We start from the raw sequence: 70,911 nt of genomic DNA on the forward strand, positions 1-70,911 counted from the left end.
ATCTGAATGAATCGTTACATAAAATGTATGTCCCTTTATATAGGGAATAGAACATGATAAACCCTATCTCTAATTTAGGAATTACAATCCTATAATAATTACAATATCATTCAATAATATAGATAAATATATATATCCCTAAAATATGTGCAATAATATCGGCTAAGGCTTCCCCGCGGTTTGAGCAGACATAGGACAAACGCTCAAGTTGGAGCGAAATGATTGAAACAATTGTCGAGGAAGTCCTTTTGTGAAGATATTAGCATACTGTAGAGAGGTCGGAACATGAAGAACTCGAATATGACCAACACAGACTTTTTCGCGAACAAAATGAATATCAATCTCGATGTGCTTCGTTCGCTGATGCTGAACAGGATTATCAGATAAGTAAACTGCCGATACATTGTCACAATAGACGACCGAAGCCTGTCGAAGCGGAAGATGCAACTCTAAAAGTAAATTCCAAATCCAAGTTGCCTCTGCCACTGCATTGGCCACTCCTCAATATTCAGCTTCGGCACCGGAGCGGGAAATAGTCGGCTGACGCTTTAATGACCATTAAATCAAGTTATCTCCTAGGAAAACACAATAACCACTCGTGGATATACGAGAGTCGAGACATCCACCCCAATTTGCATCCGAATAATCTACATGAGAATGCGAGTATGACTTGACCAATCGAATACCATAGTCAAGAGTACCTTTCAAATACCGAATGATGCGTTTAAAAAAGGCAAAGTGAGGCTCATGTGGTTCATGCTATAAGCACACTAGTTCCACAACATAAGAGATGTCGGGACGGGTGAAAGTAAGATATTGTAATGCCCCTGCCAGACTCCGGTATAATGTAGGATCATGAAAAAGATGGCCATCTGTAACACTCAATTTAGAGGACAAATCAACCGGAGTAGTACACAATTTGCATGATGACATAAACGCCCTCGAAATTATATCCTTCGTATATTGACTCTGATCTAAGAACATACCATTCGCATGACGAGTCACATTGATTCCCAAGAAGTGATGTAGTGAGCCCAAATCAGTCATAGCAAACTACCTAGAGAGAGTTGCGATAATATCATTCAACAGAGTATCGGATGAGGTAGTGAGCACTATGCCGTCCACATAAAGCAATAAGTAAGCCGTATGTGAGCCTTGTGTGCATATAAACAACCAATTATCACACATACTTCCACGAAAACCATGAGAGAGAATAAATGTGGCAAATCGAGTATACCACGCCCTAGGAGCCTGTTTCAAACCGTACAAAGACTTCTTCAACCTGCAAACATGGTTAGGAAAACGTCTATCCACAAAACCCGGAGGTTGATGCATAAAAAACAGTTTCATTTAAATCTCCATGTAAGAAAGCATTCTTGACGTCCAACTGATGGATAGGCCAAGAACGCGAGACCGCAATGGATAAAACGGTCCATATGGTGGTTGGTTTAACCACCGGACTGAAAGTATCCTCACAATCAATTCCCACTGTCTGGGATTTCCAATTAACGACCAGGCGAGCCTTATATTTTTCCAATGATCCATCAGATTTAAACTTATGGCGGAAAAGCCACATGCAACATGTGACAGGTCGGTCAACCGGTCTAGGTACAAGCTCCCAAGTCTCATTATCCTGCAAAGCACTAAACTCGGTCTGCATGGCCTTTAACCAATGAGGGTCAGCGAATGCTTTAGTGTAAGATGTAGGCACCGGGGAGATGGTAGTGGAAAGGAGAGCATGTTTGGTTTTGGATCTGGTGGTCATGGGGTGGGTATTTGGCGGTGCGGGCTATTGTGGGGCGGCAGCGGGAGCAGGTGGTGGCTAGGCATGGGTGGCAGGCGGAACAACTGTCTGGGGCTGGGCTGTTGTGGTCGATTGTGAAGATGGTTTAGGGCGACGAGTGTAATGAAACGGGAAGGGTGACGGTGTGTAAGGTAGACGGTGGGTGGTAGGTGGTGTAGTGACGGGTCGAGCAAAGGTAAAGCCGGGAGGAGGGTCGTCCAAAGAGGTATACGACGAGGGTGGGGTAGGTATGGTATAAGGGAATGTATGCTCGCCAAAATTGACATGATGAGATATGAGTACTTTCCCGGTTGTCGGATCAAGGCACCGGTACCCGCGAAAGTCCGGAGGGTAACCGAGAAAGAAACAACGAATGGATCTCTAGTGAAGTTTGTGCGGTTGAGTGGCGGATGTGTTCGGGTAACATGCACACCCAAATACACGAAGATGATTGTATGTTGGATGGCGAAGGTACAAGGCAAAGGTTGGGATGAAGAACTTTAGTCGCTTTGTGGGTAAGATGTTGTGTAGGTAGACTGCGGTGTGAAGAGCTTCCACTCAAAACATCGGCGGGAGACCGAAGATGGGCATGAATAAGTAAAGAACGGATGATGTCATTAAGTCGACGAATCATTCGTTTGGCCCTGCCGTTTTGGGACGAGGTCTGTGGGCACGAGAAACGAAACAAGGGACCATGTTGAGCAAATTGTTTAAAAGCATGATTGTCAAATTCCCCACCCAATATCACATTGAAAAGTTTTGATGTTTCGGTTAAATTATGTAGCAATAAGGCGATGGAATTTAGCAAAAGTGGGAAAAGTTTCGGATTTTTATTTTAGTGGGTAGAGCCAAACAAAGTGGGAAAATTTGTCAATTAACACCATGTGATATTTATATCCGGTTTTACTAGTTATTGGTGAGGTCCATAAATCACAGTGAATAATGTCTATGGGTGCAAAAGTAAAAGAAGTAGATTCATAAAATGGTAATCTTTTATTGTTCGATAAATGACATGAATGACAAAAATAAGAATTCTTATTGTGATTACATGAAAAACCAAAATGCTAAGTAAGAATGTCTAAAACATGACTGCCCGGGTGGCCAAGACGATCATGCCAAGGTAAAGCTGAAACTGCAATGAAACAAGCTTGTGGCGGGAGAAGTGGTGGTGTGACCGGATATAAATTTCCCGTGCTATTGTGGCGGGAAAGCAGGCGTCCCGTTTTGAGATCCTTCAAAGAAAAACAAATGGATCAAATTCTAAGGAAACATGGTTATCACGAGTGAAACGGCGAACCGAGATAAGAGACTTTATTATTTGTGGGCTATAAAGGATATCAGGTAAAATATAGGTTCGTTTGTGAATGGGAAGGAAGCCGGCTATGCAGTTAATGCGGAAAAATATCGGTTATCGGTCAAGTACCGATATTTGAGATATCGTTTATCGCGGTGAGATATCGGTAATTTATAATATCATGCATAAATATATATATATATATATATATATATATATATATATATATATATATATATATATATATATATATATATATATATATATATATATCCAGACCCTATATGATATATATATATATATATATTCACATCTAGAGCATATATTTATATACTAGAAGTCTAGAACTTATCTAATATTAATAGCAAAATAAAGAAGTGTTGATCAAGATCAACCAAGGCAACCGATTGTTCATTTGTTCATCATAATTCATAACCTAAAACACTAAAACCTAATCATAAGACATAAAATCTTCCTCTGAGTCCACATCAACCATCTCATCCAATTGTACATTAAGATCATCTTCCACATTGATTGGAACATCATCATCATCATCTCTATAGCGTGATCTTTTGGTCCTAGTACTTGGCCCAACTTCTTCGTTTCCTCCCATGGCCTCTCGTACATCCGACCAACGAAGACCATCTGTACCCTGAACAAAGTCTTGAAGCTCATCTTGTGTTGGTGTAACCCAATCATCATTTTCCTCTAGATCTCTCAACAAAATGGGATCCAAAGATCTGTTGGCTTTTAATGAGTTGAAGCGCCTTTGTAACCTTGTGTTGTATTGAATGAATACAAGATCATTGAGTTTTTGTTGCAAAAGACAATTTCTTTTCTTTGAGTGTAACTGAACATAAAGAATAAAAGAAATACTTAACGAAGTAAATAAGTTAAATTAAATGTAATTTAATAGAAATAACTTACATTGTCAAATGTACTCCAATTGCGTTCACAAGGTGAAGCGCTACAAGTTTGACTGAGGACACTAATAGCAAATGATTGGAGCAAAGGTGTGTCGATCCCATATGTACGCCACCATATATCTACATTTAATCATTTACATATTTGTTATAAATAATTGGAATGATTTAATAAAATAAAATAAACTATAGGGTGTGCCGATGCGGATTGTATTTGTGTTTGTAGGGTGTGCCGATGCGGATGCATGTGAAGATGGATTTGTACCATCCATTATAAAATCTGTCAACATGTGAAAAGTTGAAAACTTCACTAGTTAGACCACATTGTATCAGAGACAGAATGTATCAGACACACAAATATTAATAATCTACTGTGAATGTCCAACTTTAATAATACACAAAATATTGAATTGAACTTTATTAATAATCTACTGTGATTATTAACTACATTAAAGAAAAGCTTCTGTTAATATTAAAGCTGCATTAAATAAGTGATGAACATCATTAATAAATGATAAACTTCATTAAATAAGCTGAAAAGTGAAAACAATTAAAGCTTCATAACATTAAAGCTGCATACTGAACTTTGAAGGACTGCCTCCAATGCTTCCTTTAGGAGGGTTGCACTTAATGACGTGGTGTGTGCACTTGTGAAGGATGCATTGTGGTGGACTTGCACTTAAGGGGTTTGCACTTAGTGAAGTGCACCTAAATGCAGGAGAGAGAAGGTGAAGGTGGGTCCTTTAAAAACTAATGGGTTGGAAAAAGAAATGGTGATGTGGAAGAGAGAGGCTGCATGTGGGAAGGATGGGTTGGAGTTAAAAAAAGGAGAGAGAGTGTATTTGTTAATAATGAGTAAAAAGCTGATGTGGCAGTGATGACTAGGATGCATGTAGTAAATGCAGCATGTTGCATTAAGAACCAAACATTTTAGGCTGGAATCGATTGAACAATTTGATGTAAACATGGAAAAATTGAACAATTTACTTGAAATTAGAAGAAGATGCATACCTTTGTGACTTGCGACTGGAACTTTGGGACTGAGAAGAATTGCCGTCGATGATAGATGAATTAGGGTTGACTGGATCGTTGAGGGATAAGTGTTTTGATACTGGATTAAGGTTACAATTGGGCCAAGAATAACAAAAACGATATGGGCTTTGGACTATTAACGGCAGGATATAAGGAAAAAACTTAAAATTGGCCCAACCGAGATTCTCGGTGAGATGGCCGAGATGAATCATGCAGAATATCGGTAGTTCTCGGCGATATTATCGGTGACCGATATAAGGTCCGATATTCTAACCCATGACCGATAACCGCTATATCACCGATATATCGGCCGAGTTAACTGCATAGGAAGCCGGTACGGGATCCCTCTCAATTGGTAAATATTGACCATTACCAACCATTAGTTTAGTGCCTACAGTAGATAAATTTAAATTGGGAACCATACCTCGATTTTCGGTGACGTGACTCTCCGCCCCGGTGTCCATGACTAAGTTTGGATCGGTGTAGTTTAGCTGCATAGTATCGAAGGCTGCACTTAAGTCGGATGAATTTAATGCATCGAAAACGTGAGGGTTTGGGGTCGGATACCCAGCAAAGTGGGCTGTGGGAGTTGGGTTTTGTGGCTGGTTTACTGGTATTGGGTTTAAATTGTCTGACTTGGGTAGGGGCAAGGTGGTGTGGACCACGAGGCCCACTGAGGGAACTGTTGGTTCTGGAAGGCCCACGAGCTGTTGGTGGGCTGATTGTTGTACCCCCGTCTGCATCTGCCCCGACCCCGTGAGTTGCGTCCCCATCCTCTGTAAACCTGTGAATCGGCTGGGTTGTTTGTTGGTGCGGAAGGTGGCGGATTGGTATTAGTGGAGCCGGTTACAAGGACAGAATAGGAACGCTGCTGCCTAGCTTCCAATCGGATGACTTCATCATGCAACATAGTAGTGCGAAAGACAAGAGCTAAGTTAACGAACGGTGTCTCCAGTGCAGCAGCCTTGGCCAGTTTGTTGCTGAGAAAGATTTTCTGCAGTTTAATCCATGTATCCTTGGCTGAAGTTTCCGTGTCCAAAACCCGGGTCAGTAAGTCGCCTGAAATAGTGTTTTGTGAAACTAATCTCCTTATAAGACGTTGGTGTCGTCAAGGTGGTCCAACACCTTATAAGCGATGGCATGGAATTTGAATAGCTTCTTGACCCAAGAGGAGTATGTTACTTTAGTACCATCGAGGATTCTGATTTTAGACTGAATATTGGTGTCATCAGGTTTTGTCATGGTTGTCGGGAGAAAGAAAAAGACAAGTTTTCAGAACCCCGTGGCTCTGATACCATGAAAGGTATTGATAATCTGAATGAATCGATACATAAAACGTATGTCCCTTAATATAATGATAAACCCTATCTCTAATTTAGGAATTACAATCCTATAATAATTACATTACAATATCATTCAATAATATAGATAAATATATATATCCCTAAAATAATATCGGCTAGGAAGAAGGACAAGAATTGGTCGTGGGTTAACCCGCCCTACAGATGATAAAAAGTTGCGTTGTAACTGTTTTGACCCGTTACACAACCCACATGACCGTCTATTTTTCCAATTTAGGACAATAGCGAATAGCGGATCATAACGACAGGTTACCTATATGCTACATGCGATAAAGGGGTAGAAAAATAAATTCTATATTTAATACACCAATTATGCATAAAAGTGTTAAATATACACAAAAATAGCTAAAATACGCTATCAATCATCATCTAAATAAAAGAAAATTAAAGTAAAAAATAAAAAATCCCCCGCTATTTATCAGTGCAGGGTCACCTACACGCTACACTATTCGCTATAGCAGGCACTACCAGCACTATTGACAAATACGCAAGGGGAGACGTACAGGCTACATATGACGATGTGCACATGTACTCGTGTATGCCTTGAAAAAAAAAATTGTGGAGTAATAAGAAGTCCTTAAATTTAGGAAATATAAATAGTTTGGTAGTATCATATTTAGCTTGATCTTCACCTATTATTTAATTGGTTAATATGATTATTGTTTTGACTATAGCTAACCACCAATCAAAATTATGATTAATATTTGCCAAACACTCACTCCAACATGATTCAGTTTAGACACATCCAAACACCACCTAAGTATTGCTTCAAGCAGATGATTTATTTGATTAAAATCAATTATATCCAAAAAAAGAAATACCTTGAGAAGATGAGTATGAAGTTTGAGAATCTTGGCAGCACCAAGAAGAAGCATGGTGACATGCATGCATCTTTCCCGGAACTCTACTCTTGTGCTCCCATTCCACCATCACAAACTTTATTCACCAACTTTTTGTTTGGGTCATTGTCCAACCCGAAGAAGTCGCCAGTTAGAAGTTCGGTTTGGCATGGTTTAACACTTAGAATCGGCGGGCCCTTTAAACATTATCGTTTATGTGTGTTCTTCCATTTTTGAAATGGAATATGTAGTTATTACATGTACTATTTATTTTCCCAAACCATCTTTTTCATTTTAATACAAACTAATGATTTTGAAAAGAAAATTTTCTTTTGTTTCAAAACCCTCCCAAATCTCCAAACCGTCAAACCACAAAACCCGGCCGGTTGGGTTTTGTTAGAATTATTAAACTAGTTATGTTATATTTGTTATAATTTTCGGATTTATCTATAATTAGGAACACTTATTAGAGTTAGTTTATGATATGTATTTATAATGATCAAGGGATAAGCGGGAGTTCGTTTTAAACAACTGTTATAAGCAGTTACCCGCCAAAATCCCGGAACCGCCAAACACTATGTATTTATTCAAGTGCACCGGCAATTATGTTGGGCACCAAGACATTTCTGTTCTTTTTAGATTTGTCCTTTCGATTTTCGATTCTGCACACACTCTTTGTCATTCATTTCTTGTTATTCATTTCTGCACTTAACAATGGAGAACACGGAGAGAACGATGTCTGCAAATTCCGCTGCCAATATGGGTCATCTTCCCCAACATAGTGGTATCAGAGCGATGCCGGGAAAGATGAAACACAATGAAATCAAACCAACCTCTACGCTACTCCCTTGTCAACACTGCACGGATGAAGCAAAGAAAAGATACAACCGAAATCCAATGGAAAAGATATGCTATTACTGCCGTCAACCGGGGCACAAGATCCATGCGTGTAAAAAGAAGGAAACTGATGAAGCCACACAATTAATAAGGCAGGCAATAAACGAAGGAGTACAGAAACAAGACGGAAATGTCGACAGTCATCAAGAGATGATCGTTGTTGGTACCGAAGGAGGATTATGGAACGATATTTGGTACGTAAGTTCTGTATTCAAACATCATATTGCCGGAAATTTAAACGTATTCAAACGAATCAAACATATAATTGGGGTGAATACACGCACGGGGGAACATAATTTTCTGTTCACAAGGGGGGTTGGATCGATAGAAATAAAAAACGGAAATGAAAACATGAGGATTCAAAGCGTCTTTTATTCACCGGAACTCGATCGAAATGTATTGAGTTTAGATCAATTGACGTTACAAGGATTCACGGTCAAGAAGGCCGGTGATACTTGTAGAATTTATCCAATGTTTTCATGTCCGGTGAACAATTCATTTAACGAAACAAGTGGGATGACTCGGGAAGAAGAGTTGGGTTTACAAGAAAAGCAAAAGATCATTGAGGGGAATGTTCTTGATGAAGAATTCAAACAACGATATTTGAATTCTTATTTCGAGGACCTAAATCTGTCGTCACAAGAATCGGATTGGAGTGTCATGATAGTCAATGCCATGGAATTTAGAGAGTTTGAAGACTGCCGAGCCTTCATGAATTTGCTTGATGATCGAGATTTTGTTGTCAAGTATAAACACATACTTGATACAAAATTTGAGGAATTAGTACACTGGTTCCTAAGCAGTTATATGGGGATAAGATCTAGGCAGGTTCCACCGGTAGATTCATATAAGAGGAAGGTTAATTTACTTAGCCTATATTTACTTGTTGCCATGGATGGGGGTTATCAAACAGTGACAACCGAGAACACTTGGCCAGCAATCGCAAAAGACATGGGTTTCAACTATGAAGACGGTGACTATATAAGAGCCACATACGCTGCATACCTTGATGTTTTAGAGTATTATTACAACTTCAATCATGTACAACATAGTATGCAGGATAAGAGGATGATTCGGGACGAAGGAACTTCCTCAGGCATGCTTCAAGAAAGTTTGAAGAATGCAGGATCGGTCAAGGATGCAGGAACTGGGAATCAAGATGCGGTTGAGATGGAATCTGTCGTATTGTTTGCTGGAGTAGATGATGATGACTGGAGCAAAGGGAAGCGAAGAAAGCGCTTCAACTTTAATTATGCAAAATGGGCGATGGACGAAGCAAATCGCAGCGTAATGGATCAAGCTCGTAAACATAACCTAGTTTAAGGGGGGTTATGTTAGAATTATTAAACTAGTTATGTTATATTTGTTATAATTTTCGGATTTATCTATAATTAGGAACACTTATTAGAGTTAGTTTATGATATGTATTTATAATGATCAAGGGATAAGCGGGAGTTCGTTTTAAACAACTGTTATAAGCAGTTACCCGCCAAAATCCCGGAACCGCCAAACACTATGTATTTATTCAAGTGCACCGGCAATTATGTTGGGCACCAAGACATTTCTGTTCTTTTTAGATTTGTCCTTTCGATTTTCGATTCTGCACACACTCTTTGTCATTCATTTCTTGTTATTCATTTCTGCACTTAACAATGGAGAACACGGAGAGAACGATGTCTGCAAATTCCGCTGCCAATATGGGTCATCTTCCCCAACAGGTTTGTGGTTTCGAAAAACGATTATATATAACCGGTAAGGTCCAGAATTTTCACCAAAATCGGTCGAGCTCACCATGAACTACCTACCTTATACAAAAACATAGTAGGCGCCAGATTACTTCTAGTTAAAACTGATCAGAATCATCCAATTAAATTATCTACCCTAAACGAAAACACCTAAATTAAAGGTTTGAAAGAAAACTAAACCTGCAATGGACTGGCATCCATATCTGCTCTTAAAGCAACAAACGGAGCCCCGGTAACTGCAACCGGGTGTTTGTAAGGAATCCCCAATTCTTGTCGTATAATCTTAGGTAGCGTTCGTTTCATGGAATGGAATGGAATGAAATTAGGAAGTTTTTCTTTGTAAAATTGATCTTGGTTGGGAGATGGAGGAATTTGAAATCCCATGAATTTCTTTAATCAATGAAATTTGTGACTATTTCAACATTCCTTAGAAATCCTTCACTCTAATGAAGGAATAGAATGGAATGTTGAAATAGTCACAAATTTCATTGATTAAAGAAATTCATGGGATTTCAAATTCCTCTCTCCCCCAACCAGATCAATTTTACAAAGAAAAACTTCCTAATTCTATTCCATTTCATTCCATGAAACGAACGCTACCTTACTGGTTTCAAACTCCTGATAACCACCCAGTTCAGGATTCTCCTGCCACCATCCACTCAAACACTTCATCTTTCTTCGCAAATTCAAGAAACACCCCACTTGAGATTTCAGGTTTAAGAATGGAAACGATCAAAACCCATTTTTAAAAAAAAAAAAAAAATTCATTTTTTCGGTGTAAAAAAACTCATATATTTTTTTTTTCGTAAATAAGAATACGCACTCTGGTTGGTTATCTCCGCCGTGATTATGCCACGTGCTTCAATGGAAAACACAGTTGGCACCCAGAAATCTTAAATGACGGAAAATGATTTTTTATATATTTTAGAAAATATTTTTTTTACTACCACCGTGAAATCAGTTTCAGTTGATAACGGAAGAAACAATGTTTTAAAAACCGGTAAATACCGGTCGGTTATACCGGTATTACCGTTTTCAGATGTAAATACTGTACGAAACACCCCGGTAAATAAGTGAAACGGCATAAGGTTTGTACCGGCGGTAAAATCCGGTATACCGGTTTGAAACGTAATACCGGTACCGGACCAGGGTTATTTTAGTTTAGATTGTTACTTATTTTTATTATATATGTTACATATCTTACGTAATTTTTATATATTATGATTATTCGTAACTAAAAGTTGTTATTTAACATTGTATGAAATGAAAATAGTTATCTTCTAGTTGATGAGGATAGTGATAATAGTGAATTTCATATTTTATGTGATCGTGAATTTGATTTTGATGTATTCAACACTCAAATGGCTTAAACATATCGTATACTTCCATTTAAAAGAGCAGGTTGGAAAATTGAATGATTTTCGATTATCTTTTGAATTATTTTTTATTATGGATTTACTTTTGAATCATCTTTTAATATGTAATCATGTATTTTTGGATTAATTTTTGAGTTGATGTTGTAATTTATGAAATTAAAGAGTTACCTAGTCAACCCGGTTGAACCGCTCGGTACAACCTGGTTCAACCGGTTGAACCATTTTTTAGCCTAATCCGGTTTGATTTAAAAACCGGTTTTTAAAACATTGGGAAGAAAATCAGTTTGTAGAAGGGAGATTCTATTGGCATACTCACTCCCCCATCTACCCGTATACTTTTTCAATCAGTTTGTAGAAATGAGACATGCTTCATAACCGGATATACGAATTTCGGATATCAGATTTCACTATCCAAATCCGTATTTGAGATTCAGATATCTGATCGGATAGTGAATCCAATATCCGAACATCCAATTTTTTATTTATATTTTATTTTTTAATATTTGGAATCGGATATATCGGATATCCGAATATAAATTTTCGGATATTTTTTTGGATAATTCGGATATTTTTCAGATATTTTTGGATACTTTGGATATTTTCGGATATCTGAAAAAAAATTAAAATTAAATTTTCGAATATTTCAGATATCCGAAATATCCGATTTTTTTTTTTAAAATCACTATCCGAATCCGAATATTCGGATATCCGGTATTTCAGATATCCGAAATTTCGGATATCGGATAATTCAGATCGGATTTTCAGATACGGATAGTTTTACCTACTTCTCTAAATAAATTTACTTTTAATGGTTCCACTTTCATAGTAGCGCACGGATGATCCCCACTAGTTTATATTAAAAACGATTTAAAAAAGTTATAAAAAATGTAAATAAAAATTTAGAAAAAAAACATTAAAAACTAAAACTTTATATTAAGAAACTGTTTATAAAAAAAGTCATAAGAAAATGTTGATAAAAAATAGAAAAATATTAAAAAGAGTAAATTGTCAAAATTGTCCATGAGGTTTGAGCACGTTCGAGATCCATTCAAAAACACCCATCCTTTAACTATAGCTTTTAATAGTGCTATGAGGGCGTCAAAATCAGATTGCGACCTACAATCACATTGTCACGCTAAACGCTATAACGAGCGCTAGGCTCGCTAATAATAACTAGCGAAAATTACATATATCACCTTATTATCAACCCTAATTACATATAAACCCATGAGAAATTTTAAATTACATATATCCCCTTCTATAATTAAATGACAACAATGCCCTTTTAAACTTATAAAAAAACCCATGACTTTTTTCTTTCCTAGATAGTTATATTTTCGACATAAATCTGAACTTTATTTTCAAGATCAACAGTGATTAATTCATGGATATGAAACAGTGATTAATTCATATAGATATAACTTTCAGATTTTAGTTTTGCACTAATCAACAAACAATTTAAATACTTTCATCCAAAACTCCATGCCAAAACTCCGATCAACCTGCAACGAGTACAACCAACGACGAAATGATTTCCACTGTCGCGGTGTGCCAAACAATTTCCAGTGCCGGCGAAGCCCAAACGGTTTCTAATGTCGTTAGATTAGTGTCAAAACCTCCACTGGCGAGCTAGCCGGTGATGAGTAAAACTGATCTCTATGCTAGATATGGTGATTGTATTTCCACCGGCCTTTGATAAAAATACAAATACAATACAAGTATGATTGTGGAAAAAGTTTTTTGATTCGTATTTGATGTATTGAGTTTTTTTAAAGTAGTTTTGTTCACATTTTCGACTGTTTATGTTTTTAAAGTTGGTTGATTCAGGTTTGATTAGAAAACCAAGTAAAACAAAAATATGCAAAATAATTAATTAGTTAAAAAGAGTTAATTTTGGATTTTTTATAATTAATGGTTCAAAAAAGGGCAAAATAGTATTTAAATTAGATGGGTATATTTGATAGTTTTTGTTTTAAGGAAGGGGGTATATGTAAATTAAATTTTGAGTTGATTATATATGTAATTTATCAATATTGAAGAGAGATATATGTAATTGCCACTATGGAGTTAGACAGGAGGGTGTGGTTAGAGCCCCCTAGGGGCTTTATCATGCCACGTAAGCGACACGTAGGATCCATGGTGTAGATGGAGCCCCCTTTAATTTGCATGGTATGGATAGAGCCCTCTATTAAACAAAATTAAAAAAAAAAGATTTCATTGGATTAAATCTAGTGAGCCCCACCTGAACCTTTCATTTTTGGCGTTAACATGATGGAGCCCCTCCTACCCCCCCCCCCTCTCTTTTAATCCCTGGGTGTGGAGGTATAGCGCCCCGGGGCGCTATAGTTGATGACTTGACGGGGGTGGCGCACCCACACCCCTCCGGCCTTAACATGATCCATCTTGGAGCGCATAACAAGCTTAAATAGGCATAAACTATATAGTTGTAACATACAAGTCCAAACACACAAACAGTAATATAATATATATGGATACAGTTATGAACACATTTTTATCTTCAACATAGCAGACAACCAGTGGTAATTAAAATGCATTATAGTGCCATCATCAGCTAGTATGCAGATATATTTATAAAACAGACATAAACAGTAATCAGGCCTCATACAAACAGCTTCGTTTACCCGCGCGCTTTAAGTTCCGCAAGGCGCCTAGACAGATCATCCTCATCAACCTTTTCGGCATTCTTAGTCGGCACAGCATGTGCAGCAGGTTGCGGCAAACCGACAGAAACCTCCAGACCGTAATCATCCGCTACTTGCTGCATCAAACTGTTAACCTCACCTTCCGGAGTCGATAACGAAGTGCTTCCTGCCATTGAACTCTCCATAAACTCAGCCTGCACCTCCATGTTCACAAACTGTCGCTCAAACTGGTCCATTGTCTCCGACATCTTCTGCAAATTACCTGTTACAATTAGAATAAGTATTGGTCTTGTATTGACAAATAGTAAAGGAAGGGACTGAATAGTAACAGGACCATATGTTATTAAAACTCAACAACAATCCAATCAAATCAACCCTAAATCCAATTTTCAAATTCACAAATACCAACATTTTCACCGCCTCCAATACCTAGAACTTCTGCCATGTCACCGTCATCGTCAACGCCAGAGGGTTGCTACATTTCCTTCTTTGTTTTAATCGTTAACGTGACGTCTGTGTGTGATGATGCTGCAATCGTTAACGTGACGTCTTTGTTTTAAATTGGCCAATCCTGACCCAAACGGATCTTGACCAGGCAACCAACCCGTTACCCGCCCATTTTGCTGCCTCTATGTTAAATAGAGTTAAGCTAACATAAAATTGTCAATTTTTTTAACTATTCGACAATACAGGATCAATACTGATTCTAGTTGTAACATTACCTGTCACAATTTTTTTACTATTTAACAATACAAGATCAATAATACTCAAGAAGTCTAGTTGTAACATTACCATTTGACAATACAGGATCAATACTCAAGAAGTCTAGTTGTAACATTACCTGTTGCATAATATGTTACTATTTGCCAATACAAGATCAATAACATTACCTGCCGCAATTTTTACACTATTTGACAATGCATGATCAATACTAATTCTAGTTGTAACATTACCTAGCCTGTCCCATTTTTTTTTAACTATTTGACGATACAATCGTTCTAGTTGTAACATTACCTAGCCTGTCACATTCTTTTACTATTTGACAATGCATGATCAATACTAATTCTAGTTGTAACATTACCTAGCCTGTCCCATTTTTTTTTTTTAACTATTTGACGATACAATCGTTTATCGTTCTAGTTGTAACATTACCTGTCGCATTCTTTTACTATCTGACAATACATGATCAATCCTCATTCTAGTTGTAACATTACGTATGCATTTTTTTTACTATTCAACAATATACGATCAATACTCAATCTAGTTGTAACATTACATGTCCCATTTTTTTACTATTTGATCAATACTCATTACCTGTCTCATTATTTTTCTGTTTAACACATGATCATTCTAGTTATAACATTACCTGTTTTATTTTATTTTTTACTACTTGACAATACACAATCAATACTCATTACACTACCTGTCTATTTTTTGTTACTATTAGACAATACAGGATCAATACTAATTCTAGTCCTGTATAATTTATTTACAATTTGAGAGAGAATACAGGATCAATAGTCATTCTAGTTGTAACATTACCTGTAGCTAGCGTGGATTCAAGCGATTTCACAATGGATCCCATCGACTTACTAATGGTGTTCATTTTCGCCTGCGTATCAAGCCGCGCTACAACCGCATCAAGCCGAGAGGCTAGCCGGAGGTAATTCATCTGCTCGTTACGTTTCCGGATGGCGTTTTCGGCGTAGATTCGGGCTCCGTCCATGTTACCTTTCTCGATCGCTTTTTTGACTTTGAGTTTCTCCGATTTCTCGTCTTTTTCGCATTTTCTGGCTTGCCGTTGCAGGCTCTTTGCCGTGAACTTCAACTCCATGATCTGGTTCATCAGTTTCTCCGCTTGTCCCATTGGATTGGATTGGATGATGATGAGATTTTAGGGTTAGGGTTTGCTTTCTTCTGGGCGTGTTTGTTTGTTACGAAATGCAATGCAAATGGAATAATAAATAATTGATTGGTTATTTTGCACGATAGTCCCTGAAAGAAACTTTTTGTTTGCACGTCTTTAGTCCCAAGTAAGGAAAAGTCAATTTAGTCCAAACACCAACCAACCTTTAGTTTAGTTTACTGGAACCAAACAAATAAATAACCACCGGCCCAAACAAACAAACAAACAAATGCAGTTAGTTAGTTAGTTAGTTCACGAGCGTGGAAAATTTGTTCCATTTATATACAGATAGATAGATAGATAGATGGTCTAAACCTTAGGGCTTGGTTTAAGGTGTCGGCGCTGAAGGGTATTATTATTGCTTTTTGTGGAAGGTCAGAAACGATCTCAGATTTAATGGTAAGAGTAACGGAGTTGAAGAGGTCTTTAGCGAAGTTAAATCGTCTAGTTTCTTAGGGCTAGAAGGGTTCTTTTGGTTAGGAGGATTGGTGTAAATTTGTTAATATGTAAGTTGTGTTGTTTGTTTTTTTTGCTGGCCGGGTCTTCAGGTACAGTTTGTGTTAATGAAGTTCTCCTTAAAAAAAAAAAAAAAAAGTCTAAACCTAGTGAGTATAATAAATACTGTATGAATTATAGTCGTCACTTTCTCCATAACCATCTCCAATGGCTACTCCTACTACTCTTCTTCTCAGATCCCCTTTCTACACAAACCCTAGAAGAAGAACAACCACCACCACCATCAAAGCATCCAACAACCCACCCCCACCACTCCACCACCACCGTCGCCCCGCCGACGAAAGCATCCGCCAAGAAGCCCACCGTCGCAACTCCACCGACCACAACTTCTCCGCCAAATACGTCCCCTTCAACGCCCACCCATCCTGCACTGAATCCTACTCATTAGACGAGATCGTCTACCGCTCCCGCTCCGGCGGCCTCCTCGATGTCCACCACGACATGGAAGCCCTAAAAGCATTCGACGGAACCTACTGGAAATCCTTGTTCGATTCCAGGATCGGCAAGACCACCTGGCCCTACGGCTCCGGGGTATGGTCCAAGAAAGAGTGGGTGTTGCCGGAGATTGATGATGATGATATTGTCAGCGCCTTTGAAGGTAATTCCAACATGTTTTGGGCTGAGCGTTTTGGCAAACAGTTGGTGGGCATGAATGATTTATGGGTTAAACATTGTGGGATTAGTCATACGGGTAGTTTTAAAGATCTGGGTATGACTGTCTTGGTTAGTCAAGTCAACCGGTTGCGTAAAATGAACCGCCCGGTGATCGGGGTGGGCTGCGCGTCGACCGGAGACACGTCCGCTGCCTTATCGGCTTACTGCGCCTCTGCTGGTATCCCCAGCATTGTTTTCTTGCCTGCTGATAAGATTTCGATGGCGCAATTGGTGCAGCCGATTGCCAACGGGGCGTTTGTGTTGAGCTTGGATACCGATTTTGACGGGTGTATGCGGTTGGTTAGGGAAGTGACGTCTGAATTGCCGATTTATTTGGCGAATAGTTTGAATAGTCTGAGGTTAGAAGGGCAGAAAACGGCTGCGATTGAGATCTTGCAGCAGTTTGATTGGGAAGTACCCGATTGGGTGATTGTTCCGGGTGGGAATTTGGGGAACATATACGCGTTTTACAAAGGGTTTCACATGTGCAAAGAGTTGGGATTAGTTGATAGGATTCCGAGACTTGTGTGTGCTCAAGCTGCAAACGCGAACCCGCTTTATTTACATTTTCAATCCGGGTGGGAGGATTTTAGTCCTGTGAAGGCGAAAACGACTTTTGCATCGGCTATCCAGATTGGTGATCCGGTTTCTATAGATCGGGCAGTGTACGCGCTCAAGAATTCGAATGGGATTGTTGAGGAGGCTACTGAAGAGGAACTGATGGATGCGATGGCGCAAGCGGATGCAACGGGGATGTTTATTTGTCCGCATACTGGTGTTGCGTTGACGGCTTTGGTTAAGCTTAGGAATAGTGGTGTGATTAAGGCTACTGATAGGGCGGTTGTGGTGAGTACTGCGCATGGGTTGAAGTTTACGCAGTCGAAGATTGATTATCACTCTAAAGCAATCCCGGAAATGGGTTGTAAGTTGGCTAATCCGCCGGTGAATGTGAAGGCGGATTTTGGGTCGGTTATGGATGTTCTTAAAAAGTACTTGTTGAGCAAAGAAGTAAAGTGAGTGGAAGTCTTCTGTTGTTATATGTTCCTTTGGTATTTTAGATTTAGGGGTGTTGTTAGTTGTAGCTTTTGGTTTCCATTTTGTTTGGGGGTGCCATTGAGTTTATGCTTTGAAAGAACCTTCTGGATCTGTTCATTATCGCAGATCGAGTCGTGGCGAGTCTGTTGTTTATTTATAAGAATAAGAAGGCATCGGCGTCGTGTGTTGCGTTGAGCATCAAAGTTTAGTAGGATTTGTATGTGTAATTCATGCATGTTTGTGATCCTAGAGTCGTCTTTGTCCAATGTTGGCTTTTTTGACAATGTTTTGGACTGAGATCCTTCAATTAAGACTTTGTCATTTGTTTTGATCTTACTTACCCTTAAATAACATGATGATCATAATAAGAGGTGATATATATATATATATAAAAAAAAGGGTAAATGCACGGTACCCCTGACCGCGGGAGGGATCCCCCGCCCCAGTTTGCTACCCGACCAAGCGCCCTGGCGGTGAATTCCCCAGTCTGCTCAGGGTAAGAATCGAACTTGCGACCTCCCCCTTGCAGGTTTTTAAGATGGGTGTCGGTGGCCACTGGGCTGACACCCAGTGGTTTATATATATGTGTGTGTGTGTGTTTTTATACAATTCCATCTGTTTAATTCCTCCTTGTCCTCAAGGTAGGGGTGGTGTTCAGAATTCGTTTCGAATTCGAAAAATTCGAAATTCGTTTAAATTCGATTTGATTATCAAGAATTCGTTTCGATTAAAAGAATTCGAATTCGATTCAATTCGAAATTCGAATAAAAACTGTACATTTTTATTTATGATTTTTAAATATAATGCATATGCAACCTTTATTAAGCTATACTATAAATTATTTTCAAAATTTTTTCCAAGTATTAAAATTACATATTACCAAACCCACTACAAGGCCCATAAGTTCATAACTAAAACCTAAGTAACAAATCTATCAATAGATTTATAACCCTATAAATATTAACTTTTAGTGTGGTGTGGTTATTCGACTTCTCGTTTTGAATTTTAGACTTGTGGTACTTTATGCGGAACTTTATAATGTGATATCGTCCTTATGGATGCTTTAAAATTTATGTTTCATTTTGATAGTTTTTACATGTTTATACAGAATCTGAATTAAATCGAATTTATTCGAATTCGAATTTTTAGTCGAATACGAAGCGAATACGAATTGGGTTTTTTATTTGAATCGAATTCGGTAAGTTTTAATCGAATTCGAATAGAATACGAATTCAAGGAAAAATAAAAATTATTCGAATAATTCGATATTCGATTCGATGAACACCTCAAGGGAACATACTGACATGCCAAACGGGTCTTACTAGTGCCTCGTCGTTTCCTTTTTGTTTTCAAGTGTATACGAAAGGAAAAAGCCAATAAGTTGTTTCAAAAAGCTTAGCCAAACATGCCCTAGTTTACACAAACAAAACACCAACCAACTCATGAACAAAAACAAAGATGCTGCTGCTGCTGCAACAAAACAAGCAAACATTTGAAACTCTTACACCTTAGGTTACACCATCCATATACAACCAACCCTTCACTAAACCATTATTATACAACCCAACCCAACCCAACCCAAGTCAACGACAAAATCCCAACTTTCTAACAAATTTCATCGATTAAGGCCCTCCCTCCCTCCCTCCCTCATCAGCAGCAGAACTAGTTAATACCCAACACCGCATTTATCCTACCAAAAACAACCTTCAACGGAACACAACCTATATCTGGCCTTTTAAGCACCCCTTTTTCCCTTAATGACGATAGCTTTCGGATCTTCTTGTTAGATGTAACCCCCCCGTTTTTTCTAGCTTTTTTGGGAGCCTCCCCGCAGCTACTACTAAGGCATTCCGAACTATTCAACCAACCATCATCGGTAACCACCTCGACTTCAAGCGAATGGCCCGTCACCCGTTGGCCGGTAAAGTTACTCCAAAGAGAGATGTACGGAAGATGCCGACGAAAATTGCGCGATTCAACGTCAATACGGACATCATAAAGGGAGCCGGTTCTTTTGTAACAGGACTGATGAATAAACATAAATCTTTGTGAGCCCTTTACCTCAACCGTGTTGTTGACTTCTTCTGTTGACTCGGTCAAAAAATTCTGGAGGGTTTTTGTTTTGATTTTATTTCTTGATTTTCTTTTCCCTTTATGCTGCCATTTCGAACTACCGTTATTATCTATTATATGGCTTATTATGTCGTCGGCACCTGAACTAATAATAGAACCGGATTCTTGAAATTCCGTTTCGGGTATCGATGCAGGAGAAGAACCTGGTGTTTAAAACATTTGGCTATCAGTGCAATGAAATTAGTTTGTGTAATACCGATGATGATGTTTAAGCCGCTAAATAATCAGATAATAAAATTTACTTTAAAGTCGATATATATAATCAGACAACGTAATGTTTTGTGAGAGTGGCAAATTCTGATTATTTAAGAAGCAACTCGTAACGTTTAGCATTAAAGTAAGTATATATTGTTGATCAAATACTTGAACATACGAATCACCATTTAATAACTACAACCAATATTCCTATCAAGACTAACATACATGGTGATGTTGGGGCACCGATATTCGTTCTTCGTCAACGGTAATCGGCTCCGACTCATATCCAGCGTTTTCATTCTCTAGCTCAGATTCATCATCTGATGAAGATGACTCCACCCCCTCCTCACCCGGTTCCCGTAACAGATGATGAGGGCTAGAATTGCATGGTTACGGGACTCGGCTGAGGAGGAGGGGGTGGAGTCATTTTCATCAGATGGGGATATGAGTCGAAGCCGATTTCCTCCGATGAGGAAGAATGAATATCGGTGACCCAACGTAGCACCATAGTTGTTAATAGCCGTCGCCTCTTGCGCCTAGGCCCATTTTCTAGGCGCAGATTCATAGATTCCGGAGACTTTCTGGCAAAATTCTAGCCAAATTTCTCCTTTTATCTAAGATAAACTACTTTCTACACTAATACACTAATAATCAATTTCTAGCCGTCGCCTAGCGCCTTTAAGATATTTCACTTTAGACCTTTTGAAATGTATGTTAGTCTTGATAGGAATTTTGGTTTTAGTTATTATAATGGTGATTCTATGTTGTCAAGAACGCGTGAGGCGTGCCCCTAGGCGCTGCAGCGCAATTTCAGGCCAAATTGAGGCTAAAAGTCGCCTGGTGAAACATCCTAAATGAGCCATAAATAACCCTAAAACATCTTAAATTAGCCCTAAACATCTCCCCTAAAAAGGTTTTTTGTACTAGGCGTCTTATTTAAAAAAAAAAACCTTCGTTTTTTAAGCGCCTAGGGCCAAGTTTCCGGGCTTGGCCTATGACCTTTGAGTGCGCCTAGGCGCTTTGACAACATAGTGGTGATTAACTTATGGAATTTGTAGCTAGTTTGGACTTTAACGAAATGGGTAAATATATATATATATATTTTGAACCGGTATATTTGATATTCATTTTTTTAATTGGATAAATATCATATTGTGCAATTTTGAGAGGTACATATGAACTTGCCCCTTTCTTAAATAAGCACATTTTAGGCACGTAAATCGTTCTTGTTATCCAACGCCTAAATAATCAAATAACTAATATATCAGATTAATCTGAAAACGTACCTGCAGTCTGCTTTTGTTCTCGAACAAACGGAACATCAAACAGCCTTCCAGAAGAATCATCAGTTTCTAGTAATTCCAAAACACTGTAGTTTTCATCTTCTTTCTGCTTGAAGCCGCTTGAATTAATATTATTAGTGACATCACCCGTGCTATCAGAAAAACTTCCTTTTAACTCATTATTATTATATTCCGACCCATTGTGTTCTTCACATATAACAGGAATGCTTACCATTTCGGTTTTCTTTAAAACTGTTGTCAACTGACAGCGACGGTTCTTCTTCTTTAAATAATCATGAATATGCGCCACTCCGGTCCGCTTTTTCTTAAACGTTCCTACCCCGAGGTCGTGTAACCCTCGCATGCGTTTTTTACTTCCGTCGTCTTCAGAATTATCATCGGCAGAAGCGGCGGTACGTGATAATTCCTGTGGGGAAACGGAGATGAATTCTAGGCCACTCAATTTATCAGATATGTTTTTGGTTTTGTCTGTGTGTGAGATGGTTTCGGAATTACTATTTTTTAAAAATTGAGAGTTTTCGATCTCCAGGGCTTGAAGAATTGCGTCTTCTCTACGTGCGTATTTTGCTGCTTTTTTGCAAGAATAATTCGCTGTAAATTTTGCTTTTTCGATGCATTCGTCGTATTCGCCACATCGAAAAGCTTTTACACGTTTAGACTTCTCGAGATTGTACCAGTCCCTGCATTATACCAATTAGGTTTTAGAAAAGGTTATCTAAACCCTAGAAGAAATTGATTATATACCCCCCCCCCCCCCCCCCCAGGTAATAGTGCACAATAACTTGTTAACTGAGATAAGATATAAATTGACACTTACACACTAGCATCCTCTCTCCCTAGCAGCTTCACCGGAGTACCCGCTCTTTTAGGCGAAACCAAACCACTTTCCGGTAACTCATCAGGCCCCAATATCCGGCCCGGCCACCAGGACCCGTTTCTCCGCCGGACCCAAACCAACCCACCGACCGTCGAGTCAATATTTTGACCATTTGCTTCACAAGAACTCCCCATTCCCTAAACCCACTAGACAAAACCCCAATAACAACTTAACCCATTCATCCTCTAACCCTATAAAAATCAAAACTTTATTATATGTCACCAATCTCTAAAACCCTAAATTCCAATGACCCAATAGCTTTGCTCCCAAACCCTAAAACAATTTAAAAATATTAAATTTCCTGCATGCAGAGACAAAACCCTTGATTAATTTGATACAATCAAACAAAAGAAAAATAAAAACTTGATATGTGGGTGGGTATCTAATTTCTTGAATAGATAGACCGAGCGATCCATGAACAAAAATTAATAAAAAAGAAATAAATAAAGATTTCAAAGTTTCATGTTTTTGAAACGGCAGGCAGAAACAATTTGATTTGGGTTTATTATATCAATCGGTTGCCGGTTTGTTTCAAGATTTTGTTGATGAAATAAATAAACCGAGTGCAGTGAGTTTGACGGATGGGGATTGTGATCCACCCACAAACGTTAAGATGTTGATGGGGTTCTGATTTGGGTGGAGAAAAGATAGATGTACCTTCCTTCTGGTGTCTTTTTGCCGAATACGGAAGAACAGAGTAAGAGTGTGTGTGTGTGTGTGAGTTGGGAATTTGGGATTATTTTATGTTACATGGGCTTTCATCATTCTGTGTATTTTAGCAATAGTGTTTTTCACCACACTTTAAATTTGAGTTAATTACTATTTTCGTCCATGTGGTTTGTCAAAAATCACTATTTCAGTCCATTAGTTTAAAAATTGCAATTTCAGTCCCTGTGGTTTCACTTTCGTAACCATTTCAGTCCACCTCCGTTAACCCCATTCATTTATTCTGTTAAGTACATGGGAATTGACTATAATGCCCTTATTAATAAAAAAAACAAAAAGATATCTAAGTGAGTTAATTACTGTTTTCGTCCCTGTGGTTTGTAAAACATCACTATTTCAGTCCCTGTACTTTCACTTTCGTAACCATTTCAGTCCAGTCTCCTAACATCGTCTATTTTACGGTTAAGTTTTTAATGAAATATCTAAATTACTCATGTGTTAATTAAATAAAAAACCATAGAAATTTAAAAGACGGTATTCTATGATCCACTTGTTAAAACACAACCCCACGCTACCCCACCCCACTCCATCCTTGCTCTCATTTCTGGCAAAAGTTTCCGGTCATCTTCTCCGGCATCACAACCCCACCCTCTTAATGTCCGGCAACCCATTACCCCACCCCAATTAATATCTTCCTAGTTGCATCAATTAACATAATAACTTTGAAAAATAATGCTCACCTGGATATTTTCTCATTCTAAAATCCAAAATTAAAATTTTGGAACCATATATGTAAAATTAGTGCCAGACTTCTACTTCTATTGAAGCCATGGTGGGTCAACCCTACAATCCAATTTAAGTCCATATGTCATACAACAATAAAATCATATAAATCCAATAATAAAATCATATAAGTCCATATTTAATTAACACAAGGGTAATTTAGTTATTTCATTAAAAACTTAACGGTAAAATAGACGGTGTTAGGAGACCGGACTGAAATGGTTACAAAAGTGAAACCACGGGGACTGAAATCGCAATTTTTAAACTAATGGACTGAAATAGTGATTTTTGACAAACCACAGGGACGAAAACAATAATTAACTCATTTAGATGTCTTTTTTGTTTTTTATTAATAAGGGCATTATAGTCAATTCACATGTACTTAACAGAATAAATGGATGGGGTTAACGGATGTGGACTGAAATGGTTACGAAAGTGAAACCACAGGGACTGAAATCGCAATTTTTAAACTAATAGACTGAAATAGTGATTTTTGACAAACCACAGGGACGAAAACAGTAATTAACTCCTTTAAATTTTGTATATTTTCATGTTATATCCTCCCTATACTCTCCTACGGGTATGCGTAATTGGACGACTATAGTAGGGCTCTTCACGAGCCGAGTCGAATCGATCGGATCTTTCCTCGTGCTTCGCTTGTTTACAAACTGAACCAAGCAGAGCGGCTCATTTAAAACCGAGCCTCAAATCAATCGAGCATTTTTCGAGTAGTAAATATTCTAAGCGAGCGTCGAGCGAAGTTCAAGCGATTTTGACAACTGTGTTGCCAGATTTAAATTTGCTGAGAAAGATAGTGACAATGTTGAGTCTCAAGTTTTTATGTCTTTAAAAACAGACACATTTCATAGCATAATATATTTCTTTTGAATAACATTGTTGTGGCCGACGAGGCGATGATCATATTACACGAACAATGACGTCGAGAGCAGGAGACGATCAACTTAGGGTAACGACATAAAACATTGAGGAGATGAGCATACTGTCGTTTATCGGTTTAGGGTTTAACTTTTAGATTTGATATTAATTTTTTATTAACGTGATTGGGCTAGCACGTAGAGATTTAGTTGTAAATTTATATGTAGTGGACCAAAATCTAATAAAGTGGTATATATATAAAACTATAAATTTAATTTATATTTAAGAATACATGCATGGGTGTGTGTATATATATATATATGTATATATAGGATTAGGTTCAAGAGTGAACACTGGTGTAGCTTGCGAACTGAGTGAACTAATCCTGGCCATACACGTGTGTAGATTAACGGCCAGGATTTGATGTTGAAATACACTAGTGTATTTTATGATTTGATGATGAGATCCTGGCCATACACGTGTGTAGATCAACGGCCAGGATTTGTTCACTCAGTTCGCAAATACACTAGTGTTCACTCTAGAACCCCACCCTATATATTTACTAATTAAAAATAATAATTCGAGCCGAACCGAGCCGAGCGGACCTTTTCTCATGCTTGGCTCATTTACAAACCGAACCGAGCAGAGCGGCTCGTTTACAACCAAGCGTTAAATCAAACGAGCATTTTCTGTGACAACTCGTACTTTAGACCTATCTTGTAACGTTACGTGCTTATGTGAGGTTATATGATTGAATTAATGAATGATATATTGATACGTGCTTGGTGTAAATGTATGTATGTATGTTATTAAATGACACACAATCCGAATGCACAACACAAACCCGAACCCAATCGCACAAGCCCATTAGAGGGGGCCGCATTCTTTTGTGATCGGACCATAAGGGCGGCCCATGTATGGGTTCGGCCCACTTCTATTTTACACAAACAAGCAACCGTGTTGAAGGGTTGCCTCTCATTTTTTTTTACAAACCACACAAGTTACACAAACCCTAGATCGGTTCTCTCTCTCTCTCTCTCTCTCTCTAAGCCGACGGCATCACTTCCTTTCCCTTCGAAGAGCATTCCTGAATCGGATCACCTCTTACCAATCGGTTAGTGTTTTATATTGATGTTGTGTTGAATGATGTTATATGTGCTTATGATTGATTGATTATGTATGTGTTGAATCGGATAGTATGAAAATAATCATGAGCCTAATAGATGTTAATCGGCCACCATGTTCTATATTGGGATTGTTTTTGAATTGATGTTAACCGAATGTTTGTTAACCGGCTATAGATTTACATGAATCGGATGATATGGTAGATATAAAACCGAGTAGATGCTAACCCGGATATCATGTTCTATTGGATGGATTGTATTGTGATAATTAAATCTTAGATGCTTATGATCGAGAATTTCGGGTTGTTATTCATATGATTCTTAGTGATTTAGGGTTCATACGATTTGGATGTTAAAATTCCCTGTTTGATCGATTTTGTGTTAACCGATTTGTTGGAATTGTGTTAATTGATAGAATGTAATTATGGAAACTGTTAAATGAATTGTAACCGAATGGCTTAATAATCGGATATTGAACCTGATCGCACAAGACCTCTTGATCGTACAAGAGGTCCATTCGCACAAGCTGATCCGATCACACAAGTCATCCGGCCGCACAAGATGTCTTGATCGCACAAGGTTATCGGATTAGTTTAACTGTTGGACCGGTGGACATGTTGGGTTGGGCTGGTCAGATCGCACAACCCACATAAATCGCACAAGTGGCAACGTTGTTATGCTGTTGGACCGAATGGCCCAACTCAGTCGCACAAGCTTATCCAATCGTACAAGGACCTTCGGATCGCACAAAGTATATATTTGCTAACTGTTGGGCCATAAAGCCCAAAGGCCAATCGCACAACCCGTATGAATCGCACAAGCCACTTATGTTATTTGTTTGGGCCGGATAGGTTAGACGGTTCACTTATACGTTGGGCCGGGGTTTAGTTGGGCTTAAACACTTAGATCACACAAGATGGTTGGGCTCGCACAAGCTCAATGGCCCAACCATCCGAGTCGTACAAGTTGAGACTGTTATGTTATGATACGTTTATGTGATTGGCCATGATCATACTTGATACAATACGTGTAGAACATACGTGCTATATACGAACCTGACTTGTATGGTAACCCTGTTAGGACGTGATTGACCTCTTTAGTTCAAGAACCTTTTGTGTATCTGCCGAGCAACCCAAGGTGAGTTCACACAGCCAAGGCATGGGGTTCCCAGGGTGGGAATGGGATTGGATGATTATTTCGTGCGTACTTAGTTAATGGAACCTAATGATATAGTCCTCAGGGTGAGGATGGTAAATGATAAGATACGGCTAGACTAGTATACCTACTTGAACTGATCTTCGCACACACGCCAAGGGTTGGCTGCGATAATTATGACTGATCTTCGCACACATGCTTCGGGGAAGCTGCGAACTATAGAAACTAAATCTTCGCAAGGAATGCCAGGGTGGCCGCGATACAAATATACATAGTCTAGGATATTTGGGAGTATTAACCCAAATCTTCGCATACATGCCGAAAGGGCCCGCGATGGAAACCAATACTATACATGATCAATGAACGAACATAATACGACTCATACAATTACTATTACTGAACTTACTTTCTGTGAACTCGCTCAACTAGTTGTTGACTCTCTGCTGCATGCCTTGCAGGACCTTAGGTACTTTATGGAGCTTGCACAGGGAGGAGCAGGTCGTTGTGGGCAAAGGATCGTGAATGCTATTTGAACACTTATGATATTTCACACATTAATACTTATGTTTGGGGTTTTCACTTTAATGCTTCCGCTACACTTATTCACATTGGTTTTTGATGAACACCTTTCGTATTGATGGATTTTATTATTACTTAATTACTTGTTCAATATGATTGGTGGCTTGATCCTGGTCATGTCACGCCTCCAAGCGGTGGTACTCCGCGTGTGGGATTTTGGGGGTGTGACAGATTGGTATCAGAGCCATTGGTTATAGAGAAATTGGTTTTAATATGGGAAAACGTTTTTATTAAAACCAGACTATAACCAGAACAGTGCTCTCAACGATCCACAACGACGCTTCGCTCCACGTGCAAGACTCAACATCCTAGGTAATAAGGATTATGTTTATTACCTGCATGCTAGAACTATATAGAACTTTGCTCGCATTACGTTTAGATACACATGACTTTATTACATGAGAATACCTACGTGCTTACGCTTTTCATTCATCGCCCTATTCGCGAACCACTCTCACTTACGCTACTTTTACTATGAAGATCATGTCTGGACGAATTAACATGACTCAAGCCCAGCTAGAGGCTCTCGTTCAAGCTCAAGTTGCTGCGGCACTTGCAGCTGCTCAAGCAGGTAGTATATCCTGTAGTCATAACTCACACTAGGATCTTTAGATCCTACACTCCTAAACTAGCCCTTGTATTTAAACTTTGCCCTATTCGTACACAATAGGTCAACACGCGCAGCAACCTGTCTGCACTTTCAAGAACTTCATGGACTGTCGTCCAAGTACTTTCAGCGGCACAGAGGGGGCAGTTGGACTCCTCCACTGGTTTGAAAAGCTCGAGTCTGTGTTCGAGATGTGTGAATGCCCTGAGGCTCGCAGGGTGAAATACGCCACTGGCACGCTAGAAGGAATAGCACTAACTTGGTGGAACGCCCAAGTTCAGATTTTAGGGTTGGCAGCTGCTAACGCCACACCCTGGAACGACTTCAAGGAACTCATTAAGAGGGAATACTGCACGCGTGATGACATCCACAAGTTGGAGAACGAGCTCTATCACTTGAAAATGACGGGGTCAGAGATTGAAGCCTATACAAAGCGGTCAAACGAACTGGCCATTCTGTGTCCAACTATGGTGGACCCTCCAGTGAAGCGCATTGAGTTGTATCTCAAGGGACTTGCGCCAGAGATCCAGAGCCATGTTACATCGGCAAACCTCGACAACATCCAAGACATCCAGCGTCTTGCCCATCGACTCACAGATCAGGCAGTAGAACAAAACAAGCTGCCCAAACGCGTCAGTGCAACTACTACTCCAGCTGCTACTTCTGCTACACCCAACGACAACAAACGGAAATGGGATGGGGATTCCAGCAGGGGATCAGTTTCCGTTCAGTCTCAAGCACAGCAACGCAGGACGAATGACTACCAGAATTCGAGTCAGCAATCATCTGGCAGTCAGGGGCAGGGTGGATACCGGGGAGTTCACCCACTATGCAACAAGTGTAACAGGCACCACAGTGGAAGGTGTCGCAAAGAACGTTGTCAGAGATGTCTCAAGCTAGGGCACGAAGCCAAAGATTGCAGGAGCTCACGACCTGCGAACCAGAATCACCAACTTCCGCCACCAGTTCCTCAAAACCCACAGCAGCAGCAACCACAGCGTGGAAACCGGGGATGTTTCCAGTGTGGGGCAGAAGGTCATTACAAACGCGATTGTCCTCAGTTGAACCAGAACCGCAACAACAACAATAACCAGGGCAACAGGCACAACAACGGTGGGAACAACAACAACAATGGCAACGAAGCTAGGGGACGCGCTTTTGTGCTAGGTCGAGGTGACGCAGTGAACGATCCCAACGTAGTTATGGGTAAGTTTCTCCTCGACAATATTTATGTTACTGTTTTATTTGATTCGGGTGCGGATACAAGTTATATTTCTGTGAAAGCCAGTAAATTGTTAAAACGTACATCAACACCCCTAAACACCAAACACGTCGTAGAACTAGCTAACGGTAAGAGTTTAGAAGCCACGCAGATAGTCAAGGGTTGTAGTATTGTCTTAGCCGGTCAAGTTTTCTCCATCGACCTTATTCCCATAGTCTTGGGAAGCTTCGACATCGTCATAGGGATGGATTGGTTATCCCAGCATCAGGCAGAAATCTTATACAGCGAGAAGATCATTCGCATTCCACGTTCTGGTCAAGAACCTCTCGAAGTTCAAGGTGACAAGAGTGGTGCTGTGGTTGGCATCATCTCTTTCTTGAAGGCTCAGAAGTGTCTGCGGAAGGGTCACACCGCAATCTTGGCACTCGTTTCAGACGCGTCAGCAAAGGAAAAAAAATTGGAGGATATTCCAATTGTTCGCGACTACTCTCAGGTGTTTCCTGAAGATTTACCTGGATTACCGCCTCATCGTCAGGTCGAATTTCAAATCGAGCTCGCTCCAGGAGCAGCACCCATAGCTCGCGCACCATACCGTCTAGCTCCATCAGAATTGGAAGAATTGTCAAAGCAGCTACAAGAGCTCTTGGAAAAGGGCTTCATTCGTCCAAGCTCTTCGCCTTGGGGAGCTCCAGTACTTTTCGTGAAGAAGAAGGATGGCACCTTCAGGATGTGTATAGACTACAGGGAACTCAACAAGGTAACGGTGAAGAACCGTTATCCTCTTCCACGCATAGACGACTTATTCGACCAGTTGCAAGGGTCGTGTTACTATTCGAAGATAGACCTAAGGTCAGGTTATCATCAGCTGAGAGTCCGGGATGAGGACGTCTCCAAAACCGCATTCAGAACTCGTTACGGTCACTACGAGTTTCTTGTCATGCCGTTCGGGTTAACAAACGCGCCTGCCGTATTTATGGACCTTATGAACAGGGTGTGCAAACCCTATCTTGACAAGTTCGTCATTGTCTTCATCGACGACATTCTGATCTACTCCAAGAGTCAGGAGGAGCACGAGCAGCATCTACGCCTTATTTTGGAACTTCTTCGAAAGGAACAGCTGTACGCTAAGTTTTCGAAATGTGACTTCTGGCTTCGTGAAGTCCACTTTTTAGGCCACGTAGTGAACAAGGATGGGATCCATGTCGATCCATCCAAGGTAGACTCGATCAGGAACTGGCCTGCACCACTTACACCAACGGAAATAGGCCAATTTTTGGGTTTGGCGGGTTACTACAAACGGTTTATTAAAGACTTTTCAAGGATTGCTCAGCCGCTTACACTACTGACACAGAAGGGTGTCACCTACCGTTGGGGCAACACGCAGGAAACTGCTTTTCAGTACTTAAAGGACAGACTTTGCAGTGCACCTATCCTCTCATTGCCAGAGGGCACAGACGATTTCGTAGTATATTGTGATGCATCCATCCAGGGTGTTGGATGTGTATTGATGCAACGGGATAAGGTTATCGCTTACGCTTCGCGTCAACTTAAGATTCACGAACGAAACTACACGACGCACGATTTAGAGCTGGGAGCTGTTGTTTTCGCACTTAAGATATGGCGACACTACCTGTACGGTACCAGGTGCACAATTTACACCGATCACAGGAGTCTCGAGCATATTCTTAAGCAGAAGGATTTGAACATGCGTCAACGGCGATGGGTCGAGTTACTAAACGATTACGAATGCGCCATCAAGTACCATCCAGGCAAGGCCAATGTTGTGGCTGACGCTCTCAGCCGGAAAGACACTTTACCTCGGTGCGTGCGAGCGCTACAGCTTACGATTCAGTCTAGCCTTCCTACACAGATACGAGATGCTCAGGCAGAAGCATTGAAACCAGAAAACGTCAGGGCTGAAGCCCTACGCGGCTCAAGGCAACGATTAGAACAGAAGGCAGACGGTGCCTACTATGTAACGGGGCGTATTTGGGTCCCACTTTATGGCGGTCTACGCGAACTTGTAATGGATGAAGCTCACAAGTCTCGCTACTCAGTACATCCAGGGTCGGACAAGATGTACCACGACATCAGAACTACTTACTGGTGGCCTAGCATGAAGGCCCACATCGCTACTTATGTCGGCAAGTGCTTGACCTGTGCGAGAGTCAAGGTTGAATATCAGAAACCAACGGGTCTACTTCAACAACCCACGATACCGCAATGGAAATGGGAAGAAATTTCCATGGATTTCGTTACAGGCCTACCTAGATCCCAGCGCGGGAATGATACTATATGGGTGATCGTGGATCGACTCACCAAGTCTGCACACTTTCTGGCTATAAAGGAAACGGATAAGTTCTCCACTCTCGCAGACATCTACCTCAAAGAAGTTGTTTCGAGGCACGGGGTGCCCACCTCCATCATTTCGGATCGGGATGCACGATTCACGTCAGAACTGTGGCAAGCGATGCACAAATCTTTTGGCTCACGGTTAGACATGAGCACAGCATATCATCCTCAGACGGATGGGCAGTCTGAGCGTACGATCCAAACTCTCGAAGACATGCTTCGGGCATGCGTCATAGACTTCGGCAACGGCTGGGAAAAACACCTCCCTTTGGTGGAGTTCTCATACAATAACAGTTATCACACCAGCATACAAGCCGCTCCATTCGAGGCATTGTACGGACGTAAATGCCGGTCACCTCTCTGTTGGGCAGAGGTGGGGGATAGTCAGATCACGGGTCCAGAGATTGTAGTGGACGCCACAGAAAAGATTGCACAAATACGACAACGCATGGCGGCAGCACGCGACCGTCAGAAAGCCTACGCGGACAAGCGTAGAAAGCCATTGGAATTTCAGGTCGGGGACCGGGTTTTACTTAAAGTCTCACCCTGGAAGGGTGTGGTTCGTTTTGGCAAACGAGGCAAACTAAATCCGCGGTATGTCGGACCATTCGAGATCATTGAGAAAATCGGCAAGGTAGCCTACAGATTGAACCTACCAGCTGAACTCGGGGCAGTTCACAATGTCTTTCACGTGTCGAATCTGAAGAAGTGCCTATCAGATGAGACCCTTATCATTCCTTTCAAAGAACTCACTATCGACGAGCGGTTGCAGTTCGTCGAGGAACCAGTTGAAATCACGGACCGGGATGTGAAGGTCCTCAAAAACAAGAGAATCCCTCTTGTTCGAGTATGTTGGAACTCCAAACGTGGCCCAGAGTACACCTGGGAACGCGAAGACAGGATGACAGAAAAGTACCCCCAGTTATTCGGAACCAATGCAACCACTACTGAGGCTGAAGCTACTACTTCGGAATTTCGGGACGAAATTCCAGATCAACGGGGGGAGGATGTGACACCCCAGGAAAACCAGTGAACAATACAACTTACCTAGCTCCCTCAGTGAGTGCATACCAAATTTCGGGACGAAATTTCTTTTTAGTTGGGGATAATGTGACAACTCGTACTTTAGACCTATCTTGTAACGTTACGTGCTTATGTGAGGTTATATGATTGAATTAATGAATGATATATTGATACGTGCTTGGTGTAAATGTATGTATGTATGTTATTGAATGACACACAATCCGAACGCACAACACAAACCCGAACCCAATCGCACAAGCCCATTAGAGGGGGCCGCATTCTTTTGTGATCGGACCATAAGGGCGGCCCATGTATGGGTTCGGCCCACTTCTATTTTACACAAACAAGCAACCGTGTTGAAGGGTTGCCTCTCATTTTTTTTACAAACCACACAAGTTACACAAACCCTAGATCGGTTCTCTCTCTCTCTCTAAGCCGACGGCATCACTTCCTTTCCCTTCGAAGAGCATTCCTGAATCGGATCACCTCTTACCAATCGGTTAGTGTTTTATATAGATGTTGTGTTGAATGATGTTATATGTGCTTATGATTGATTGATTATGTATGTGTTGAATCGGATAGTATGAAAATAATCATGAGCCTAATAGATGTTAATCGGCCACCATGTTCTATATTGGGATTGTTTTTGAATTGATGTTAACCGAATGTTTGTTAACCGGCTATAGATTTACATGAATCGGATGATATGGTAGATATAAAACCGAGTAGATGCTAACCCGGATATCATGTTCTATTGGATGGATTGTTGTGTGATAATTAAATCTTAGATGCTTATGATCGAGAATTTCGGGTTGTTATTCATATGATTCTTAGTGATTTAGGGTTCATACGATTTGGATGTTAAAATTCCCTGTTTGATCGATTTTGTGTTAACCGATTTGTTGGAATTGTGTTAATTGATAGAATGTAATTATGGAAACTGTTAAATGAATTGTAACCGAATGGCTTAATAATCGGATATTGAACCTGATCGCACAAGACCTCTTGATCGTACAAGAGGTCCATTCGCACAAGCTGATCCGATCACACAAGTCATCCGGCCGCACAAGATGTCTTGATCCCACAAGGTTATCGGATTAGTTTAACTGTTGGACCGGTGGACATGTTGGGTTGGGCTGGTCAGATCGCACAACCCACATAAATCGCACAAGTGGCAACGTTGTTATGCTGTTGGACCGAATGGCCCAACTCAGTCGCACAAGCTTATCCAATCGTACAAGGACCTTCGGATCGCACAAAGTATATATTTGCTAACTGTTGGGCCATAAAGCCCAAAGGCCAATCGCACAACCCGTATGAATCGCACAAGCCACTTATGTTATTTGTTTGGGCCGGATAGGTTAGACAGTTCACTTATACGTTGGGCCGAGGTTTAGTTGGGCTTAAACACTTAGATCACACAAGATGGTTGGGCTCACACAAGCTCAATGGCCCAACCATCCGAGTCGTACAAGTTGAGACTGTTATGTTATGATACGTTTATGTGATTGGCCATGATCATACTTGATACAATACGTGTAGAACATACGTGCTATATACGAACCTGACTTGTATGGTAACCCTGTTAGGACGTGATTGACCTCTTTAGTTCAAGAACCTTTTGTGTATCTGCCGAGCAACCCAAGGTGAGTTCACACAGCCAAGGCATGGGGTTCCCAGGGTGGGAATGGGATTGGATGATTATTTCGTGCGTACTTAGTTAATGGAACCTAATGATATAGTCCTCAGGGTGAGGATGGTAAATGATAAGATACGGCTAGACTAGTATACCTACTTGAACTGATCTTCGCACACACGCCAAGGGTTGGCTGCGATAATTATGACTGATCTTCGCACACATGCTTCGGGGAAGCTGCGAACTATAGAAACTAAATCTTCGCAAGGAATGCCAGGGTGGCCGCGATACAAATATACATAGTCTAGGATATTTGGGAGTATTAACCCAAATCTTCGCATACATGCCGAAAGGGCCCGCGATGGAAACCAATACTATACATGATCAATGAACGAACATAATACGACTCATACAATTACTATTACTGAACTTACTTTCTGTGAACTCGCTCAACTAGTTGTTGACTCTCTGCTGCATGCCTTGCAGGACCTTAGGTACTTTATGGAGCTTGCACAGGGAGGAGCAGGTCGTTGTGGGCAAAGGATCGTGAATGCTATTTGAACACTTATGATATTTCACACATTAATACTTATGTTTGGGGTTTTCACTTTAATGCTTCCGCTACACTTATTCACATTGGTTTTTGATGAACACCTTTCGTATTGATGGATTTTATTATTACTTAATTACTTGTTCAATATGATTGGTGGCTTGATCCTGGTCATGTCACGCCTCCAAGCGGTGGTACTCCGCGTGTGGGATTTTGGGGGTGTGACAGATTGGTATCAGAGCCATTGGTTATAGAGAACTTGGTTTTAATATGGGAAAACATTTTTATTAAAACCAGACTATAACCAGAACAGTGCTCTCAACGATCCACAACGACGCTTCGCTCCACGTGCAAGACTCAACATCCTAGGTAATAAGGTTTATGTTTATTACCTGCATGCTAGAACTATATAGAACTTTGCTCGCATTACGTTTAGATACACATGACTTTATTACATGAGAATACCTACGTGCTTACGCTTTTCTGTCATCGCCCTATTCGCGAACCACTCTCACTTACGCTACTTTTACTATGAAGATCATGTCTGGACGAATTAACATGACTCAAGCCCAGCTAGAGGCTCTCGTTCAAGCTCAAGTTGCTGCGGCACTTGCAGCTGCTCAAGCAGGTAGTATATCCTGTAGTCATAACTCACACTAGGATCTTTAGATCCTACACTCCTAAACTAGCCCTTGTATTTAAACTTTGCCCTATTCGTACACAATAGGTCAACACGCGCAGCAACCTGTCTGCACTTTCAAGAACTTCATGGACTGTCGTCCAAGTACTTTCAGCGGCACAGAGGGGGCAGTTGGACTCCTCCACTGGTTTGAAAAGCTCGAGTCTGTGTTCGAGATGTGTGAATGCCCTGAGGCTCGCAGGGTGAAATACGCCACTGGCACGCTAGAAGGAATAGCACTAACTTGGTGGAACGCCCAAGTTCAGATTTTAGGGTTGGCAGCTGCTAACGCCACACCCTGGAACGACTTCAAGGAACTCATTAAGAGGGAATACTGCACGCGTGATGACATCCACAAGTTGGAGAACGAGCTCTATCACTTGAAAATGACGGGGTCAGAGATTGAAGCCTATACAAAGCGGTCAAACGAACTGGCCATTCTGTGTCCAACTATGGTGGACCCTCCAGTGAAGCGCATTGAGTTGTATCTCAAGGGACTTGCGCCAGAGATCCAGAGCCATGTTACATCGGCAAACCTCGACAACATCCAAGACATCCAGCGTCTTGCCCATCGACTCACAGATCAGGCAGTAGAACAAAACAAGCTGCCCAAACGCGTCAGTGCAACTACTACTCCAGCTGCTACTTCTGCTACACCCAACGACAACAAACGGAAATGGGATGGGGATTCCAGCAGGGGATCAGTTTCCGTTCAGTCTCAAGCACAGCAACGCAGGACGAATGACTACCAGAATTCGAGTCAGCAATCATCTGGCAGTCAGGGGCAGGGTGGATACCGGGGAGTTCACCCACTATGCAACAAGTGTAACAGGCACCACAGTGGAAGGTGTCGCAAAGAACGTTGTCAGAGATGTCTCAAGCTAGGGCACGAAGCCAAAGATTGCAGGAGCTCACGACCTGCGAACCAGAATCACCAACTTCCGCCACCAGTTCCTCAAAACCCACAGCAGCAGCAACCACAGCGTGGAAACCGGGGATGTTTCCAGTGTGGGGCAGAAGGTCATTACAAACGCGATTGTCCTCAGTTGAACCAGAACCGCAACAACAACAATAACCAGGGCAACAGGCACAACAACGGTGGGAACAACAACAACAATGGCAACGAAGCTAGGGGACGCGCTTTTGTGCTAGGTCGAGGTGACGCAGTGAACGATCCCAACGTAGTTATGGGTAAGTTTCTCCTCGACAATATTTATGTTACTGTTTTATTTGATTCGGGTGCGGATACAAGTTATATTTCTGTGAAAGCCAGTAAATTGTTAAAACGTACATCAACACCCCTAAACACCAAACACGTCGTAGAACTAGCTAACGGTAAGAGTTTAGAAGCCACGCAGATAGTCAAGGGTTGTAGTATTGTCTTAGCCGGTCAAGTTTTCTCCATCGACCTTATTCCCATAGTCTTGGGAAGCTTCGACATCGTCATAGGGATGGATTGGTTATCCCAGCATCAGGCAGAAATCTTATACAGCGAGAAGATCATTCGCATTCCACGTTCTGGTCAAGAACCTCTCGAAGTTCAAGGTGACAAGAGTGGTGCTGTGGTTGGCATCATCTCTTTCTTGAAGGCTCAGAAGTGTCTGCGGAAGGGTCACACCGCAATCTTGGCACTCGTTTCAGACGCGTCAGCAAAGGAAAAGAAATTGGAGGATATTCCAATTGTTCGCGACTACTCTCAGGTGTTTCCTGAAGATTTACCTGGATTACCGCCTCATCGTCAGGTCGAATTTCAAATCGAGCTCGCTCCAGGAGCAGCACCCATAGCTCGCGCACCATACCGTCTAGCTCCATCAGAATTGGAAGAATTGTCAAAGCAGCTACAAGAGCTCTTGGAAAAGGGCTTCATTCGTCCAAGCTCTTCGCCTTGGGGAGCTCCAGTACTTTTCGTGAAGAAGAAGGATGGCACCTTCAGGATGTGTATAGACTACAGGGAACTCAACAAGGTAACGGTGAAGAACCGTTATCCTCTTCCACGCATAGACGACTTATTCGACCAGTTGCAAGGGTCGTGTTACTATTCGAAGATAGACCTGAGGTCAGGTTATCATCAGCTGAGAGTCCGGGATGAGGACGTCTCCAAAACCGCATTCAGAACTCGTTACGGTCACTACGAGTTTCTTGTCATGCCGTTCGGGTTAACAAACGCGCCTGCCGTATTTATGGACCTTATGAACAAGACCTCTTGATCGTACAAGAGGTCCATTCGCACAAGCTGATCCGATCACACAAGTCATCCGGCCGCACAAGATGTCTTGATCGCACAAGGTTATCGGATTAGTTTAACTGTTGGACCGGTGGACATGTTGGGTTGGGCTGGTCAGATCGCACAACCCACATAAATCGCACAAGTGGCAACGTTGTTATGCTGTTGGACCGAATGGCCCAACTCAGTCGCACAAGCTTATCCAATCGTACAAGGACCTTCGGATCGCACAAAGTATATATTTGCTAACTGTTGGGCCATAAAGCCCAAAGGCCAATCGCACAACCCGTATGAATCGCACAAGCCACTTATGTTATTTGTTTGGGCCGGATAGGTTAGACGATTCACTTATACGTTGGGCCGGGGTTTAGTTGGGCTTAAACACTTAGATCACACAAGATGGTTGGGCTCGCACAAGCTCAATGGCCCAACCATCCGAGTCGTACAAGTTGAGACTGTTATGTTATGATACGTTTATGTGATTGGCCATGATCATACTTGATACAATACGTGTAGAACATACGTGCTATATACGAACCTGACTTGTATGGTAACCCTGTTAGGACGTGGTTGACCTCTTTAGTTCAAGAACCTTTTGTGTATCTGCCGAGCAACCCAAGGTGAGTTCACACAGCCAAGGCATGGGGTTCCCAGGGTGGGAATGGGATTGGATGATTATTTCGTGCGTACTTAGTTAATGGAACCTAATGATATAGTCCTCAGGGTGAGGATGGTAAATGATAAGATACGGCTAGACTAGTATACCTACTTGAACTGATCTTCGCACACACGCCAAGGGTTGGCTGCGATAATTATGACTGATCTTCGCACACATGCTTCGGGGAAGCTGCGAACTATAGAAACTAAATCTTCGCAAGGAATGCCAGGGTGGCCGCGATACAAATATACATAGTCTAGGATATTTGGGAGTATTAACCCAAATCTTCGCATACATGCCGAAAGGGCCCGCGATGGAAACCAATACTATACATGATCAATGAACGAACATAATACGACTCATACAATTACTATTACTGAACTTACTTTCTGTGAACTCGCTCAACTAGTTGTTGACTCTTTGTTGCATGCCTTGCAGGACCTTAGGTACTTTATGGAGCTTGCACAGGGAGGAGCAGGTCGTTGTGGGCAAAGGATCGTGAATGCTATTTGAACACTTATGATATTTCACACATTAATACTTATGTTTGGGGTTTTCACTTTAATGCTTCCGCTACACTTATTCACATTGGTTTTTGATGAACACCTTTCGTATTGATGGATTTTATTATTACTTAATTACTTGTTCAATATGATTGGTGGCTTGATCCTGGTCATGTCACGCCTCCAAGCGGTGGTACTCCGCGTGTGGGATTTTGGGGGTGTGACATTTTCTGAGCAATTTCCGAACGAGTGGCGAGCGAGCGATGAGCGACGAGCGGTTGGAACGGCCCTAGACTGTAGGCTTATCTGACGATGACGTGGAGGAAAAGTATGATGAATATCAAGGTTTTGTGACATTGAGGGAGGAACAGATATGATGTTCCCGAGGGAGGGATGGAGGGAAGAACAACCAGACGTGCGTGGAGAAGTGAGGGATATCGTAAACCCTTGTTAATTTTCTAACATGTTAAGAGGGTAGTATGTGTTTACATGTTAATTTAAAGTTATTTAATTTATAAAGCCGGTCATGGCGCCGACGTTATGGTCATCGTGATCTCACCATTGCAAGTGGTGTTGTCATGATAGTGATAGTGATAGTGATGGACGTGATAGTGGTCACAATCATGGTTGTTTAATGGTGTAAGGGGATGAAGTGGCACATGGTGATTGGTTGGTTTTTTTTTTTTTTTTGTAGGTGAGTTTGATTGTGTAAGAGAGAATTAGGTGGAATGTTGTGATTGGTTGTTTTTTTGTGTGTGTAAGTGATTTAGTGATGAGTGGTGCACAAGATTTAGTGATAGTGTGATAAAATTAGGTTGAATGGGTTGGCATTTTATTATTGATTTGTTTGTAAGTGATGGTGTGATAGTTTGTAAGGTGCCCCGACCCCTTAAGTGAGATTTTCTTAAGTGAGTTTAACACAATAGTTACGATTGTTCAAATATTTATAAAGTATGTTGTGATGGGGTCGGTAAACTCGTCGGTTGATGTTACTCTAACATGTTAGGATGGTGATTTGTGTTTAAATGGTAATCTCAATTAAAATTATGTTTATAAGTAAATTTTACTGAACTTGAATGTAACACGATACGTTATGGTTTTTCATGTTGAAAATGATAATCCTAAGTTAAGTGCTTTATATTTAACTGAAAATTAATATATTGTTAATAACTTTGATTTAATTATTTATACGGATTGAGATTCTTTATTTGTATCATGCTCGCTCTCATTAGAAAGGACATTAGCTTTACTTTAAAATCACCAGATGTATAAAACATGACCTTTCACGTCCACTCTAATTACTCTGAATTTTGTTTTATCCTTGTACTTTGTAAGCGAAACATTGGTATTTGCCAGTTTGTGTAACAATGTAACACATTGTACAAATACACATTTTTTTAAATTAAAAAATCATTTTAGTCAAATTGTTATCTTTATACTGTTTTATTATTAGTTAATAAAAAGCGGTCTCAGATTTAAACCTGGATAAGAAAGAATAATTTAAGATTATTATAGAAATGGAGTAAGTGCAAATATTGTCATTTAATTTTTTTTTGAAGTGTAACCTCACACCATATATATATAACATTTATACCAATTGAGATGTAACAGTGGACATGTGGTTCAATTTCAAGTTAGGAAACTCCAATGTGTGATACATGTTATTCCCCTATTTCCTCTCTATTATTTATCCAAAACTAGAATTACCACCCGCTGTAATGTGGGGGGATGCGTTAGTTATATATCATATTAGATGAAAGGCAAATGTTTCTTACATGATCGCGAGTATATGTGTAAAACATAGAAAATAATAACTGAGCCGATCTATGACTCACACATTGCAACAGACCTATCAAACGGAGAAAAATAGACGTGTTGTAATAGGCCTATCAAACAGGATAAAGTAGATGGAAAAATGTTGAACTCCATACGCACGTTGTGGCATGTTAACTCGGAAAATCTAGAACGAAACGTTAAACACAAAACTTGCGATAGATGAAAAGTATATGGGTCAAAGTTGCACAAGTTGAAAAGCTTTAAGTTAAAAGTAAAAAAAAATCAAAGTCGTTAAATCGTAAAAGTTGGAAATTTTTGAATTAGAAGTGAGAGTCCAAATTAATCAAAGGGGTTAAATTGTATAACACGGAAACTTTTGAAGTAGAAGTGAAAAATCAATTTAATCAAGGGGGTTAAATTACCAAATATTAAAACCTTAAACTAAAATTGTCAAAGATTGATACTTTAGGGTTAAAAGGGGAAAATTCCAATTTTTTTTTAAACACTCCCAAAGCTAAAAGTACAACCCATCTATGCATAAAGAAGTTGCTAAGTTATAAGTTTATAACCCCAAAGCTAAAAGTACAACCCATCTATGCATAAAGAAGTTGCTAAGTTATAAGTTTATAATTGTATGTGAGGAAATTTCACTATTCATTTTTAGTGTTTTGATTGGTTGGTGAAATTTATAGGTCAATTAGTGGATATCATTTGGCATCAACTATTTTTTTTATATCTATACATACAAGTCTTAAAACTATCCGTTTAAGTCTCTATTACATATAAAGTTAAACATTTATGCTTTCTTCCTTCGGACTATTTCTAAAATCAAAAATCTTTCCTTAGAGTATTAGTATAAGTATCATATAACCCTTGTAGTTTACTTTTAATTTTAATAAATTTTATACTTTATAAATTTATTTAACTGTTATTAGTAGTAGTATTATTAAATGCAAATCCGATTGACTTGCAAGTTAACACGCCGCAACACACGTGTGTTGTTAAACGTTTTTACATCTAATTTTGGTTCGGTTTAACGGTATCGCCGCAATCCTCTACACTTTTTACCTAAGATTTCAATATTGTCAACGTCTTTGCTATAGCGCGTGGAAATTTTTTTCGTTTTACCTTTTGGTATAAATTTCGTGGTTCAACATTTTTACGTTTATTTTTTGATTCGGTATAACAGTCTCGCCGCAACATGCGGGTCTAAATTCTAAAAATTGGCAAAATTTGAAATTTTGTATCTACACCATTGTAAGCGTGACCGTTTTCAGTCCAAATTGATGTTATTACTTTTACATATGGTTCTGATAGTTTTAACTAATTCTCAAATCACTATTTTTGATCCCTTAAAGGTGTTAGCATTGAGAACAATACTCAAAGAACAAGTTAGCAAGAGACAAGGGGCAGGCTCTAACACGGGGTACACTTACATGTCCGGTGAAGAGACGGTTGAGAGCACATCGGCAGCCACCATTCGTACCACCAACAACCACCCACATCATCAGTTGAGCCTCGGTCAACATCAGGCGGTTGTTGCCACTACAACAACCATGGTCGCCGACGACAACAACTTCATGATAAACTATGATCCAGCCTCATCAGTGCCTGCTCCACCTTACTCAAATTGGCCTGTTCTTCCATCGTATCCTTAAAGGAGTTGCTAGCTATTTAATTTGTTTACTGCCTCGGATGTCAATCAAATACTATTTTTTATATTTATTGTTACAGTGAGTGAAAGTTAGGAAAATGTGATATAGAACAACATTTGATGTTTGTTATATTTGTTCTTATTCATTAGTTTGATTAATTGCATTTTTTGTTACTTTAATGAAGTGGGAAGGGTACCTGTTACCCTAACTCACACCAATCATATCGTGTCACGTTACTTAGACCATCCACTACCCTAAAATATGGACCCCACCATTTTACTCCACTCTCTCTCTCCATACAAACAACTCTCTCATACCTTCACACACAATTCCACAGACCACCGGCAACCACAAAGACCACCCCCTATCTGTAGGGCACTACCTGCATGACCAGTGGCAAGAGTCCAGGCACCCTGTCCCCCCTTAGGTTAAATAATACAGGCAGTTATTTTGGGTAACGGGTTAAAACGAACCTTTTAATAAGGTACCATTTTAGGTTAAACCAAGGTTTGACCAAAATGAACTTGATTTGAAATACTTTGTTCTAGAAAAAAAATGTAAACACAGGTTCACCAACCATTTGATTTGAAATACTTTGTTCTAGAAAAAAATTGTAAAACTGGTTCACCAATCATAATTGTTTTTATGTGTTTTTATGACGGTTTGTGATGACAAAATGCAGTTTGGTTTAATAAAAAACTTGCAAGCAAATGTGTGAGACCCTCGAAACATAAGCGAGGTGCAAAGTATTATAAAGTTGCTATAAACCATAGTTGTTAAAGGCGCACTCAATGCGCAAAGGGTGAGCCTTGGGTCTCAATGCAAGGCGCTTAAAAAACAAGGACTTGTTTAGATGAGTCATTTAGCATAAAAATAAAGACTTTTAGGGATTTTACACATATTTTAGGCTTCTTTAGGGCTAGTATTCTTATTAAATCGTTCATAACCTCTAACTGCATTCCATAAAATTAAATTGTGCACCACAAATAGTAACTATAAAAAAGACATGATGTCCCAAATATGAATCAAGTTAACACAAAGTAAAAAAAATCATATATGAAGATACTACGAGGTTACAACCCACAATAATCCTAAATGGCCCTAGAAATGACATCGAGAGTTATATGTATATAATGTTCTGAACTCATGCATCTAGAAGTGGTGGGATAGTTTAACTCTAATCAATTTGTTTTTCGGAGTACGTACACGGATGGTCCCTGTGATTTATCAAAATTTTGGATTTGGTCACCAGCTTTCCAAAAACATACAGATGGTCCTTTTGGTTTGCACTTGTAACACATTTAGTTTCCGGCTAACAAATTTAAAGGTTTTAGCATGTCCAAGTTAGAGACTAAATGTGTTACAAAATGTAAACCACAAGGACCATCCATGTACTTTTGGAAAAAGTCGGGTACTAAATGCGTTACAAAGTGCAAACCACAGGAACCGTTCGATTATTTTTGGAAAGTTAGAGACTAAATCTGAAATTTTTGTAAACCACAAGGACCATCCATGTACTTTACTCTTTTGTTTCGACTTGTATCAACTTTTAGCCTGGCACTAATATAATGTAAAAGAACTTAATTCTTCATTTCAAGTTTAAAAGCATGGCTGTTAAGCAAAAAAAAAGAAAAAATAGTTTAATATATTCATTCCAAGTTTAAAAGCACTCTACATCAAATCTAAAAACGAATATTCTTAAATTATTCTAATTCAAAGATTTCATTAATTTTTAATTTCTTGAAACGTGTAAGTTCTAAGAGACTAAACTCACAACCACTTGGAAAATAAAACCTTATCACACTGTGGAACCACTAGGATTACCTTCAGATATCAAAACACCTGCCTAACCTCATTGCAAAATTGTGTGAATCTCATCTCAAAACTAATTTTCTTTTAAACGAGTCATAGAGATTTAACAAGAAAAGACCGAAATAAAAAATTCGACTTGAGTATAAAACAAAACGTATGTCAAACTTTAGATAGATTATTATATGTTTTAACCAACTGGGGTGTCCTAGTTGGCCAGTCCCACCCTTTCTCTCCCCAGAGACCCGGGTTCGACTCCAGGGAAGGTCACCAGCCTCCCACCTCTTCCATGGGGAAACGGATCGACTCGGTATAGGGTATTAACCCCCAGGTGGCTATGGGACTAAGCTAACCTGCGGAGTGTCACACTCCGGCGGTTAGGAGGACCGTGGAATATCCCCCCCCCCCCCCCCCCCGGCTAGATTATTATATGTTTTTAAGTTCATCTTTACGTCTTTTAATTCTCCCTATTAACAATCAACCAAAATGTATGGAACTTGAAGCGTTTTTGAATTTACCAAACATGAGATTCTTAACGTGTTTTTTATTGCTGTTGTAATAGAGTTGAGACCGGCAAGCATATGTAGCTACTTACACGCCCATAATCATGCGATACATGTGTTGCTACTTAAGCGATTAAAATGACATGCCATGCCATGTGTGTTGCTACTACTTAAGCGGCTAAAATGACGAGCTCTGGTCAAAAAGGTCCATAGCGGCAATCGTCAGGTTGAAATCAGACTAGACGAACCTGAAATATATGGTAAATCAAAACCGATATAAAAGAAATTCTTGGTTACTCGGTCCTGTAGATTTATAGATGAAAGAAAAGCTTGATACCTGGAAACAGAAAGGTTCAATGTCCTAGAACAATAAATTTCATAAAGATAAGTACCTTTTTTCAAATTATATTATTTAAATGTTGAAGAAACATGGGTTATAATAAAATCACAAAACATCATGAATGATGAAAATTACATAACCATGAGTGAGTTAAATGCCAAAGAAAGAAAGAAAGTGCAGTGCTTGAAATGTTATAATCCATTCACAGTACAGTACCTAATCATGTGAACAAATAACACACAACACTCGTATCAATTCCACCAAGTTAACCGGTTATAAATCGAGTATCAAAATTCAAGATCCCAACTAAAACTTGATGGCCCGCCCGCAAAGTTTGTAGCAGACTTTCTTCACAACTAAACACTACACCTAAATAACCAACATTAAATAAAAATGGTACTTCGAGAGTCAAAAAACGAATCGAGGGTGGATAGGAAAATTGATTAAAAGGAAAAGAAAACTTGTTCTATTTTGGTTTTCGGGGGGTTCTTTTGATTTAAAGGGGGAAAAAGGAAAGGGGATTTGGCAAGCAAAAATTTGTTAAGTTTCATGCATAATACATGTACAAGCTGTTTGCAGCAGCACAAGCAATTGAGTTTTCAGTAGGATGCCATGCGAGATGGAGTAATTTTGTTGTGAAATCAAATGAATTCCCATTGGCGTCAACCTCTCCACCTGTAGACAAAAAAACAGATACAAAATTTTATGAGTAAATCGGGTCATAATAGTGCAGCAGCAGGTCGACATAAGGAATGAGCTAACCCGCTAAACACATTTTTGTTCCTTTTTCTTAATTTGTTTAATGTGTTAATTATGGATACAAACACGATATTACAATGATAATCTAAAATGTAACATGCTCTAAGCAGTTTATGTGGTAAAAATCGGATATCGGTCAAGGACCAATATTTGAGATATAGGTTATCGCGGTGGGATATCGATAATTTTAATATCATGCTGAATTTATATATATATATATAGAGCAATTTAACACTAACAATTCAGTTTACTCTCCTACCATTAACAAATTAACCTTTTGCAACTTGCACAACACTAACAATTGTAGAAAGTAGGAACTCATTAAGACTTAAAACACTAACAATTAACAATTAAACTAATAGCAGCAATAAGAAGAAAGATGAAAGGTACTTATATCGGGAAAATCGGTGATATGTCGGTCAAATATCGGTCAACATCGCCGATAATATCGGTACTGATATTCTGACCGATATTTTACATGGGGACCGATAACCGATATGCTTTCACCCTTTTATCGTTGTAAGAAAAATGTTCTTTTCCTTAATGTATGTAATATATTTCAAATTTTTAACATTGTATGAAAGTAACCTTCTATAGCCAGAAAAAACTAGTGGCACATCACCGTTTTACCTTCTTAGAAGGTTACTTACACACGGTGGTAAAAAAAATAATATAACCTACAACAGAAGAAAAGAACCTGTTCTTTACATAGAACATACAATGACAAAAAAAGGTGAAAGTTACATTTTGGTGTGGGTCGAGTGTTTTGGTAACAACTAACACGTCAAAATGAGTTCGGGTTGAAAATGGGTCCCCTTAGCACCGATTGGAAAGGGAGAACAAGGATGGATACTAAAACAATATTATTATTATTATTATTATTATTATTATTATTATTATTATTATAATAATAATAATTCAAAATCCATGAAGAAAAAAAAGGAGGATGTATGAAGTAAAAGTCGACTTTGGAAGATTTTCAACGAATCAACCCTTAGCACGTTCTTCTTTTAACTAAGTGTATTTATTTGTTTGAAACTTTTGACTAGTTTGATATAAATACAATCCCAAAAATCATAAGAAAACAGGCCGAAATTACACCTCCACAAAAATCACTAATAAGTAAAATAACAGTACAGCTTATATTGGTCCATAATATTCTTCCTACTTAGGGGGTGTTTGGGATTGCTCATAAAACAACTTATTGACTTATAACTTTTTCGGAAAAGGAGTTTTTTAGAAAATGATGTTTGGGTAATGGGTTGAAAAGGCGGTTTTAAGTCTTTGAAAAGGAGAAATGGAAAAGTTAGGAGGGAGTGACTTTTTGAAAAAGGAGATACGGAGGTAGAAAAGGAGATAAGGAGTTTTTCATAGGCAATACCCCCTTAATTCATTAGTATAAGATATTTTAGATATGTAACTAATAATCAAGTTTACCAATTGTGTTCATGATAATGTTGCAATGATTTTGGAATTGTAAAAGGTAGGGCTATAAACGAACCAAACGTTCAGCAAACAGTTTGTGAAGCGTTCAGCGGGAAGTTCGTTTGTTTAATAAATGAACGAATACGAACAAGAAATTTGGTTCGTTTAGTTAATGAACGACGTGAACAAAGGCCGTATTCGTTCATATATGTTCAGTAACGTGTTCTTTTATGTTCGTTATTGTTCATGGACGCTTGTTTGTGTTCGTTTATTTTCTTTGTGTTCGTTACTTAAAGTTCACGAACGAAAACACGCCCATTTCCTTAATGAACGAACACGAACAGAAAAGCTCGTTCGGTAACTCGGTAAGTGTTCATGAACAATTTGTGAACACATTTATTCCTTAAATGAATGAACATGAACAAGGCTTTGTTCGTGTTCGTTTGCTGCCCTAGTAAAAGGTGAACGAAAAAAAGACGCCTAACCTCGTCTAACTGCACGGGTTATGCTGCTTAGGGATCTGGCAGGTCTTGAGGGGGCCTGCACTTGCCTCCTACAAGATGTTTTAAATGGTTTAATAATAATACACACAATTAGTATCCAAAGTCAACAAAAGGCGATCATTACATCTATTTACAGATCGATATTTGTAACCAATATAGCAGATTTCTCGTTTTCGAAAAAGAAAGTTGTATTTACAGGTTCTTAAAAGGATTGTTGAATTATTCAACCAAATATATCCATATTTCTTTGAATTGTTTCAAGATGATCAACACAAGATGATAGGAACACGTGAAAAGTTTTAAAAGTTCAACACAAAATGTTCTAGAGTTTTGACATGTATGATTATTGGAATTTTTTAAAGATATAAATATAAGAGTAAAGCACACGGATGGTCCCTGTGGTTTACCAAAGTTTTGGATTTGGTCCCAAGCTTTCCAAAAGTACACAGATGATCCCTTTGGTTTGCACTTTGTAATGCATTTAGTCCTGGGCCAACAAATCTAAAGGTTTTAGCATGTCTAAGTTATTAAGGACTAAATGCGTAACAAAGTGCAAACCATAGGGACCATCCGTGAACTTTTGGAAAGCTAGGGACCAAATCCAAAATTTTGGTAAACCGGGACCATCCATGTACTTTACTCTACATATAATTATGCATTTTTCGGGTTTCGATAAAAATATTGCACTCTCGGAAACTGTCTTTAACATTTGTAGGCCGAACTGTTCAAAAACTTTGTTTTGCATGCTTAGGACCGCATATTTTGTATTGGAGATTTGGCAATTACAACTTTTTGTAAAATCAAATATTAATACGATTTAAGAGAGATCAACATCAAAATCGTTCTACCCTTTTCAGTTATCCCTAATACGTTATTAAAAAAATATCTCAAACATGGGTGAAATACCTCATTGGGTTCTTGCTAGCTTCTAGGGTAGTTGCTTCAGTACTGGCCGGATGGCAGCCAAACACACGGAACAAGTTGCTGAAATCATATTAATTTAACACGTAAGCAGACAGACAAGGAGAAAAACTATGATTATATAAGGCAGGCATCTGAGACGAAAATCAGACAAAGCAATAGTATATCAGTATCGTAAGAAAAAAACTCCTCTTTCGAGTTATAATAGAATGAAATTATTAATACTAGTTATAGTAAACAGAAAATGTAATGAAAATAGTAGTAACCAACATATACGTTTTCATTTTGCATCAAAAGGTACCTCAACCTAATTTTAGTATATTAATAATAAAAAAAAACTCACATCATCTTATATGATCCAAAAAAGTTATATATACCTCACCATTTTTGCACAGTTAGAAAATCACCTCATTCAATTTCAAAACCAGCTCAAAGGGTAAAAAGTCGTTTTTGAAAAAAAAAAAAAAAATCCATAAGTATTGAGTATTTTAAACAACCTCAGGGACGTAACCAAACCAAAATTAGGTTGAGGGACTATTTCGTGCAGAATGTGGAAGTATGTTGGTTCTTGTGGCATCAATCCTAATGATATTGATGATGATAGTAATAATAATCATAATAATAAATATATATGCTTAATAAAGAATAATAAATGATATTAATAACAAAAAAAAACATCAATCCTAATGATATTGATGTTGATAGCAATAAGCATCATAATAATAGTAATAATAAATATATATGCTTAATAAAGAATAATAAATGATATTAATAACAAAAAAAAGAGAAAAATGCCCGGATAGTCCCTGTGGTTTCGCCTTTTTTCACCTATAGTCCCCAACTTTCCAAAATTACCTGAATAGTCCCCAAGTTGAAAACTAACCCCCATCCGTTTCAGGGACTATCCGGGAAGGAAAGTTGAAAACTTGGGGACTATTCAGGTAATTTTAGAAAGTTGGGGACTATAGGTGAAAAAAGGCGAAACCACAGGGACTATCCGGGCATTTTTCTCCAAAAAAAACATCAATCCTAATGATATTGATGTTGATAGCAATAAGCATCATAATAATAGTAATAATAAATATATATGCTTAATAATGAACAATAATATTACCCTACTATACAAAAACAAGTTGAGGGGGAATAGTGCCACACAGCTGTGTGGCACTTCCCTATTGGACCATACCATTTTTAATTTAATTTTACTCACAGTTTAAAATTACGCTTTCATCATTCGTTTAAAATTACGTTTTTTCCCCTCAGCTCAAAATAAAATTATACCTTTGCCCTTAGCTCAGAATTACGCTTTTGCCCTCGGGTCAAAATCTCTTTTTTTATTTTGTTCCCAGTTTAAAATTACGGTTTCGCCCTCCGTTTAAAATTACGTTTTTGCCCCCAGCTTAAAATAAAATGTTGTTTTTTCCTCTAGCTCAAAATTATGTTTTGCCCACAGTTCAAAATATAATTATGTTTTTCCCCGTAGCTCAAAATTATGATTTTGCTCTCAGTTTAAAATTATGATTTCGCCTTCAGTTCAAAATATAATTACGATTTTACCCCTCTGTACAGACATAATGTTATGAGAGAGAAATATTCGGCTTATTGCCCCGCAACGCGGGCGGGGCAAAAACTAGTTAATAACAAAAACAACAACAATCCTAATGATATTGATGATGATAGTAATAATCATCATAATAATAGTAAGAATAATCTATATGCTTAATAATAAATAAAAATAGTATTAATAAGAAGAACAACAACAATCCTAATGATATTGATGATGATAGTAATAATCATCATAATAGTAGTAATAATAAATATATATGCTTAATAATAGAGAATAATTATATTATATTAATAATAAAAACAACAACAAAAATAATAATAATAATAATAATAACAATATTATTATGATAATAAAAATAAGAGTAAACTTCCATTTTGCTCCCTATGGTTTGTTCACTTTAACGGTTTTGCTCCAAACCTTTAAAAATAGCCATTTTGCTCCCTGATGTTTCGGTTTTTTTGCCAGTGTGCTCCCCGCCTCTAACTCCATCCAAATTGTTTGTGTTTCCATTTTGCTCCCCGCAGGGAGCAAACTGGCAACAAAACCAAAACATCAGGGAGTAAAATGGCTATTTTTAAAGGTTTGGGGCAAAACCGTTAAAGTGACCAAACCACAGGGAGCAAAACGGAAGTTTACTCTAAAACTAACAACAATAAGATTAAATGTACCTAGAATATTCAAGTATATTTGGCAGTGTCAAGAGATTTAGGTAAAATAAATTGGTCAAAGCATAGTCAACAAACGTATCCTCACTTTTCGCAAGGAGTTGGCCAATTGGTTTGTAAATGGATAGTACAGACTACAGAGTAAAGTTACCTGTAAGAACCAGTTGCAACACGTAGGCCATCACCACTCAAACAGCACTCAAATTTGTCGAAAATAGAATCATTTTCATATAAATCACACAGCTGGAAATAATCAATTGTACTATAATCAGCATCTCAACGCTAAAGGAAAATCAGAAGTAAAAGTTCTGTAAAAAAATTATACCTTGGGTCTTAAATGTTCATGCACCTGAAATGTCGAGACTGGACCGGAGTCCATGTTAATGTCCCATAACTGCACAATGTGATATCAAACCTAAAGTTTAGCTACATACATAAATGGAAACCCACTTCTAACTGTTTTATACTAGAATGGGAGAAGATAAGGGTAAAATACCAAAAAGATTGAATGGAACAAATGTAACCAGCTTTGAGACACAGTAAAAGAGAACAACATTCATTGACACCAACATGATCAACTACCGTGACTAGAGGTGACAATTTTGACGTATTTATTTATGAATCGATCGATTTGGGCTGTCTTCTATCTAAAATGGGTCGATACAAAAAGTAGCTATAAGGGAAACGGGTCAAAGCGGGTTGAAAGTCGCCCAATGTCTATATTTCGAGGGATATAACCTCCTAAAGCGAATTATTTAAAACTGTAAATTATTATTAACATCGTCTTTGTTATCATAATAATGCATTACTTATACTCCCTTTGTCACGTATATTGGTCCACAAACACAAAATAAAACACAATTTCAAGTTAGCTAAATGTCAATTTTACCCTTACGTCATAAGGAAAGACAAAAAAAAGTGTTTTAGATGCAAGGGTAAAATTGTATAAATACAACTGTTTTGTGTACAAATCACCTCCCTGAGATACTTAAAGGATCGAATGCAAAGCAAACATAGATCCTAAGTACTTGAAAGATTTTCGTAATTTAAAAATTATATAATATAGCATAAGAAGAAAGAATAACAAACCTTAAGGGTCATATAATCACGACTTAGTATATATCTTCCATCTCTCGCAAACTTAATATCTGAAATAGAGGCTATTATCTCAGTGAAGAATGATCTTGAACCAGGAGCTTCCTGTTCGTCAAACCTAATATTGTTTTGATATTATACAGACCAGAATAAATCAGAAAAAAATAAAATAAAATTGTTTCTTTAATAGCAGTGAATTAATATTATCCATAACCATATATCTTTTTTATTTTAATGAAATGACATCATTTAGGCAATGAATTAGGCTTTGTATCACTAGCCCAAAAGTCCAATTGACCCGACTCGTTTCCGAACTAAATTTACGTTGAAACGTACAGTAACTCAAATTTACACCGTTGATTGAAAACATATTATATTTCACCCGATTTGTTTCCAAGCAAAATTTACGTCAAAACGCAGTCCAACTCAAAACGTACATAAAAACAAAACATTATATAATTGACCCAACTCGTTTCCGAAAAAAATTACGTTAAAGCATAGACGAACTCGAATTTATGCTGACACATACAAAAAAATAAAAACGTAAGAAACTAGTTTAGGGTAAACTCGAAACTTTAGAAACTTGAAGGAGTTAAAGTGACATTTACAAAGTTAGAGGGGTTAGTTTTGACAGTCACAAAGTTTAAGGGTAGAAAGCACCGACCTTTCTTTTTAAGGTATTATATATATTTTCAAATGTTTGGTTCTGGTCCGGTTTTGAATTATTGCGTAACCCTAGCCATTTAGATAATGAATCAAGCTTATATCACCAGCCAAAAGTTCGAGTCCAGTTCACGGTCCAGTATGGGACTGGACCGGTACTATACGGGTCTGGTTCATGGTTCCAATATTTTCAAATTTGGTTCCAGTTTGGTCCAGTTTTGGTCCGCTGCACACTGTTACAGTTAAAAGCAAAAAGAACAAAATAAACACTTACAATTTAGAATGCTTATCACACAAGGCAGACTGGCGCAAGTCAATAAGGCGAATGGATCCTTTTGAACTACTATATGCTAGCGTATGACAATGAGTAGGATGAAACTCTGCTGATGTAATCACCTCTGCAACAGAGTAGACTCAAAGTCAAGGACCACAAACTTTAGTGAAGCAACTAACTAGATATATAAATAAAGGGCTAAATTGGTCATTTCTGGATCCAAAGTATGTTTTCAAACTTTAGAAAAAAAAAATCCAAAATAATTGAATAAGCATAGGGATGATAAGGGTTAATTACTCTACATAATTATAAATTTTAAATTACTAAAAATACTCTACCAGTTAGGTCTTCCATGTTTGCAGGCTTGACATCCACAATGTTGAAACTTTGGTTGCTAATTTCCAAATTCCAAAGGTTTATCCGAAGATCATCAGCAGATATAAACGTTTCGCCATCACTGAAGAAAAGAGGAGGGGGTTTAGTGGATGATTAAGGAAACAAATGCATGCAGAAGACTGAGATATCATGTTCTTCGTTATTGCAATAATCAGCTTTTTTTTTTAAGTTTTTGAACAAAATATACCGCTTCCGGTTGTTTGATCATTTAGGGGTAAAACAATCAGTTTCATACCAGCTGCAAGAATACTGATTATCTATAACTCAACTAAAATTAACTACATGTTGAAACTTAATTAGAAAGGGTTTCCTTATGTTAACGAAAGGACTTCTTTTTTCACAACGTTATCCTTTATGATCATTTTATCTACTTATTTCATGCTCTATCAGATTCGCAAGTTCTTGTAAGTGTTTTAATATACGTATCCAGATTCTTGGTTGTCTGGTAAGCTACAATGAAACTATTTATCTATGAGTTTAAACAAAACTACCTATTCTTTGAAACCTATTTTGATATACTTTCTAACCCCTATTTAACCAAATCTCTTTTCACAAAAATAACAGATATAACACTGTTCAAGGTACATGATATTCAAGAGTCAAGCACAGGATAGTAAACATATTTAATAAAAGCCATAACATAATGACTGATAAAATTTTGCATAACAGAAGACCCGAACCTGTTATTCGAGATGGAATTGATATGATAGTCATGTGCATGAGCATATACTCTTCTACATCTTGCAACAAGGTTTGTTTCGTTGCTAGTTACCTACAAATTTTAACATATGGGTGTTACAAAAGTTAAAGAAGATAATATAATGTAGAAACAAGAATGTCATGACAGCATATAAAGACAGATAGTAAACGTAAAAACTTCTTGTAAAATGTTAGTTTAAACTTGTAGTAATAGTAAAAAAAAAAAGTATTTTATTGAGATAGACTGGAGAAAATTACTGTTTTTATTGGCATACATATAAGTGGTGTTTCCATGCACATGTATATTCTTGTATAAGATGATAAGAATCAAGTTGTAAGGTCATTAAATACAGTATTCATGCACCCATCCTATGTGCATAACCGATTTCATAGACCACCCATGTATGTATCAAGTTTCATTTTTACCAAAATATGGCCAAAGAACATGTCTAATAACAAAAATGCCCTAAAGTATTTTTAATAAACAATAATACAAGTGTTCGGCTATCAATAAGCAACAATAAATAATAAAAAAGAAAACAGAGTGTGTTTTGTCATTTCACAATACTCGAGCATTGGGTGGCCTTCATATACGGGGCCTGAATGGTAAACAGTTGAATACTTGGGTGAATCCAGATATAGGTTCTAATACAGGATTCTTAGTAATTGCTAATGTGTTAAATATGATTACATGATTATATTGTTACAATACTAATACTTCCTTAATAAACCAATTTGGAAAGTTGTATGCATTTAAATACATTTCAGATGACTTTCAATCCGTTTTACCCATTTCTTTTTAAGTTAAATCTTTTAGGCTTTAGCTCAACCCATTTGACCCAATAGAGAATCTCCTATGTTTACACTAACTGTACCTTTTCACACCAAAATAACGTGAAAGTGCCAAAAAAACCTCTACAATGTTGACAGTAAACCTTCACACTATTTTAGTGTAAAAATCAAGTGCTAACATTGGGGTACATAATTTTGTTAAGTAAATAAAGTTTAGTGTATACATAGATTCAAAAAACATAGTGTAAGCATATTCCAATAAAAGTGTACTCTTCTACATTATTTTAGCGTAAAAATCAAGTGCTAACATTGGAGCTGCTCTTAGAGACAAAAACAGCTAAAATTGACCCTTTTACAAAACTATATATGCATTTGTAAGATCAAACATATAGGGTAAGCTACAACTACCACGGGTAAACGAAGTGACGGAATGCCCCCTGGAGGAAATAGTAAGTCATTGTTTATACTAGTGTAGGATTTGTCAGAGTATCCGCCATTCGCAAGATGTGGTTTAGGGGCGGAAGTAACACTGGAACTAGCAACATTGCCATTTCCAGTTAGTTTAGATGGCTCCATGCTGACGTCAGCAACTTTTTTAATCTTCTTCTCTTGGACCTGTGCAAGTAACAAAAAACATTCTAAGGCTGCAAATATGTCCTGTAATCAAGACCTAAAGTTTTTAAGGCCTACATTTAAGAATTAACTTCCACTATTTTCATGCTTAAATCATTAATTCATTAGACTTTAACCATTAATCATAATATCATATCCAAGGTGGTTATGTTTAAATTGTTATACGTAAATCACTAAAAAACACCCTTATACAAAGCCGTAGGGAGTATGGTTATCACATCCACCAATATTCATGAGTTATCAATCAAAATCACTATAACCTTTTGCATAATATTTATATTGGTCACTGACAGGGGTGTCAATCGTGTCAGGTAGGTGGGTTGAAATGTTCAACCTGAACCCGACCCATATTATTATTCGAGTCAAAGATTTCAGCCCTAACCCGCACACATATAACCCGGGTCAACCCGAATACGACCCGTTTAACCCATATTTTTAAACAAGTCATACAAGTAAGTGATCTATAAGCGACTTGTTGGGTTTTAAGCGGGTTATCGTTCACATGTTTAATGGTTAGTATGAGTGTGACAAGTAATAATATAATGTTTCAAAACTAACATTATTATGACCAACCATGTAAAATAGAAACGGAAAAAACAAAAATATAAATTATTTTTTTCTAAATAGTTAAACGGGTTAACGGGTCATCCCGAACCTGACCCATTTTTTAAAACAGGTAATGTTCGTTGACCCAAACCTGTTCTTTTCGTGTCGGGTTCGGGTCGTATCAAGAGTTGCCGCCCTTAGTCAATGTACAAGTTGATAAGTAGATACATACGAGTCTATTACCACAAAAGAAAGCAAGTATATGAAAGTTAAAGTGGCTACCTTCCAGTATTTAATGGTTTTATCATTCGTAGACAGAAGAAAGAGGGCACCATTGGCTGTTTGGCACCATCTGATTTTGTTAATTTTCTCCTCAATCTCCAAACTCTTTAAATAATCAAACTAAAAAACAGAAAATGAAAATAGATAAATAAAACTGCAGGGGAAAGTTAGGCTAGTTGAGAAGAACAACTAATAATGATAAAAGGAAAAAAAAACACATGAAAATGTAAAGACCTCAGGTTCATGGCTCTGAAACTCAGTTTTGTAGCGAAATTCTGGATGCCTACTACTTGAATAATCAGTCTTCTCTAAATCCCTTCTATTCCCACCATGCTACACAACCAATCATTGAAATTTGTGAGTAAAAAGATGGATTAAAAAAAAGTAGAAAACAACATAAATAAAAATGACTACATTACACGAATGTTCCTTTGGTATGCCCTTATTTGATTTGGTCCTAGCCTTTGAGAAATTACAAACTTGGTTCCAACCTTTAGCATCCTTGTAACACTAACTGACGTTAAAATTGGCTGTTAAACTGATGTGAAACGGCTATTTTACTGTTTTCATTATAAAACAAGAAAAAATTAAAAATTTAATAAGTGCTGGATCCCTATTAGCTAGGATGTACGTGCTTATGCAATTTCCGACACTCTGATCACTCTTGCATGCAGAACGACAAGGACCTTCATGTCGGGGCAAGTTGTTGACTTTTTGGTCCAAATTCGTAGGAGAAACAGAACCCTAATTGCCCGATTAAGTGTACCACATCTTGACACCAAATATCTGTTCTACCCAAGTCAATACAAGTTGTACAACATTGTGTTTATTTCTCTTTACCAACTCAATACTTAATGTACTACGACCATATAATGTTTTGGGTTCTCGGCAGTAATAGGTGAGCATCGTTGTATCTATATCTACCAATCGGAGGTTATGTAAGAATCATTGTACTCATTTTGTTGTTTGATGAAAAGGTTAAAATGGTCATTTCACATCAGTTTAACAACCATTTTAGCTCAATTAGTGTTAGGGACTAAATGCACTACAAAGTTGCAAAAGGTTGACACCAAGTCTGTAATTCTCAAAAGTTAGGACCGAATCCAAAATATGAACATGCCACAGGAACCATTCGTGTAATTTAGTTATAAAAAATGTGCAGAATACCTAAAAAGTATCTCAATAAAATACAGTATATATAATTTATAGCGTAACGAACCTCCTTTTTATCAGTCCTCTCAAATAATACTACTCTGCCCCCACGATCACCGGTAGCAAGATGATCACCACTTTTATCGAATTCAATTGCGGATATGATATCAACTGCAGAAAATACGTTTCCATTATTGCATTATTTGGTGATGCAAAATAAGTGAAATAATGTTGTATATTAAGCTTTATACAAATAGCTAGACTAACTAAGTTAGATTGGTCTTAAAATAAGTTTATAAAGTAGAAATTCGGTAACTATGTAAGAAAACAAAATAACACAATAGCAGTTATGTGATTGCAAATCTTAGCATTTATAGAACACTGTATGGAGCACCTTAACGAATCACCAATAAGGCAAATAATCGACTGAAAACCTCTTAAGTAACATTAATAGCATTTGAATAACCATTAAAGCCCACAACAGAAACATCATGTATGATGTAACAGCAATTATCTTCCTGTGCCAGTATACTATGATTAGCTATACATTATAATTTATAATAAAGTTTTGGCTCCTATAGGTAGCATCATTGTTTTGTTATATCAGTATAAAATTTGCATCAGTAGCCAAGGCTCAGGGTATATATCTATGTAACAAATCCACTCCAGTTTTCATTTGTTGCCCAACAATTAAGGTGAAATTATGCGTGGGTCAATTTCTTGCTAATCACGTGTGCCAAAAAACTTTTCAATGATTAATATGATAGTAAAGCTAATATAAAGTTCCAAAATAAGCTCACGTGAAGAGTATGTTACAACTTAAATCCATAAACTCACGTGTGTATGCAACAATAACAAAAAGTCACCACATAGATATGGAATTCCATAATTTCATTGATGAAGAATGCACTATATATAAATACCATATTTCTACAACTTGTAACAGAAAAAAAATACACTACCCGCATGTTATTCTAGTTTTTCCTGCAGATAAACTTATGCCACAAGACAAGCCCTAGATATAAACACTATTGAAGGAGTTGACATCACATTAACTTGAGCAGCAAGAAAAGTAACAATATGCCGATCCAATCTATTGAAGTTGTACAACCAATAATCATAACATTTCACACCTATGATATTATATGTAAGCAAAGTCTACTAGTGTAAACATTAATAATATCCTTAAAGCATATAAAAAATATAAAAGGAGATGCTGAAGCCTTCCACACAAACTACAAGCAACAGAACGTAAGTGATTTGATTGACAACAGTAGATCAAAGCACAGGTACTAATTCAACAAGAATATCATTATAACAAGTACCACTATCTACAGAAGCCTACTCTAATCATTTCCAGAATCTCCAATGATCCAATGATATGCCGATCCAATACAAGAAATAAAAAACATACTTAATCAAACCCTAACAAAACACAAACCTGCGGATCCATATAACAAACTGAACATTTGAATAATAATAATAATAATAATAATAATAATAATAATAATAATAATAATAATAATAATAATAATAATAATAGTAGTAGTAAATCTCCATTAAAGCCAGTTTACCTTCCTGCACTTCTTCACCGGCGGTACGTTCACCAAACACCTGAGAGAATTTCCAGTCAAGAGGCGGTGGAGGACCGTCGGGAGCTGCCGCAACATCTCCGCCATCGCCACCGTTCATTTCTCCTCTTTTTCGATATTCAAATCAATCAAACGATAAATCGAATCCAAACTAAAACCAAATCAACAACAACAATCACGCGATCGATGATTCAATCGCTATTTCTACACGATCGTATCCTCCGAAATCCTCAGTTAATTCCATCAACAAACAATACATATGTATATAAAATAAAAGAGCCTGTTTCAGATTCAATAATCAATTACGATTATCGAGCATCGTCGTAATCATCATCATCAACAACAACATCACCAAATCGCAATTCATTCAGAGATTGCGATGCGATTATTCTATTTTCTCTCTCTTCTTCACACACACACACACACTTTCTCTCTCTAAAAGGAGATATTCGGAAAACTGAAGTGACCTAACCGTTCTTTTTGCCTCCGAACACACAATAATGCTTTTCCCCTGTTGTAAATTTCTGTCATTTTGTGATAAAGCCACTGACGGTGAGTGTTGGTTACGTCACGGACCGATAGGATTTGATTAGTGGTACACGTGGGTGGCTAGTAGTGGGTTGAAAAGGGAGTAACGTGACAGGCAGTGACTTGAGTTGAAATGTGTTAAACTATTGTTTTTAAAGACTGTACACGACCGGGCTGAGTTACTGAGGACCCAACCTGGGGTTTGTGAAAAGACACTTGTGTCCTTGCTTTTTTGATTGTATGTCTTTTCATAATTACTCCCTTTTATTTTAAATTTTCAAAGTCTTTATTTATAAACTTTGACCTTAAATAATTTTGTTTGTGTTAGATAATATTTGATGAAAGTTATATGATTTGAGTGTGTTTTACAAATGTTTTTATCAGGTTAATTTTCATCAAGTTTTATATTACACAAAAATATATAATTAAAGTCAAAGTTTATAAATAAAGACTTTGGAAATTCAAAATATGACACTTTTAGTGGGACGGAGGTAGTATAAATTATATGGGTCAAGATTTATAGAAAACGGTAGAAAGTGTGAGAATGGTGAGAACGCTTATGCATTGTCCGATCAAAACAATCTATGGACTAGATTGGCGCGGTGCCGTTTTCGTAAATAACATCAATTTTATTACGTGGACGCGCTTCATTAAGGGTAAAAGGGTCTTTTGACTTCTCCACACAAAACGCCATCTCATGAAAATAAAACGCCAAACAAAAATCACACACCATTCTAACTAAAAACGCCATTAGATATAAAACGCCAAACTTAATTATAATAAAATCCCGCCAAAAAAATCCTATATATACAACAACTCAGACCTTCAATTAAAAACAGACACAAAACCCCCAAACGTCATATTTAATATATCTCATTCGTCTTACAAACGCCAAAAAACCCGAACATCAAATATCTTCTAAACCAAAACGTTTTTTGAAATTCAGTTTGGTTGTCTGTAAGCTATCGCTCAATGTAATGGACAAAATCTTTACGTGAGGATATTGTTCATTTCATTGAGTAAAATCTTATTAACTTATCCTCAACTTTCATCCAATTTATAACGCCAAAACATACAAAAACATTATTGAGGTTTGTTGTCAGTAAAGTTTAGTTGTATGGGGTGGACAACATTGTCAGTTATCTTTCTTAACCGAGGATTAATAATGTTGTCCATCTCATACAGCAAAACATTATTGATTTTAGCATGATCAAATTTTGAGGTTTAAGGTGCTTTTATTTGGTGGCGTTATTTTTATCGGTAAAACGCCAAAAAAGTTAAAAAATCAAACATCGTTCATTGGAAAATTCAAGATTGTTGGCTGATTGGTCTAAACTCAATAATATTTTGCTGCATGAAATGAACAAATCTTCAAGAAAAAGATGCTGATGTCAGACTTTGTGCTTCCAAACAGCCACAAAAAAAACTACTTGAAAAACAAAAAAAAAAAAAACAAAATGAATCATACGAAAGTCGAACCAGCCAGTTAAGATGATTCTAAAAAGAAGAAAGAGACTGGTGACAGTGAAGAGTTGGAAGATCAATTGTTTATATATTGTTTTTTTTAATTTTGTTTTTCAGTTGATTGTTATATACTAAAAACGCCAAATAGCCAAAATGAGTGTTAAAACTCTATCATGTCGTAAAACGCCCCCAAAAACTCCCAAATTATAATAAAATTACTTTGGAAAAGTATTATAAAAAACCAAAAAAAAGCAAACTTGAAAATGTAACTAGAAACAGTAACTACAAAACAATAAAAATGAAGAGACGGAAAATTTATTATATTAGAATCTAAAACGCCAAACTTGAAAGACGGGACGTGTTACAGACTTCAGATAAAAAAGCTTATAAAAAACAATAATTACAAACAGTAACTGAAATGACGAATACTTTAATATAATAATGCACCGCCTAACCTACGCTGCCAAAGGAAATCCTATAAAATAATAACTCTTAGCAACTTCCATTTAATCAAACCAAAAAAACAAACGCCAAAATACTACTAAATACCACTCACTGCAAAACGGCAAAAAAAAAAAAAAATCAATGATGGCTAATATGCTATCTTGGATATTCAGTATTGTTTTTCGTGAAGTTTCACTGAATGGATTGTTAGCTGAGAGGAGAAACTCAGAAAGATTTTGCTGCATGAGATGGACAAATCTTCAAGAAAAAGATACAGAGGACAATCGAATGTCATTTTGTGTTCTTTGTTCTTGAATAAGGCTTGGATGAGGAGAAGGGATCAATGACACTGAAGAGTGGGATGATTATAAAGATGAACATCAAGATGAAGAAAAAGCGAAAAACCCACCTACACGTCATAGATCCATGTCCCCAAACATCCACAAAAGCCACTTCAATAGACGAGCAGGCAAAATAATCAAACCGATGGGTTTGTTAAGTTTTACATAAAACGCCATATATATGGTGACAGTTCTTGTACTATTAAAGAATAGAGAGGCTGATGACAGCGAAAATAGTGAAGAAAGATTCGAATATGATTTTTAATTTATATTCTTCGCTTCTATTTTTTCCCTGTGGTTGTAATATAATTTTAAAATTGTAAAACGCCAAGATACCACAAATGCCAAAATGTATATAAAAAATAATAGAACTATGGGCCATCTTGTTTAAAACGCCTTGAAAAAACGTCATTCAGGTAGATTTCCTGACCCCCTGGGGTTCCAATTGTCACACCCCGACCACGTAAAACGACAAATCGTGGCGGAAACGCCGGGGAGTGTTGTAACAGAATTATTGTTTCAAACCATGGATACGAAGAGTTTCATTTCATTAAATATTAAACATTGTCTTAAGTTAAACAAGCAAATCAAACATAGACTAATATCATTATTAAATCACTAAGGCCTCGTCCGGTCCTAAGTGAGCATGCTTCCTATTCGTAATCAACACTAAGCAACTTCACCTGAAACATATGTAAAAACAAAGTCAGCAAAGAAATGCTGGCGAGTACATAGGTTTTGCGTGAGCGTCAGATTCATGGCTCGTTTGCATGTCGAAATAACTCGTATAACTTCGTTAATCGACATTAGAAACCTTGTTTTTGTAAAATATTTGTATCGTAATATGAATAACCGAATCAAAATAGTTTGGTTATAATTTGTAAACCTCGAGACCATGAATCTTTACCCAAAACATTTGCTTTCGTAAACCAAATCGTAAATCATTTTCGTAATAAAATTCGTATAGTTTATATCGTTTCGAAAACCTCGTTTGTGTGACATCGCTTCCAATCGTTTACCCAGATCGTTTAATTAGTTAAACATCTCTTTAGTCGTTTAAATCATTCTCGTTTTAGATTGTGAAACTACTTTTGGTCGTCTCGTTAACAACATTCAAACCTTTGTGACTCGTTCATCGTTCCACTTGTTCTCGTATTAACAAACCACCAAAGGGTAAGTTAACAATCATCAGATTCGGTCGTTACCCACCTAACCCACACATAACCATGGGTAGGGGTGTTCAAAAAAATCCGAATCCGAAACCGAATCCGAACTATCCGAAATTCCGAATCCGAATTATCCGAAAAATCGGATATCCGAAATTTCGGATATCCGAATTTCGGATATCCGAAAATTCGGATTCGGATTCGGATAGTAATATTGAAAATTTTCGGATATTTCGGATATCCGATATCCGAAATACTAAATAATATTATTTTATATTTAATAAATATATATATACTAACAAGCCAACAAGTGAAACCCTAGCCCCTTTCCAGATTATCTTTTCCACCCATGCCTTCCCCTCCTTCAATCTCGACACCTCTAACCTCTCATTTGTTCTTCGTCATCATTCAATATACTTGACATGTCCTTCAGTTTTAAGAGATCTCTCGTGCAATACCCTCAAATTCTAGATACTCATTCCACCGTTTAATTGTCGTTCATTCAACCACTCAAACTTTTTGGGGATGTCAAAGAAAATACCCCCAGATTCTAGATATTTATGGATTCTGGTGCAAATTCTTGTTGTTTCTTTAACATACTTTGCTCATAATAAGAAGTTTATCTCATGGGTACTTCTCTTTTCTTGATTTTGTATTAAAATAGCTTCTGTCGAATACATACAACTGGAATGCTCTTTGAATTTGAATTTTTTTTTGGAGAATACATACAACTGGAATGTTCTTTCAATTTGAATTTTTATTTTGGATATGGAAATAATGTTTGATTCTTTGGATTTTATCTTGAAAGTGGAGATAATGTTTCTTTTTCTAGATTTTTGGATATCCGTTTCATTATCCGAATCCGTATCCGAAATTTCGGATACCCGAATTTCGGATATCCGAAATTTCGGATACGGATTCGGATAGTGAAATGAACTATCCGAAGTTCTTGGATATCCGAAATTCGGATATCCGAATTTTCGGATATCCGGTTTTGAACACCCCTAACTATGGGTCCAGTCTGATAACGGGATTTGTCGGATCCTATGGTACCATAACCTAATACTGGTCGGTTTGGCCGAAATTAATGAATGTCATTTGTTATGTAATTACAACCAACAAGCTCGTTCACATTATCGAAATCGTTATTAGTTTGATATAAACCATCTTACTCGTTGTGAAACCATCGTTAAAACATCGAAATCGTTTTGATACATATGAATCACCCCAAAACAATTGAAAACAGTAAAATAGGGGAACTATGTACTCACCTTCGGGTGCGTTTTTAAATGTTAACACAATCCCTCAAATTATTTATCCGCCCTAGATTAAATAAGAATGATTTTAAAAATAAAAAACCCACACTTTGGCATGCAATTACTACTTATGTCACTTCTGTTTTAATATACATGAAACTGGACTGTTTCAGACATTTAAATAAAATGGTTAACTTATTCCAAAAATTCCCAAATTTTTACAGAACCTCCTACATGAACCAAATATTATTTTGTGAAAATATCGGGGTCTAGTTCATTTCCAATATTTTATAAAAATTCATTTTCTGGACTGCAATCAGATTTGTTACTTTCTGATTGCAGTCTACGAAATTATTTACTAAAAATTAATCGTAAGTCCGATTGACGTAATTCCAGTTGGAGGATCACGGCGACAACAATGACCATCTACAGTATAAGTTTCATGATCTAATCCTACACAGATTCCAGGTTATGACTGAAAATAGGACGCACATTTTCAGCAGAAAAATTCAGCTTAAGCTGCTGTTACGGAAAAACACTTTAAAAATAGTAAACGGGGTCCAAACATTACGATTCCGGTGTCATTAGAACCGTATTTTATAATAGCACATTATAGACTTAAGAAAATAAAGTTTTTGTTAAGTTACGATGGAGTTACAGCCAGTTAAAGGTGGCTGGAAAAGCAGATCAGCATGTTGTTTTCAGTCTTTTATCATCATAAAGTGCGTTCGATTGATTTCGTTAACATGTTTAGCGATCAAAACAATAATTACAACAAATTATTACTTATTTACATCAGATTTATCAAGCAATATCATATTTCATTCATCATTTTAACTACTTTAACCATACTCTATATTTAGTTAGTTACACTTCAAGACTTGTTTATGTTCATTAGGATTTCCATTCTTTTTGATCTTTAACATCATTAACTACATAAAAACATGAACAAGATGAAGATCTAAGGAACTTACTACTAGCACAAGGCTAGGGGTGTTCGAGTGTAGAAAAGTGGTGGATAAAAGAAAGCAAGAGCGGTCCTTCAACTTCCGAACGCACCAAGCTTCGTTGTGTGTCTCCTTGCACCCTTGTATGGTAATAGAATGGATGGAACAAGATCGAATGATGGTGGTAGGGTGGTGGTTGATGGCTGCCGATTTGGGGAAGGAGGGAGGAGATGGAGTGTAGTGTTGAGTGTGGAATGATGGAGTTATGGTATGGTGGTATTTATAGACCTTCCATATAGCATATTCCTAGCATATTCCTAGCATATTCCTAGCATATTCCTGGCATATTCCTAGCATATTCCTGGCATATTCCTAGCATATTCCTGGTATATTCCTAGCATATTCCTGGCATATTCCTGGCATATTACTGGCATATTCCTGGCATATTCCTGGCATATTCTTGGCATATTCCTGGTATATTCCTGGCATATTCTTGGCATATTCCTAGGTTTGCTGCGTTGCCTGTGTTTTGCAGTATAAGCACTGTGTCGCGTAGGAACACACGGTACGCGCTTAAACTTGAGAAATAACGTTTTTAAGCGTTTTAATTTATTTTTCAACACGAACCTGATTAAAATAAGATTTTAATCATAATAGAATATTTGTGGGATTTAAATATTATCCGGGCGGTCACCAACGTTCGTTTCGCAGTTTTGTCGTAATTAGTTCTTTAGTTCAAATAAACATGTTTTTGCCATACCGAATCCTTCGAAACTTATTTCTAAGTTATGTAAGGGATATTTAGGGTATGTTTGGCTTACGTCACAGTTCCGGAGTGTATGTTGCTTTAAACTGATTGCGTTTAAGCACCAGTTTGCGTATAACCTTCCAGAAAGTAATTTAAAGCTTGAAATTGGTATCGAATCAAATTGTAAAATTAATAAACACAATTGCACATATAGTAACACCAAAAAACACATAATAACACCAAAGCATATTGTTTTATTGATAACGGACATTGTTTTACATAATACGATGATTATATATCACAGTTGTCACACCAATGGCATACGATTTGAAAAACGTCATAAACGCCAAAATGTTAATACGATGAAACCATTAAACGCCATTAATTATTGAATTTGGTTAACGCCAAAAATCTTAAACCCCAAAAAATAAAACAATATTGGGAAAAGCGGAACTGGAAAAGCAGAAGATAAAAGAACAAAAAAGCCCATCCGCCCTTCTCTGAGCCGCGTGACACGTGTTGAGCCAGGATGCGTTCTCACCGTTCTCAGACTTTTGAGCGTTTTGTGACAACCGGTGATTAACGTCTCTTAATTACGTGATTAACGAACATTTAAGGCGATAATTAATAGTGTTTAATGCACGAATTAACCCAATTAGGCTTTTGTAATGCCTAGAAACGTCTATTCGACTCTACAGTACGTGAATGTGGATTCGTGAGAAGACTACTGAACGATACGCGGTAACGAACTGACACCGTACAAAATACTGACAACGCCGTCGATTACAAAGTTTATAGATATAACATATACTTATGGATTCGTTTTGCGAAAATATTATGCTTTCAAACAACACAAAACGCAAACGTGAACGAAGAACGCGAAAGCAATAACGCACTGACAATCACCGACGAAACGGAAGCACCAGAGTCAAATTTCGTCCCGGTATTAATATATTATGATATATTTTACTTCGTTTTCAATTTTTATTATCCGTAGTTGAGAATGAATCGAAAAACGGGTTAAAACCGACGACCAAAGGGTCTTACGCGAGATAAAGCGACTGAAAAACGTAAGCATCTATTAATGACTTACGGCATAATTCTATATACTTTTGACACCTAATAAACTTTATACGACATTTTATGACGATCGGGATTCAAAAACGGGCTTCGAGAAGGTGTTTGGGCCACTCGAAACACTAATAACGGGCTTGTGGGCCCTGGGCCCAAGCCCATTTGAAATAACTAGTATATAAGGCAGCTTTGAGGTCCAAAACCCTAACACTCCTTGTGTTTCAGCCGCACACACACAAGCACACCCCCATATTTCATCTCCTATTCTCCTTCATCCCCATGTCTTATCTCTCTCGATCTCTACTCAGACGACCGAAGGTCGTGTTTCCGGCCGGTGCTGATTCCTGCAAGCGACACCCACCCACATCCCCTCCATCTCTGTCTTGTTTTTCTGCTTCGACCAAGTTACCGGTGCCCCGTGTGCACATCAACCACACGACACCCCCCATGGTCATTCCGATGTACGGTAGAGCAGGTGGAGCGACCATCTTTCCGGTAAGCATCTCCAACTCGTTTCCATCTCCTTCTCCTTCTTCAGATCTACAAGGATCTGTTAATATTCGGCTCCGTTTACGTGGCACAGGAAGGGGGTACTGGTTAGAGGCGGTTAACGATGATGATGATGGCTGTGATAGAAGATGGACGCGCGAAGGAGGAGCCGCCACCCCTCCGCGGTGGTGCAGGGCGACGACAGTCGCGATTCAGCGGCGGCGGCGGCGGCGGCGTTCAGTGACGGATCAGGCGGCTCCGACCAAAAGCTCCGGTAAGTTTGGTCCTCTGGTCCTTCATCTCGACTGCAGATCGGGGATCTGTTAGTTTTCTATTTTTTTTTTGTTTCTTTCGCTTGTTTCCGGTGATGTTACCACTACTGTGATGATATTGATGATATTGGTGCTGACGGTGGTGCTTGTAACGACAACCGACAGTCATGGTGGTTATTTACGGTTCAATGGGTTCGGTTTAGTGCATCATCGGCACGGTTTCTGGTTCGAGTTCAACACCTCAACAGAGTTGGTTCGGATTTTGTTTCGACTCGGTCAACACCCGAGTCAACTCGGGTCAACAGACGGTCAGCGAAGTCAACAGCGGTTGAACAGTCAAACTAGTCAACTCGGGTCAACAAGTCAGCCCCGATTCGATTACGGTTCAACGCGTTTCGGTTATGGTTCAAGACTGGTTCGAATGGGTCAGCTGGTTTCGGTTCGGGTTTCGGGTCAACACGTCAACCGGTCAAACTTTAGTTAATGACAGTCAACTGTCGGGTCAAAGGCGGTCAACTCAGGACCCGGTAAAGTTTTAACAACACGTTAAACTTTATATATAGATTTGTAGATTTTTAGCTTACGCGACCGAGCTCGAACCATCCTTTATTTAGTTATTATATACGTTTAATTTTTGGCGTATTTTGGCGAAAATCATATACACATATTGTTTGATTGATTTATTGTTGCGATTTGATTTAAAATATCGACACATTGGATGTCGAGGTTATCCTAAAAACAGAGGAAACTCTGTCCGTTTTTCGTCAAAAATCCGAAGTATCAAAAATAATTATGTTATATAAGCGACGTCCAACGAGATTGAGGTATTTTTATAAAATAAATATAAGAGTATATTTATTTTGGAGACGCTTTACGACTTACAAAACGCGTTTATAACGTTTCGACAAAGTGGATTACAAGTCAACGAAAACATATTGAAACTCTAACACTTTTATAAAATAAATATAATTAGTTATAATTATTTCAAACGTCGAAAATTATATTTTATAAAATAAATATAATGTCTTATATTTATTCCTAATGTTAACGATTCGGAAATCGTATTTCAAAAGTCTAGTATTCGGAAAATATATAACATAAATATAATTATTTATATTTATTTCGAGTGTCGAGACTTCGAATACTCTTATAAAGCTTATTCGTTTCAAACATCTAACCGAACACGACACATATCGCACAATTATAACACCTTGCTAACCTAGTTAGTTGATAACTAGTATATATATATTATATATACTTACACTTTACGAAAACTACGAAGACGTATTACTATTTCATCTACGCCTTTTATTCTCGAGAACTAACACGACTTTGTAATTATACTTATATCTATATCTATATATAAATATATATATCCTACATCACTCGGAAACTAAGTTGTTTCCGAGACTTAGCGTTTATCCCGATTATAAATGGGATCGAATAACCATAATTTGGATATTTCAAATCAAAATATTAACACTACCTGAGAGTCGTTTAGTTAACGACTCGGTAGAGCTCGGACACGTAGTTTAACTATGTCGTTATACTAGAAACTTATAAGTTATTCCCTGTTAGGAATACTATAGATGCACGCTAGCTACTTTACGTTCTTGGAACGACACTACGGAATCACACTAAGCTAGCTTTGCACAGGAATGTCAAGGTCAGTTCATAACCCCCCCCCCACTTTTTACTGTTTTACATTTTTATAAATGTTTTCGGGGGTGGAAAGACATGCAAGTTTCGCAAAAGTACTTAATATTTCGATGAACGAAAACTATATTTATTTCTAAACCATTTCGCAACAGGATTTCAACGAACTCAAATGGTTTACGAAAATTTCATGCTGAACTTACCGGTTTTTACAACAATACAAGGTTTTCGAAACATGCATGAGTTTTAATGATGGGGCAAAGTCCCAATGTCACTAGGGCTGGATAGTCCACTAGGGCAAAGGCCCAATGTCACTAGGACTGGATAGTCCACTAGGGCAAAGGCCCAAGGACGTGGGCAAATGCCCAATCTTAGGGCAAAGGCCCAATGTCACTAGGACTAGATGGTCAACTACTCACTAAGAGCCGTAGGGTCTCTAAAACTGTACAGTGAAGTCCTCGCTACTATTTGGAACTATAATCACTTGCTAGTCTACCGTCTTGAGTTAACGGTTTGGCGAGGCACTTGCTAGCACGGGGTGGGTTATAGGCTCATGCGGGCATGTTGTCTTTGTCGTACACATCATTAACGATTATACAATTTATACAAACACAAGATTTTCAAATGACATGCCAAAGAAAATGGTTTTATTTCATTCTCTCGATATTACTTAAATCGGTTATCAAAAATATTTGTTTTAAATCTTTTTCAAAACAAACTATGAACTCGCTCAACTTTATGTTGATTTTTCGCATGTTCTTTCTCAGGTTGCATTTTCAAAACTATGGAACGGCTGGAATAGGGAAACCCATTGGAATTCGAGTACAAAGCGGCGTTCACTTTCTAGAAGTCTTAGCTTATTTGCTTCCGCTGTGTAATGAAGATACCGGTCCAGTCACGCCAGCTCTGATATTTTCGGGGTGTGACAGATTGGTATCAGAGCTATAGGTTTCAGCGAATTACGTTTCTGTAGAGATACCTAGGCTCTAACCTCAATTTCCTCTAGGGACTTAGATTATTAAGACTTGAGTACATACAGAACGCCTAGGACTCGAATATGGGTTCCAACTGTTGCCAAAAACAATGAGTCCACAATTTTGGTTTTAAACATACACAATTGTTGTGTTGATACACGGTTCACGAAACAAATTCATACATTAAGCAAAACTTTGAGAGTTTTGAATAACATGCATTAGGACCTTTTGAAACCTATGTCGAAACTCATTAAAGGTCCTCACTTAGAAACCGTGACTAACAACTCGGGCAAACGCCATTATACTATGTTGTCTGTGCTATTTTAATTACC

General features: G+C 38.1%; 4 protein-coding genes and 1 pseudogene across 8 annotated transcripts; 1 reads left to right on the forward strand and 4 right to left on the reverse strand.

Annotated features, from left to right (window-relative positions):
* Window positions 1-10,561, reverse strand: part of LOC110908662 — a 13,004-nt pseudogene extending 2,443 nt beyond the window's left edge.
* A 3,150-nt stretch (window positions 10,562-13,711) lies between these two features.
* On the reverse strand, window positions 13,712-16,412 carry LOC110908678 (ESCRT-related protein CHMP1B). The gene is made up of 2 exons (XM_022153646.2): window positions 15,456-16,412; window positions 13,712-14,175 (listed from the first exon to the last, which is right to left on the reverse strand). The coding sequence occupies exons 1-2, from the start codon at window positions 15,778-15,780 to the stop codon at window positions 13,889-13,891; spliced, it is 612 nt and encodes a 203-aa protein (XP_022009338.1). The 5' UTR covers window positions 15,781-16,412; the 3' UTR covers window positions 13,712-13,888.
* Window positions 16,413-16,429: 17 nt separating this feature from the next.
* LOC110908672 (threonine synthase, chloroplastic) lies at window positions 16,430-18,355 on the forward strand. Its single transcript, XM_022153632.2, has one exon. The coding sequence runs from the start codon at window positions 16,483-16,485 to the stop codon at window positions 18,004-18,006; it is 1,524 nt and encodes a 507-aa protein (XP_022009324.1). The 5' UTR covers window positions 16,430-16,482; the 3' UTR covers window positions 18,007-18,355.
* A 1,033-nt stretch (window positions 18,356-19,388) lies between these two features.
* Window positions 19,389-23,314, reverse strand: LOC110908687 (uncharacterized protein At1g51745). 4 transcript variants are annotated; one of them, XM_022153667.2, is made up of 5 exons: window positions 23,194-23,314; window positions 22,477-22,837; window positions 21,871-22,339; window positions 21,642-21,744; window positions 19,389-20,300 (listed from the first exon to the last, which is right to left on the reverse strand). In XM_022153667.2, exons 2-5 carry the CDS (start codon window positions 22,668-22,670, stop codon window positions 19,687-19,689), a joined length of 1,380 nt encoding a protein of 459 aa, XP_022009359.1. In that variant the 5' UTR covers window positions 22,671-22,837; window positions 23,194-23,314; the 3' UTR covers window positions 19,389-19,686. The 4 variants fall into 4 exon arrangements, with proteins under 4 accessions (XP_022009359.1, XP_022009345.1, XP_022009353.1 ...); XM_022153653.2 differs by having other exon boundaries at window positions 21,642-22,339; XM_022153661.2 differs by having other exon boundaries at window positions 21,642-22,339; window positions 22,477-22,809; window positions 23,194-23,302.
* Window positions 23,315-45,371: 22,057 nt separating this feature from the next.
* On the reverse strand, window positions 45,372-59,703 carry LOC110908700 (serine/threonine protein phosphatase 2A 55 kDa regulatory subunit B beta isoform). Of its 2 annotated transcripts, none has more exons than XM_022153686.2 (14): window positions 59,203-59,703; window positions 57,696-57,799; window positions 56,711-56,809; window positions 56,477-56,596; window positions 55,424-55,630; window positions 54,205-54,296; window positions 53,467-53,585; window positions 53,129-53,252; window positions 52,186-52,309; window positions 51,422-51,490; window positions 51,248-51,339; window positions 48,850-48,927; window positions 47,926-47,993; window positions 45,372-45,931 (listed from the first exon to the last, which is right to left on the reverse strand). In XM_022153686.2, exons 1-14 carry the CDS (start codon window positions 59,318-59,320, stop codon window positions 45,804-45,806), a joined length of 1,542 nt encoding a protein of 513 aa, XP_022009378.1. In that variant the 5' UTR covers window positions 59,321-59,703; the 3' UTR covers window positions 45,372-45,803. The 2 variants fall into 2 exon arrangements, with proteins under 2 accessions (XP_022009378.1, XP_022009373.1); XM_022153681.2 differs by having other exon boundaries at window positions 55,421-55,630.
* Between the last annotated feature and the right edge of the window lie 11,208 nt (window positions 59,704-70,911).

The sequence above is a fragment of the Helianthus annuus genome, chromosome 2 (genome assembly GCF_002127325.2).
Source record: "Helianthus annuus cultivar XRQ/B chromosome 2, HanXRQr2.0-SUNRISE, whole genome shotgun sequence".
Lineage (NCBI taxonomy): Eukaryota > Viridiplantae > Streptophyta > Magnoliopsida > Asterales > Asteraceae > Helianthus > Helianthus annuus.

What these genes read in the sequence shown, in the direction of transcription:
- LOC110908678 (XM_022153646.2), bottom strand. Translation starts at nt 15,780, where the DNA reads ATGGGACAAGCGGAGAAACTGATGAACCAGATCATGGAGTTGAAGTTC. An exon ending in TGAATCCACGCTAGCTACAG is followed by an intron (nt 14,176 to 15,455) that starts GTAATGTTACAA and finishes TAATTGTAACAG; the next exon opens with GTAATTTGCAGAAGATGTCG.
- LOC110908672 (XM_022153632.2), top strand. Translation starts at nt 16,483, where the DNA reads ATGGCTACTCCTACTACTCTTCTTCTCAGATCCCCTTTCTACACAAAC.
- LOC110908687 (XM_022153653.2), bottom strand. Translation starts at nt 22,670, where the DNA reads ATGGGGAGTTCTTGTGAAGCAAATGGTCAAAATATTGACTCGACGGTC. An exon ending in GGGAGAGAGGATGCTAGTGT is followed by an intron (nt 22,340 to 22,476) that starts GTAAGTGTCAAT and finishes GGTATAATGCAG; the next exon opens with GGACTGGTACAATCTCGAGA. An exon ending in AGAACAAAAGCAGACTGCAG is followed by an intron (nt 20,301 to 21,641) that starts GTACGTTTTCAG and finishes TTTAAACACCAG; the next exon opens with GTTCTTCTCCTGCATCGATA.
- LOC110908700 (XM_022153681.2), bottom strand. Translation starts at nt 59,320, where the DNA reads ATGAACGGTGGCGATGGCGGAGATGTTGCGGCAGCTCCCGACGGTCCT. An exon ending in AAACCATTAAATACTGGAAG is followed by an intron (nt 55,631 to 56,476) that starts GTAGCCACTTTA and finishes TTACTTGCACAG; the next exon opens with GTCCAAGAGAAGAAGATTAA. An exon ending in AAACATGGAAGACCTAACTG is followed by an intron (nt 53,253 to 53,466) that starts GTAGAGTATTTT and finishes ACTCTGTTGCAG; the next exon opens with AGGTGATTACATCAGCAGAG.